General features: G+C 44.0%; 1 long non-coding RNA gene across 1 annotated transcript; it reads left to right on the forward strand.

The window, feature by feature from the left end:
• Positions 1-9,734: 9,734 nt before the first annotated feature.
• Positions 9,735-36,069, forward strand: LOC126999225 (uncharacterized). The gene is made up of 4 exons (XR_007753154.1): positions 9,735-9,992; positions 10,438-10,521; positions 21,416-21,504; positions 35,924-36,069. It is a non-coding gene; the product is annotated as an uncharacterized LOC126999225 (long non-coding RNA).
• Positions 36,070-60,000: the final 23,931 nt, after the last annotated feature.

Raw genomic sequence — 60,000 nt, forward strand, 5'->3', positions numbered from 1 at the left:
CCTTCAGACAGGATAAAAAAGATGAAGGGGTTCTCCCTGCTCATTTTCCTTAGCCTCAGACCTTACTGACCTTCAGGTGGGGAAATAGTTAGCAGAGAAGGAACCATGGTACCTGCTAACGCCGAAGAAAGGCGACCGGCTTTATCGGGAGTCATCAGGACGCCTTCGAAACCGCACCGGGAATGTGTGAGAGCCCCTTTAGGTGGAGGTGACGCCCGATCAAACCCCTCTTTAGGCTCGGTATCCCTCAGCTTCCCCGGGCGCAGGCAAGATAAACACAAGAAAACGTTTTACGTTTAATCGTCTCCTCAACACACACGGGAGAAGCGTAGTAATCCCGGCGTATCGTCACACGGCGTCCCAAGGAGTCCTGGATGGAGAGGCCCAGGGACCACTGGCAAGGTGGTGACGCGGCTGCGAGACGGTGTCGGGACGTCCTGATGCGGAAAAGCTTGCGGTGCCAAGCGCAGGTGGAGAAGCGGTAGCGAGGTGAGGCTGTGGACGTCCAGAACGGAGCAGGAGCGGATGACGTAAAGGCAGTCCGGCAGGGGTCGTCAGCCGTGAACCCCGTATGGTGGCGGCGCGAGAGCTTGAAATGGGGAAGCCGGGTAAAGGTGTTGGCGTTCGGCACCCACACCTCACTCCACCTGTCATGCGGACATTAACTGTTGCTTTACTCTGTTGTTAACTTACGCTACTTGCAATCTAGGTTGTGGGGGAGAATAATATGAATTTAGGTTGACGTCTTGCTGCAATCTGTCTGAAAACATACGAAGAAGGGTCAGTATAATCTTATATCCCTGAAGTACTTATCCAATGAAGACTTGAAGCTATTGATACTCTGTGCGCTAACAACTGACGGTGGGAGTCTATTCCAGTGATCGACGACTCTATTATTGAAAAAACTTTTGCGCACCAATGTGTTACATCGGTTTCCCTTTAACTTCATACCGTTGCTGCGTATTATTGTGTTGGTGTCTCTCTGAAATAGACTATCTGGGTTAATATTGTCGAATCCATTAAGGATTTTGAACACTTCAATTAAGTCCCCTCTTATCCTTCGCTTTTTTAGGGAAAACATATCTAAACGCTTTAAACGCTCGTCATATGGCAAGTTTCGGAGCGCTGGAATTTGTTTGGTTGCTGGTCGCTGTATCCTTTCTAGCAAAACTTGATCTTTGATATAATTCGGTGACCAGAACTGAACGGCGTATTCTAGGTGTGGTCTTACAAATGCTAAATATAATCTCTTCATAAGTTCGGGTGATTTATAATCAAAGTTTCTTGAGATTAGTCCTAACATCATATTATTGGCTTTTTTACTCGCTGCAGAGTTACTGATAATGACACCAAGATCCTTTTCTTGTTTTACTTCACTGAGCTCATGTCCTAGAATCTGATATTTAAAGTTAGGATTTTTTTCACCTATGTGCATTACTTTACATTTATCTACGTTAAAACTCATTTGCCATTTTTCGCTCCAGTCGGTAAGTCATATTAAGTCTAATTGAATCTTTTCGCAACTTTCACCGTTCATTACCGTACTTCCTAATTTGGTGTCGTCGGCGAATTTGGCTACTTTTGATAGAATATCAGTTTCTAAGTCGTTCACGTAAATTATGAATAGTGTTGGCCCCAGGACCGAACCTTGGGGCACGCCACTGACGGGTTGCCAATCCGATGCTTCACCATTAAGAACTACACGCTGTTCTCTGTCGGTGAGCCAGTCATGAATCCACGCACATAGATGGTCGTTAATACCGTGGGAACGCAGTTTAGAAATAAGTCTAACGTGAGGAACTTTATCAAACGCCTTCTGAAAATCTAGGTAAATTACGTCATATGGGTTTCGGGCGTCCCAACATGTATAAACATCGTTGAAAAAAGTTAAGGCGCTGAGGTAGTGATCGCTTGTCCGGTGGAAGTATTGCAAAATGGCTGCTTTCAGCTGGCTGTAGTCTTCGGTAACATCTGAAGACAAAGAGGTGTAGAATTCAGCCAGTTTACCGGTAAGCAAACTTCCTAGGTAGATGGGATACTCACTGACGTCAATCTTATGGAGAGAGGCGTCTCGTTCGAAACGAGTGAAGTACGAAGCGATCTCTTCTCCTTCGCGATACACTGGTAGTTTAAGGCGAGTGGCATGGTCGGCACCAAGGAAGGCCGTACTCTTACTACCAGCTGCTTGCAGTTTCAGCCGCTCAAGGGCAAGAACATGCTCCCTTTCCTTTTCGCGCTCATCTCGCTCCTTTTCACGCTCTTCTCGCTCCTTTTCTTCCTTCTCCCGGTAACGTTCTTCTTTTTCTCTCTTCTCTTGTCTCTCACGCTCACGTTCGTCCCGTTGGCGTGCCTATTCCTCGGAGACGAAGGTCCTGAGGTCGTCCCCTTCGTAGCCCAACTCTCGTCCTAGGTTGATCAGTTCCTGAATGGACGACATCTTCAACGGAACACTAATCAACAAAACAAAACAAGAATACAATAGAAGCGAAAACAGGCAAGCTGTTCAACCCCCCAATTAAATAAACGCAAAAGAGCAAGGTAGGAGACTACCAGCCCAATGGGTGAGTCAAATCACCAAAAGTGTACGAAATAAGACCCAGCTAAGATGAAACATATTAGGCTGAATGGGTCCAAGGTCGAAGAGTTAAACTCTGCACCTGACAATCACGAGGCCCTGAACCAGAGTCTATGTACGACGCACCTGGTTAGGCAAAGAAAGAGCCTCACACAACAATAACCAATCACCAAACACTCACTTTGAGCCCGGAACAGCAAGTGGAGGTAGGGGGACAATCCTGACCATCAACGGTAACGGGGGTGCTTCATCGAGCCACGATGCACCCGGAAGGAAGGAGAAATCCTGGCGAGGTCGCCACTTGTGAAGGAAAGTGACCTGGCGTAGTTAGGTGGAGGTGACGCCCGATCGAACCCCTCTTTAGGCTCGGTATCCCTCAACTTCCCTGAGCGCAGGTAAGATAAACACAAGAAAACGTTTTAAATCTGATCGTCTCCTCAACACACACGGGAGAAGGGTAGTAATCCCGGCGTAGCGTCACACGGCGTCCCAAGGAGTCCTGGATGGAGAGGCCCAGGGACCACTGGCAAGGTGGTGACGCGGCTACGAGACGGTGTCGGGACGTCCGAGGTGGAAATGCCCCAGGTGCCACAAGTAGGGTGGAGAAGCGGCAGCGAGGTGGGGCCGTGTCATCCAGGACTGAGGAGAGCGATGACGGGGGCAGCAGTCTGGCAGGGCTCGTGTTAGCAGCAACCCCGTATGGCGGCGAGAGCTGAATGGGAAGCCGGATAAAGGTGTTGGCGTTCGGCTGAGTCCCAGAGTAGTATGCTCACACCTCCACGCCGGTCCTCCACATCGCATTCCTTCGAACCCTTGGGGAGATGGAGCAGGGTTCGAAGCGCGTTCCCTCGACCCTTGGAGAGGTGGAGGAGGGGTCGAAGTACCGCTTACTGAGGTGAAGCAGGGATTAATAAGTAGTCTTCCCTCACACACACACACACACACACACACACACACACACACACACACACACTTCACTATTTCGACCCTATTTGGCTTTCAGTATTTCCCACCCATTCAATGTTGGGAGTTAGTGATTATACACACACACACACACACACACACACACACACACACACACACACACACACACACACACTTACTTACTTACTTGCTTATGGCAGTCCATAGTTGCCGAGGACGACGTTGCTCCATGAAGTGAGATGAATGATGAGTGTCACTGCTCTGTCCTCTGAGGCCACCGCAGATGGCTGTGAAGTCCAATCCGGGTAGCACAGATCTTGTTGCACAGATGACAGGGATGTTATCCATTGGGAGAGATGAGTCCTTGAGCCCTGTGATGCCGGCGGGCTCGCTTGGTGGCTCTCTAGGTTTAATAAAGCCTCAAGTACTTCTGTTCTTTGTGTCATGTTGATTTCCAGGTGGATCGGTCTGAAGCTAATTGTTCTAATGTTCGCAGGCTGGGGAGATTTTTAGAGTGGTCTTTGAACCTCTTCTTCTGTCCTCCTACTGAACGATTTCCTTGTGACAGCTTGCCATATAAAATTTGTTTTGGGAGACGGTCGTCTTGCATCTTGATGGTATGACCAACCCAGCGGAGGTGGCGCTTGGCTAGAACGGTCTCGACGCTCACTGTATGGCAAAGGCCACAAACTCAGTCAGCAGTTGCCTGATTCACCAGACAGAATAATAGTTCACAGACAAGTTGGACAGCTGGATCTCTATTATTTATGTACATTATGTTATCACTAAACGAAAAGATAGAATAATTACAACACTTTTACACATTACTCCATGCTATAAGACTTTAATAATGGAAATAATTGTATATAGATGTTTCATGCTCTTCGTACCGTCTGTTTTCCTGGAACAAATCATTATATTATGTATTGAACTCAATGGTTGTTTTTTTTCTTTTTATATATTTTAAAGGAAATGCATTTACACAGAACCCATAAATAGTTTACTTTCATCATAAATGGTATTTGAGAATGACGCTGCGGCTGAGATTGTCCCCCGTGTCTACCAAAACAATAACACACCACACGCGCGGCCCTGCCCACCGTTGCCAGATTATCGTACTCTGAGCATAGTATGTACCGGTTTTTGACGCCTAACTATTGCCAAGAAACATCAGGAATTAACTATTTTAATGTTATATATAAATGAATCTAGTTATTGTGGCCCAGGAGACAGTTTTGGGGTCGGAAGTCGGAAATATAAGAGGCTGAGTACGACAATCTGGCAAAGTTGGCCCTGCTACCGCCTGAACCTGCTCGCTTGCTCGTCACTGCATATTCCATCTTTACTGACTGAGGCTGAGGAGAAGAGTGAATGTGTGCAGCGGCAAGTGTGTGGGTGGGTGCAAGGAGGGTTCGCGACCTTCGATTTCGGTCGTCAATTGGCCAGGCTCTTTCGGTTTCGGCCACGTAATTTTTTTTCCATAAAGGCAGCTAATGATAATGTGCTCTACGCTTTTATATTCGAAGCATAAACCTCTACAAAGGCGAGGTAAAACGCGTGTACGGCATATTTGGTATAGTACATTCGTAAAAAATGAGATAGCTGTAACACAATGCGACCATTGTTTCCGCTCTAAAAGGATGTTAATAATATACACTCGAGTATATATCGGAAATTATCACAGACAAATAACCATGAACTTATATTAGTAAGACTATTGGCATTGAAAATCAATATGTAAAGTAAACAAGACTTTTTTGCGGATGCCACTCGGCAGAGCGCGACGCTTTGTTCAACTTGTAAATTAAGCCAGCCGGTGACCTCTGAAAACGATGAGTTAGTGACCATTGCCAATGAGACGACGGTAGAGATCTTCGTGGGTGATTTTGTCTTTCCAAGATATTGCTAAGATGCGCTTTAAGCATCTCTTGTGGAACTTCTCTAGCAGCTGAATAGTCTATACGGTGTCCAAGTTTCTGAGGCATATAGGAATGTCGATATGCACACTGCCTGATACACTGCAGCCTTTGTTTCCAGCCTCAGATTATTGTTGAGAAAGACTCTCGCTCTCAATCTTTCAAAAGCACCAGAAGCAATGCCTATTTTAGTTTGAATTTCTTGGTCAAGTGAGCAGACAGGTGTAAGTATGCTACCAAGATATTTGAAATGGTCCACAATTTTGACTGGAACACCATTGATAATGAACTGTGGCATTACTTGCGGAGGAGCTATTGGCTGGATAATTATTTCGGTTTTCTGGGTGTTAATTTTGAGACCTAGGGAGGTGTATATGGTTGATACTATGTCTAATGCTTGTTGGAGGGATTCTGACTCATGTACAAAAATTGCACAGTCGTCAGCATACTCCAGCTCCAAGACCTGAGTGATGATGGTCCGTGTGTTGGCTTCCAGACGTCTAATATTAAAAAGACTCCCATCAAGTCGATACTGAACACCTACACCTGCATTTGGTTCAATGGCATTATGCAAAAGTCGCATTACTGCCAACACAAGGATGTTAAACAATACTGGTGCTAGGACACAGCCCTGTCTTACGCCTACACCAACGCGGAATGGTTCTGATTATTGGTCACTGATCACAACTCTGGCCTGCATGCCATCATGCATTTGACGGAGAATATCTATAAATTTTGGTGGTACCCCAACCGTTCCAAGAACAATCTATAAAAGTTCACGATCAACAGTGTCAAAGGCCTTGGAAAGATTGAAAAGGCCATGAACAAATCTTTATTTTGTTACCGACACTTTTCCTGAATTTGCCTGACAGCAAAAATCATCTCTACATTGCTACGATCATTCCTAAATCCACACTGTGATTCAGGAAGGAAGAATTCAGTAAGGTGTTGGATGAGTCTTGAAAGCATAATCTTTGACAGGACCTTACCAGCAACTATAAGGAGGGAGATACCTCGGCTCTTTTCACAAATTGTCTTGTCACCCTTGTTCTTATAGATGTTAATGAGTTTTGCATCTTTCCAGTCACGAGGAATAGTCTCTGTGGCCCATACGGTGAGGATGAAGTCAAAGAGGTGCTGCCACATTTCAGGTCCCCCTTGCTTTTAGACTTCAGCACGGATGCCATCAGATCCAGCGCTCTTATTGTTTTTAAGCCCTCGTATTGCGATTTCCATTTCTTGCAGGAGTGGAGCCTCATCTAGGATATGCAAGTTGCAACCCGCCAGAGTTCCATCTTGGGAAACTGAGGGATCAGGAGTGTGCTCAGGAGTATGCAGTTGGAGTCTCAGATCGGTTTATAGTGCTTGGTATTTTAAAGGACCCTGGAGGGTTGTGGAATACCTCTGAATGTGAAACTTATAGCTCTTTAAGAGTGCATTGGTGAGTGCTCACAATCTAAGAGTGTCCTTGCCTTGGGGGAGACACTGGAGTATATAGAGGAGAGTCGTGCTGTCAGGCTGACTGGGGATTCGGAACGATGCAGGACTCAATCACGAAGGACTAGAGTCCTTCTGGGGAGGGATAAGGATAGGTATACTACAATCGGCTATATAGTGTCACACTGTCCAGTAAGTTTCGTTCTGAAAGCGACATCTGGCAACCCCTCCACGCGACATGAAAATTATTATATCCTATCGAAATCGTACTGTTGAGGTGATCGGTAGGCACAGGTGCACTCTACATAATTTTAAGATAGATATTTATCAAAAGTGCCCGTCGCTAACGTTTAATAAATATTTTATTCTTTAGGCTCTGTCGCTACATTTTGACACGAGCTTTTAGTTTCGGTCAAATTTAGTCAAGAGCAACTCTAAGTTGTTTATCAAACTATCATACATTTAAAAATATACTGCACTTATTAGGGGAGATTGTTATGCCTTTTAACTAAAAAAAAAATCACTGACAGCCGAGATCTTGTTCTTTATTAAAAATTTTATACGTAATAATAGGATATAAACGTTCACATGATGACGTCGTCGACCGCGGGCGTTGACGGCGCGGCCATGGATCGCAGAGGTGAAACGACGCTGGAACAGCGGTATTCTATTAAAGCCCTTATATCTGCAGGCACTGCAGTTGAGCTGTCACGTCAGTGGCTGTGGAAACGAATAATTTTTAATACCTAAAAAAATAGGAGAGAGAGAGAGAGAGAGAGAGAGAGAGAGATTTATACTTAGATATTACGTAATCTTCACGGAGAAATGATTTTAGATTTTTAATGATCTCCTGAATTGTCTTTGAGGCTTTATAGTGACGGGAATTAAGGCTGCGAGTTAAACAGACCCTCAAGCCTATTTGCTGTTTAATGGTAAGAAACATTAGTCACTGCCTGCCTCTGTGAAGGAGAACATTGCACACGGTATTTTCAAAGTTTAATAAGAAAAAGTGTTTCAGAGTGTCATCATCATAATCATGTAGAAAACATTCATTATCGCATTTCTAAATTGAATTCATGTAATCTGGTATATTTCTAACTACATTATAATATAATATTATACAATATTATAATTTCACGGTCACAGACACACGGTACACACTGATACGCGTCACTAACATCGCCAGTGAATGCGCCACCGTGGTATAGTTGCCAGATACCGCTACCAGGCTAAACATTCTGAAAAACCGTGACACTACTCTTTATCGTCGACTGTACGTCAGAGGTCTCGCTGAGGATGTTGTGGGTTGTCTAAATGCAAAAGACCTTTCGAGCTCTGAAGAAGCTGCGCTCCAAAATCATATCTCAGATAAGTGCTATTTGAACGGCTGATGGATGGATAGTATCAGATTCGGATGGGTATCGGGCCTATTGGGCCGAATACTTTGCAATAAGTATGGTGGGGTACTGGGCTGTATCGGAGAATATAAGGAGTGAAGATAGCGGCAACGCCTGTGAACCTCAACATTATTCAAGTGTATGCACCAACTAGGGATCATCCGGATGAAGAAGTGGAACAGTTTTATGGTATGGCTGAAGAAGCGAGAAGACAGTGCAAAAACAATGAAATTACAATTATTATGGGTGATCTGAATGCTAAAGTTGAAGAGGGAAGAGTGTTGGGCCCGTTTGGGCGGGGAGAAAAGAATGAGAGAGGGGAAAGATGGATTGAATGGTGTGCTTCTCAGAATCAGATAATTATGAAGACATAGTTTAGGAGATTGTGGACCTAGAAGAGCCCTGGTGACAGATATAGAAATGAAATTGATTACATCACCATTAACAGTAGATTTAGAAGAGCAGTAATCCAGATAAAAAAAACATACCATTGAGCGGATTGTGGAGCAGACTGCGACCATGCATGTTCCTGTGGTGGCGGTGAAGAAGGTATGTTTGAAAAAAGTAAATAAAAAAACTAGTAGAAGTCGTAGAGAATGGAAATAACTGAAAGAAAGAGAAGTAAAATGGAATATCAAGTACAAGTTTATAATAGATACCAAGCTCTTGATAATGATGTAATATATATATCATGTATATGTGAATGTGTGGCTGTGTGTGTCGAGGCACCTAGTCGGTGTCACGCCACATGATGTTTAACAACACGAGGTGCTTCTGGCCGTGAGAACAGATGCTTGGCTGACACTAAATCAGCAAATGATGACAAATCATCCCAACTCATCACCGGAAGCCACACCCTTCCGGACGAATCAACGAGCAAATAATACGAGCGAGCAACGCGAAGAAGGGAAAGAAGAAGACGGGCAGCGGGCAGAGCTCGTTTTATTTGCTTGTTGATTCGTCCGGAAGGGTGTTAAAACTAATCACATCTTTTAATGTCAAAGAGAGAGAGAGAGAGTGAGCAAAGTGAACTGAGTGAATTTAAAGTTAACTTAACGGCTTCCGCTCGGCCACACATCATCTACCTCACTTAACTATAAGGCTATTGTGTTATCTCACCTACTACAATCAACTTGTGAAGCAGGACAACGGTAACCCCGGCCCTGTGACGAGTGAAATAACAGTTCGCGCCTTTAACCAAATTACTTCACACGCACCACCTTAAAAATAACAAAAACTTATAAGTGGTGGCAACGATTTACGGACCTCTCCAAAGTGTTAAATAAGTGTTATCACTCTCTCTAATATAACATGTGACAGTGTGTGGGGGCAGTGAACGGTATCGGACACAGCAAGCAAACGCTGACCAAAGCGCGCGGCCTTTCCTGCCCCGTGAGTCGAGTCAGCACCCAGCACCCAGGCTCGCGCACCGCCCGCCCCGCAACTCCACACAGCCCATATTCTCCACTGGGGGTCTCGTTACCTTTTACTTTTCGAGACACCCCATCGTCTATCTACGACCCAGCCTGTCGTAGGTGGGCACTATTCTTCGCTAGACAACTCAGACCTTTGGAGGGTGATTTTGGTGGGTGTGTTGTTTGCCCACTGCCCATCCCTCTCCGCTGCCAGACGACTCACAAACCCCGCCACCCCTGCCGATCTTAGCAGGGCGAATGAAGAGTGCCAGCCGCCGAGGATAGCTGCGTGGAGGAGTTGCGGATCAGCAGTCTTCACCATTGCCAGGTATCCATATTTTTAGCTGACACTACATTAATACGGTTTCAGTAATTACACCACTTGTACCAATACTTCAGGTGAATTACTTTTTACGTATTTATGCGTATGGGGCCGTATCTAATTTATCTTTCAGCTGTTGATTTTTCTGGCGTGTGGATGTTTAATATTTTTCCCAAACTGTAACGTTGTTGCGTATTTTAATTAGGTATAGTCATTCATTTTATTTTCTCCTTTTTATATGTGTGTTTTATTGCACAGTGAAGAAGGTAGTTTTATCGTACTAAGCACTCAACCATTATTCTTTTTCCTCTTTTTTATGCATTTTAGAAGCATCGGGGAGGAGTGAGCACATACTTAGCGGTGAAGGATTTTTACTTTATTTTTGCAGCGAAATTTTTTTTCCTTTTACCATTTTACTCCTCATTTTACTAGTAACTCTTTTTAATGGCAGATAAACCTGACCCGAAGTTACAAGCTCTCACCGAGGACTATCAGGAGTGGGTAGAGGGAAAGGACAGTGACGTCAAGGATAACGGTAACTGTCATGTAAGGAGTGGTAGCAGTCCTCCTCCTTCTGAGCTGCATGAGCAACCACGAGGTATTTATTTACCTTACTAATCCCACCATGGCTTCTGCCCCTATTCTCCCGCTAACAGCAACAGCAGTTAGGCCTTTCGCAGGTAGTACGGAGGCAGATTATTCGGCCAGGGACTTCTTGTTTCAATGTGAGGTTGTCATGAACATTTCATTCGTGTCAGATCCGGGAGATAAAATATCTCTCAGCCGCTCGAGGGTCAAACCCGGAGCGGGAGCCGCGGCCCTCAGGCCCCGGTCACATATGCGGGTACGGGTGGTCCACGAGTTGAATTTAGAAGCCGTGATGACACGTGGCGTAACTTTCCAAAAATTGACGAACCCGTGGTAACCCGCAGACAACCCGCAGACAACCCGAAATCGGGTTGTCTGCGGGTTGTCTGCGGGTTACCACGGGTTATCCACGCGTCATCCACAGGTTATGACGCGACATCCGAGCGTTGTCCACGTGTCAAGCGCGGCCCGTTCGCGGATTAATCCGGGTTGCGCGCGCCTCCTCGGCGGGTTTAAAGCGCCCGGCCGGGCGGCAGAACTACTCTCGCTCCAGACTCCAGACAAGCAACATCCAGCTCCAGCTCCAGCACCAGCTCCAGCACTGCTTCCAGACCACACTGCTCCAGATGGCTCCCAAGTGGTGTTGTGAGGCACCCTCCAACCATACTGCATCTCCCGGTACTTGGCGCCAGAAGCAAGGTGCCTGAGGGTGAGGGCAACCTTCAGGCCTGGCTCAAGGGGTTCTCGCCACTTGGTTGTCTTCTTTTCAAGGGCTGGTGTTAGTCTCTCCACAACTTCGTCGAACATGGCAGGTGGCATTCTCATGAAGTTCTGGAAGGCTCTTGGATCTTCATTGCGGAGCTCCACCATGAGACGATCGTACAGCCCAAGCAGAGGTCTCCTGGCAATCCACTCACGAACCCATATGTTCCGGACAACCCTCCTCTTCTGCTGTCTTCGTCTTCTACGTCTTTCAGAGAGGTGCTGATGGACTTGGTACTGCAGGTTCATATGCTGTTGCATCAGCATGCAGACGAGGTCACTACGGTCCATGTTTACGCAACGACGTCTGGAGCAGGAGTGATGAATGCTGGGCAGTAGCCCCCCAATATATAGTCCCAGAGTACCCGTAATAACCAGTTGACAAGACGCGGATACGACGCGGATAACTCGCGGATAAGGCGTGCTAGCCCGCTCTTGACCCACGATAACCCGTTAAAGCTCCACGGCCTATCACGGGTCACCACGGCTTATCAGCGCCTTATCTGCGCGTTAACACGCATTGTCCACGGGTTATCAACGCGTCACCCGCGGGTGCGACCCGTGGGCACCCGCGCCTCAAAGTTTTGAACTTTCCAAAACTTTCTAGCGCGGGTTGATTTTCTACCACGGGTTGTAGCGCACCATTAGCGCCACATCCACGCGTCATCCGCGTCCTACCACGCGTTATTAGCGGGTTTAAAATTCAACTCGTGGACCACCCGTACCCGCATATGTGACCGGGGCTTCATAAACAGGAGCGCGTTCACGGAACGGAATGATTATGATGCGTTTCGGTTACTTTTAATTGAAACATTTGGGGAAGATGGGAAACACAGCCGCGTAAAGGGTGTAAATTTTGCTGTGGACACTGCAAACGAGTGGTCTTTTTAACAGGCCAGTGGACGCCTATCGGATGTCTACTGATTTGATCTCATGTTCAAAACAAGGAAACTGGACAGATGGAGAAACCATATCTGTAGCTAATGCTCGTAACTTTTTAGAGTTCCTTGTGTACATGATTGTCCTTAAAGTTCCTCTTCGAAGGGGTTCAGTTTCCCTTGATTACAGCCCCAATGACCAACAACACGATCTTGTGCTTAATCTCAAATCCAAAATTGAAGAGAAGAACAATAGGAACAAAAAGGGTTCTCGTTCGGGGAAAACCGAACGTGCCCCCCAAAACGACCTTGAGTAGAAACTCAGGAGTCGAAAGGGAATCAGACTGCGATTGGACGTAACGGTAGTACTTTGTTTGAATATATCGTGGCCACGTGCAGTCAACCAACTTTTATGGCTCTTTGGGTCCTTTTTGAAGCTTCTTTTGCCGTCGACACGTTCGTCGGGGGTGGGGGGGTCTTCGACCCTTTGACCTAAACCTTTATGGGTGTCACCAGCGGTAATCTAAAATAAAAAAATTCCTTGGTGTGTTATTTTACCCATTGTTTAGGCATAAATAGTCAGATAAGTAGTTGGACGGAAATTTGAGCTGTACGATATACTTTTTAATACACAGAATTGTGCATAGTGATCGTTTCCAAAGACTAGCGCCGGCTTGAGGTTCAGCTTGACGCAGCTTTGTCTATCTTTCCACCACACGACTATAACCTGCATCCTCGCATTTACTAATTTATGTTTGGTTCCTGCGCTTTTGCCTGCAACTTTTTCATGCGAGAGGGGAGTGCTTGAGTAATACTTTTCACTCTAACCCACTATTTTCTTTGATTGCTGAGATGATGTAAGGCACTAGTCTTGTTTGTTTGGAACCGTAATAACCGAGGGTGTAGAATGACATAAGGACAGGTATTTTTTTAACCTTGAACTTCCTGTGCTTCTGTTTGAAACATAAATTTTTCTCTGCAATGACAGACTTAACTAAACTTGAGCAGATGCTGTCCCTAACTTTTACTGTAACCAGCATGTGAATATCTGTAAGCTTTGGAAGTAAGCAGACATACCAGTGTTACCCGTTATGGGAATTATTTTTGACGTCACAGATGTCAGTCATCCACTTTCGTTACGATCGGGGGATAGGTGGAATTTTTTCTTTTTAATTTGATGTTTATTAATGCTGGAATTACTATGATCAATTATGCTGGAATTATATATTTCAGTGAGATTTGTTACAACGGTGATTTCACAACTTGGTGACAGGATTTTCTTTTATAGTACTGTAGACCTGAAAAACTGAGTATCGGGAGTCAGTGGTGCTGACAGCCGATGCTTCTAAGGTTTTCCAGACATGTCCTTGTTATCACATTGTAACTATTAGGAGACTCTATGGATAACATTACCTCTTTTCACACAACCTCATCTATTGTAGACCCCGCCCGTCTCGAAGGCGCGCCGAGGGTAACGGCACTGGCGATTAATTGTCACACAACGAATGAGTGTTTCTCAGCGACAGTTTTGTGTCAAGGTGTGACTCGAAGGTTCATTGTGTAGCAGATCTTCAAGGATTGTTCCTTTTTCTTTTTACTATTCCAAATAGCTCCATTGCCATGTATCCTAATGACAGTTTAGTCAATTTAATTTTTCTAGGATATATCATGTAAATAATTTTTCGAGCTATCATTTTATATTCTCGGAATAGAACTCAGCTTCCACGTCCATGACTCTAGTCCTGTTTACTTCAACCTGTGTATACATTATTCAGTTCTTGTTACTGCCATGATTATTATCATTGGCTTTCCCTATGTTGTATCGTTAGGCGGGTTCTCACTTGTGTGATAATCTTTAAAGCAACTGTAACAAGACTACGCTTAACCAGTACACATTGCGCGACTGTAACAAGGATAGGTACACTAATTTTAAAGGTGGTGTGAGTCGCGGGGTCGCGACTTTTGGGGGACCGAGCGATGTAATAAATATATATATATATATATATATATATATATATATATATATATATATATATATATATATATATATATATATATATATATATATATATATAGGTGCTTGTGGCCGTGAGAACAGGTGCTTGGATGACACTAAGTCAGTAAATGATGACAAATCATCCCAACTCATCACCGGAAGCCACGCCCCTCCGGACGTATCAACAAGCAAATGAAACGAGCGAACAACGCGAAGAAGGGAGAGAAGAAGACGGGCAGCGGGCGGAGCTCAGCCGCTCTGCACAGTGTGTGGCTTGCTTTCGTTTCGTGCGACTAGCTCACATAAACTTTGTAACTATTGTGTAAAATTGTCAATACCATTTGTATATTAAAGTATACTACTATACTACTATGTGCCTCGACACACACAGCCACACATTCACATATACATGATAATATATATATTACAATGAACCAGATGAGAGATTAGACTTGGAAAATGATTGGGAGAGACTACAGAGGTCTCTGGTGTGAGTAGCAGAAGAGATAGTGGCGGAGAAACCAAGAACAGCAAGACAGGAATGGATGACTGAAGATATACTGGAATTAATGAATGAGAGAAGAAGATGGAAACATGATAGGCTAAAGTATGGGGATCTACATAGAGAAGTAAAGAGTAGGTGTAGAATAAGAGAGGAGAAATTGTTAATGCAGAGGTGTGATGAAATCGAATAATTGGAAAAAAGTAAACCCAGAGAAGATGTACATTAAGATCAAAGAGGGGACAGGGAAGAGAGGTATGGTCAGAAATAATATCATCAAGGACAAGGATGGAAACATTTTGGTCGAAATAATGGGTGTGATGAAGATGCGAGAAGAGATAGACCGCTATTTGAGGAGGAGGATTTATCAAGGCCACCTATTATTTTAGATGAAGTAAGAGAGGCTATAATATCCATGAAAAGAGGTAAATCTGGTGGAGAAGATGGAGTGGTTGTGGAGATGTTGGAGGCAGCTGGTGAGTTTGGAGTAAGAAAAACTACGGAATTGTTGAACAAAATAGATGAAAGTGGTTATATACCAGAAGCAATGAGAACAGCAGAGTTTCTGGCTATTCCAAAGAAAGCTGGTACCTTGGAGTGTTCAAAACATCGAACTATAAGCATCATGAGCCAGCTGGGTAAAGTATGTTTAAGAGTCGTAATGGCTAGAATAAGAGGGAAGATTGATTGATTATTGTGGTGTTTGTCTTGTCGCCGCAAGATTAAGTAAGCTATATTTTAAAATTATACCAAACAGTGTTTAACTAAAAACAAAGTAAAAGAATGACTCAATAAAAGGACAATAAAACCTACAGGAGGTTGAGGACGCCAGCCTCCTGTAGGAAGCCATAAACATCATGTTCTGGAAAAGTGCCTTCTTCCCCATCACCAGAGAGAGAGAGAGAGAGAGAGAGAGAGAGAGAGAGAGAGAGAGAGAGAGAGAGAGAGAGAGACTCCCATCTCCACCCCGACACCGGGGAAGGTACCGCTCTCGCAGGTCCCCCAGACTGGTACACTCGACCATCAATTGCCGAACAGTCAGGGGGACCAAACAGTAGGGCTGAACTCCCCGGGATATGAGGAAACCATGTGTATATCTTGTGTGACCAATCCTAAGGAGGGCCCAGTCTCCTTCTTACGGCTTCTTAAATGGGAATAAGACCAGGGACGCACAGCCCTGGTTGTGACTTCCCCCATCTTTGTCGTGGGATGCAAGTCCCTAATTGGAAGAGCGCACTGTGAGGGAGGACGAGAAGCAGCGGCCCGCGCCACCTCATCGGCCTCCTCATTACCACGCACAGAGACGTGGGCAGGTACCCAACAGAAGGTTACCTGATGCCCACGCCTTTTTGCTAGAACTAGCCAGCTAAAAATTTCTAAAACAATCGGGTGGGTGCTCTTAACATCTTCTGTTGCGGACAGGGCTGCCTGTGAGTCAGAGTAGACAGTAAAAGTATCGACAGGCAAAGTGAAGATGATGCGAAATGCTAAAAGGATGGCAAATAGTCCTGTGGTAAAAAATGAGGCTAGGGCAGTTAAAGTTTCAGAACGGGAAAAGTCTGGAAAGACAGCTCCAAATCCAACGCCAGCATCGGATTTGGAGCCGTCCGTGTATACCAGTACAGAAGTTGCGTGACTAGCTGTGTGGGACAAGAAGAGCTGTCGAGCAGTTGCCGTCGAGATGCTTGCTTTGTTAAAGGCGAAGTACCGGCAGAAATGTGTGTTTGAGAACTCCCACGGTGTGAGGTGGTATCTGATAAACTGCTATTGGGAAGTATGGTAGTGAGAGGTCCCCAATGGCACTCCGGACACGGAACCCAAAGGTGTCTATGGCAACGGTATATGCAGGGTTGTTAGGTTGACGTTGTAGTCTGTACCAGTACTTAATTAGAAGACCTTTTCTCTGCAAGTCTAAGGGTGGCATTCCTGCTTCAACTAAAAGCCTTGATATAGGTGACTATTTGAAGGCACCTTTTGACAGTCGAACTGCAGCGTGATGGACTGCATCAAGTGTGCGGAGGGGAGCGGTTGTTGCCGATGTGTATACTTCGCAGCCGTAGGAGAGTCTCGACCCGATGAGTGCCTGGTAAAGGCGTAGGAGTATTATGCGGTCAGCACCCCAAGAAGTGCATGAGAGGTCACGAAAGAGATCAAGCGATATCATGCGCTTTGATTTTAAACCTTTTTAGGTGTGGAAGCCATGTGAGGCGCTTTTCAAAGGAGGCTCCCAAGAACTTGTGTTCTTCCGCAACAGGGAGATATGAACCGCACATAAGGAGATCAGGGTCTGGATGGTGGCCTCTCAGATGGCATGCAAGGCATCCGATTTGGAAGGTGAGAATCGGAAGCCATGATTCTCCGCCCATCTGGATGTCCTTTCGATGGCATGTTGCAGTCTTTTTCCGCGGTGGACATCCGAGACGCTGAGTACCAGATTGCCAGGTCGTCGACATAGAGGGAGGACAACAACCCCTCTGGGAGCGATGTTGTAACTCCATTTATGACCATGGCAAAGAGGGTGACACTGAGGACGCTTTCTTGGGGAACTCCTTCCTGCTGTTCATAGGGTGGTGAGAAGGAGGTACCAACTCTGACGCGGAAGGTCCGTTCTCCAAGAAATCCCTCAATAAACTGTGGCATCCGTCCATGGAGACCAAAGTTATGTAGCTGCTTTAAAATCCCATACCTCCACGTCGTGTCGTAGGCCTACTCGATGTCAAATAAAATGCACACCATGCGTTGTCTTTCTGCAAACGAGCGGCAGATAGCTGACTCAAGACGCACGAGGGCGCCTACTGTTGTTCTCATCTTCCGAAACCCTGATTGTTAAGGAAACAGGTGGCCATTGCTCTCTAGATGGTGTACTAGGCGAAAATATACCATCTTCTCTAAAAGTTTGGATAGGCATGATGTTAGAGCAAATGGTCTGTAGTGTAAGGGCTGTGAACCATCCTTCCCAGGTTTACGGATGGGAAGTAAAATGGCTGTGCGCCATTCACTTGGCATGATACGAGTCTGCCAGACTTTGTAGTATATTTGGAGCATCAGGGTCGTGGTGGTAGGACTAAGGTGTCTGATCATGGCACATGGGATATTATCGGGGCCCGGCAATGTGTCGTTACATTGGGAAAGAGCTGATTGTAGTTCCCGCATCGAGAAGGCAACGTTGTATATTTCAGTGTTTAGAGATGAGAAGTTTCGGTGGAATCTCTCCTGTTCTTCCAAGTGCCGGCGTACTTCAGGAGGTCTAGAGTTCCGCTTAGACACAGCGGCAAATGCACTGGCTATCGCGTCGGCGACTTCGGCGCTCCCTGCTATTATGTTGTTGATTTTAAGTGCAGGTGGTGGGATCGATGAGAACTTTCCTGCTATTTTGTGTGCCCTCTTTCACACTTGTGTCATTTGCGTCTGTGAGTTAAGTGAGGATACAAAACTGGCAAACGAGGACCGCCGTGCTTCTTTCAGTGTCCGGCGTGCTTTTGCGCGTGCTTACTTGTAGGCGATGTGGTTGACCTCTGTCCTCTGCCTCTTGTAACGGTTGAAGCCCGGCGTCGGCAAGCCACCGCCTGCGTGCACTCGTCCGACCACCATGGCACAGGCCGACGTGACGTATTTCCCGTTGTCTGTGGGATAGTAAGTTCTCCCGCCTGGTGAATGTGCGCCGTAAAAAAAGGTAACTGCATCCTCGGTTGTTTCGAAGTCATCAATTGATGTCTCCGTGTGAGTCGCTCAGTATGAGTATATGGAGTTGTCGATATCTCATCAGGCGGATGTAGATTCGAATCTTTAAGTTGCTTGTGCTCCCTGTCTTACTGTATGGCTGTGAGAGATGGGCACTGAATAGTGATTTGGAGAGGCGTCTCGATGCCTTTGGGAATGACTCCGTGTAGAACCAACGAATCGAGGCCTGTTACCAGCTTCGTCCGTGAACGCAACTTTGGGTATACGGGCACGTGGTATACACCTCCCGGACATCGATCCTACTCACAGAATTGTTTCTGTACGAGAGAACCCTGAGTGGAGCAGATCAAGGGGAAGCCCACGTAACTCATGGATGGGAAAAGTCAGAAGATCCTGCTGGGAAGAAATTGAGATAGATAGGGTAGTTGCATGTGAGCTTGTTCGGGAGGACTACCAGGAGTATGAAAGGCGAGTGAGTGAAACAATGCTCCCCCAGGCGTATGCTCCTCATTAGTTAGTTCGTTTATTGTGTCATCCCTTTCGCTGTTTAACTCTGTAGCAAAATCCCTAAGACTATATTTCCTCCTGCTTACGACTTGACCTCTTTCTTCTTTTCGTGTAGTGACTGTTTGGATATTGAAAATGAAGTCTAAATACAGCTAACCAAATTATTGGCGAACAGTTGTAAGTAGCTCGTGAATAAGATATGGTGGATAAAAATGTAAATCCATTTTACATGAAATTAAATAACCAGGGCACTACAGTAATAGGTGAAATAGGGGGAACATGCTCAAGTTGCAAGTGGCTGTGGTGTTCATTTCTATCGCTCTGGTCCTTTGCGTCCGTGGTGGGAAGAACCCATTACCCCTGGACACGGACCAGTGTGAAGTCAGGGATTGGCATAGTTTATCTTCCCCAGCTTTCCCCATGTACCTATTTATCACTCAGCCTGAAAGGAAGGATGAACAACTGGGCGAGCTGCCCGGGGTGGGATTCGAAACCTTTGAATTGTTTTTCCATCTTCCTCTGCACAGATTTTAGTAGCTTGATATCCATTCTGTAGCAAGATGATTTGAAACGGAACCGCATAACCGAGATGCGGTCAAACTAATGCTAAATATACCTTGAGGATAACTCCTTGCACTACTTACACTCCAAGAGATAAAACCCAGTACCCTGTTTTCCCGGTTAATCAACTTGAATGCATTGAGTCCTTTGGCCTTGGCCCTTGTGGCTGTAATGAATGTGGAGATTGCGAGGACTACGTTCACCGAAAAATATAAAAATGTGAACCAATCTAAGACGGTATATAGGAAAAATATAGCAAAAAACAAACAAACAAAAAAACGTTTAACTAACTATCTAATATCTTCCTCGAAACTGACAAAGCAGAGATCTCATAAATGGTAGTGGGATAAAATATAGCCTGGACTAAACAAGGAAAAGGGTATTGGGGTGATTACACTCATTTAATGCGCAGAGTCGGACAAAACCATCCGTCAGTCAGGACAACTATAATACATGGATCCACAAAAGGACAATCCAAAAGGTGACGTCTAGGCGAGGTATGAGACAAACGAGGCAACGGCAAAACCGGCATCATATACGGTGGTAAAAAGTTATCCCAGTCCAACGAGCCAACGTCTTCACAGACAGCCACAGCAACGAAGAGAGTACGAGTTGTTGCCGGGTGAATGCTGGCCGTGGCCTGCCCTGCCAGGTGAAAGCGGAGGCCGAGGATGGCACGATTGGGTCCCAATGGTTTGGACGGCAACCAGACGCTCCTTTAGGAGTTTTTGCGTGATCCAAACAGGACCGGTTGGTGATGATAGTTACTGGCCTTCAAAGGCAAAGATCAAAGCTCTAAAAAATCCTAAATCCCTTTCACATCTAGACCTGCTTACGGGAGTGTCATTTAAGAAATAATTATCCGAAGGATTATTCCTACCTACACTCCGAATACTTTACATTGAACTCTATCTGCCACTTCCCTGCCCAATCATACAATCTGTCTAGTTCAACCTGGAGAACACTAGTATTCATAGATTTGATTCAATTACACTACCAATCTTTGTATCATCCGCAAACTTACTGAAATCACTGCCATGGTGATGCATGTGTCCAAGTCATTAATTCATATAATAAACAGTAGTGGACCCAATACTCACCCCTGTGGGACCTCACTCGGAACACAGCTACAGTCATATATTTTACCATTAGTTTGCACTCTCTGCTTCCAACCCCTAAGCCACGCCCTAATCCACTTTTTCATCTATGTCGTGAGCCTGTAATTATAACAATAGCCGATGGTTAGGAACTTTCTCGGCCGCTTTACTAAAATCTAGATGTAATTTATCATGGTTTCCATCTCCATCTACTGCCTCGTTTACTTTATTATAAAAGGAAAAAATATTGGTGAGGCATGACCTACCCTTCGTGAACCCATGCTGCGAATCATACATTAATCAATGCCTCTAGATTTGGCTGACTTCTCCCCATTTTTAAAGATTAGCGTTACATTAGATACTTTTCACAAACTAGATACAGAACCGGAATTCATTGACATCATAAACATGCCAGGTGGAGGGCCATTTAGGACTCACCGGTATTCCTTCAGAATCTGTGGAAATATTTCATCCGGACCTAGCGATACATTATTTTAACCTATCATTGTCATTTTAAACTACTTGCCTCATGATAATCACATCCCTCAACTTATCATTATCCTTGCCTTCATATACCTGAAGTCTTTCTGGAATGGTCATTAGATCCTCTTGTGCCAAGACTGGAGGGAGTAGTTGTTCAATAACTTGCTTATGTCATCTCCATTTTCAATGAGCTCACCTGTGTCTGTTTTCAACGGTCCAATTTTCTCTGTTGTTTTAGTTTTGTATGTGGAATAACGATGTTAATAGCACTACTAATACGAATCAATTTCAAGTCAAGAAAATATTTTATGAAAATTTCGTAGGTTTATTTGTAACTGTTAAATGTACGAAAGAGCATCTTTTATTTGCTACAGGTGTGGTTGCTGACACTGGTTGCGTCTATCTTCGTCTTCTTGACAATCCTGGCAAAACAGTTTAGAACGACGCCTTTTCTGAAGTCAAGGTAATCTCTTTGTGTTATTATTAATACTTCAATATTTATATCAGAACAACAATACCAAGTATATATTGCATCATTCCACTATAGGCATTAGGCCCTTTCCCAGACGTTTTATTTGTTTCGGTCTTGTGTTTTCACCTTCCATCGTAGATGTAAATTAATCAATCAATAAGGGGCATACCCAGGCGTGGGCGTTGCCTCGAACATTCTATAACGCCCAACTCTGGGATTTCTCCGGGCAAGTCTGCCTCCTTTTTAGCATTGAGAGTAGAGCAAAAATGTAGAATGTGAGCCTCCATGCCAGAGACAATCACCTCAGTAATGCACTGGGTACACACAGAGGGGTCTCTCTCCTGGAAGCAGTAATCACTCCAAGGGAAATCGGAAACGTACATCCTCAGGTCATTCCACCGAGCTCAAATAAAATGCCAGAAGCACCGGGGACGCCTCTTCAATGGTACTAGAAGCTGTACAGGAAGGATAGGACAGAATACAGAAATAAGTTTGTGACCGTAGAAACCAAACGGAGAGAAAAGCTTAACAGAGTAAGCAGAAAGGTTAGATGTTAGGAAAAGGTCTAGAATGCTGAGCGTGTCTCTAAGGCTGTCAGGGGATACGTATAGGGTGCTAAACCAACTCCTTTAGATCATTTGGGAGAGGAAAATTGTAGGCGTGGTCAGAGTTCACTCGAATGCTCAGTGAAAGAGGATGAGAGCCAAAGCTGGTGGTAAACATGAGTCAAGATTAGCTCCACTTTGGAATTCAAAGAGTCAATGAATTTAATATAGGTGGTAGAGCTCAAGCCACAAACTCTCTTGGCTTCCTCCAGTCAGGGTTGTCTCTTAGAACTACGATCCGATGACCAGGGTCGGCTTTTGGGTAGCGTACCACATGCCGGTATAACCAAAGTTGGCGTTGATGGACAGGGCATCAAATCAGTCTCACAGAGTTGTCGCTGGTTTGACACATTCATTCCAGCGATATTCCATGATTCTTAGTAGATACATATCACCAGAGGCATTAGACCGACTCTTCAAGTGTCTCACAGTCATGAAGTATGAAGAGACTTGAAATTCTGATCTTTGTCATGCTCCACAGGTATCGACAACGCCATATACTCGTGCGGAGCGAATCCATCACACCATCCGCCGTAAGACTCTCTGACAAGAAGCTTTATTGTTTTCAACTACGTTACCAAAGAATGTGATATTTTTTTAAGGATATGAACAGACTGCAAGCCTCCAAACTCTTGTACCTAGGTCTTGGCCACCTGGAGTCCCAAAGGCTTAACCTCCTCGGGCAGTGCCATAAGAGCTATCACTAGAATCTTCAGTGACGGCGCACTCCCCATTGGCTGGAGTAAGTAGGAAGACACCAACCGAAACGGGCGCAAGCCACTTCCAGTGAGGTATATATTGGAAATGAGGAGAGTAGAGACAAATGTACGGAAGTGGGGTTAGCTGGAGTGGGGGGGGGGGGGGGCACGGAGGTGGGGGTAGCTGGAGCGGGGTGGGGGACGGGAGTGGGGGTAGGACGGTCAGCGGGGGGAGTGACGGGGGTGGTCAGCGGGGGGGTGACGGAAGAGGTGGTAGTTGAAGGGTTAAGATATTTGGGTAGAGATTGATATCTACAAAACGGCATGAGACTATCTAAATATATCTGAGAGACCACGCCTTCTGGGGGTCGTTCCTAAACCATTTTACCTCCTCCTTCCCTCTCGTACACACACACACACACACACACACACACACACACACAGGTAGCTGGACGGTCAGCAACTTCAAATCAAGGAAATGCCTCTTCCTTCCCTTTTATCGTTTCCTCCATCTTTTCTTAATCTCTCTTCTTCCCTCCTTCCCTCTCCACACACACACACACACCTGATTGACATCTCCGAAACATGTGACTATCTAAAATGAATCTGAGAGACCACGCCTTCTGGAGGCCGTTCCTTAATGATTCAAGTCATTACAATAAACCTCAGGTCATTAAGGACTGACCTGAAGAACACGCACACACACACACACACACACACACACACACACACACGCACGTACAAACGAACACACAACGCCGGGGATATTTATGGCCGCCAAACCAACGATTCCTTCACAGCCTCTGAAGGAGGCCTCAGGACAAGGTCTGTTCTTGTTTCTCGCAAACATGAGGACCCCTGTACACACCTGTATCAATAGTTCATGGTGTAATAATTACTTCCCGCTGTCCACAGTCGCAGAAAACAGGGCGACGCTATCACAAAAGATATGCAGTCCATACGAATTTTGCTCATTGAGTACTTTTTTTTTTTTTTTTTTTACAACAAAGGAGGCAGCTCAAGGGCACACAAAAAAAGAAAACAATAATAAAAAAAAGCCCGCTACTTGCTGCTCCTAAAAAAGAAACAAAAGAGGTGGCCGAATGTAAGATCAAATACGGGAGGAGAGATGTCCTGATACCCTCCTCTTGAAAGAGTTCAAGTCGTAGGCAGGAGGAAATACAGATGAAGGAAGATTGTTCCAGAGTTTACCAGCGTGAGGGATGAAAGAGTGAAGATGCTGGTTAACTCTTGCATAAGGGGTTTGGACAGTATAGGGATGAGCATGAGTAGAAAGTCGAGTGCAGCGGGGCCGCGGGAGGGGGGGAGGCATTTTTTTATTTATTTTTTTATTTTTTTACGTTCATTGCCTATTGCGCCGGTAGGCATCTTCCCGGTGGGGCCTGATGGTCTGCCCAAGGCTTCTTCCAGGTGGGGCCTGATGGTCGGCCCAGCCCGTTCTGGCGCAGGCGAGTGTTTATAGTGGCGCCATCTTGCATTGGCTCATGCTGCCCCCCGGAACTCGTTCTTGATTCGCTTGGACGGCTTCCTCTAGAGTCCGGGTTGATGGGTGGTCTTCAGGACAGCATGTGGGCAGTTTTAAGCCACTCGGCGGTGACTGAAAAATCCGAGTGGTAGCGTGGGGATTCGAACCCGCGTCGTCCATCACGCGGTGAATGTGGGCCCAGTACGCTACCATCTACGTCACCGCAGTTAGCAAGTTCAGAAGAGCAGTCAGCGTGGAAATATCGATAGAAGATAGAAAGAGAGGCAACATTGCGGCGGAATTTAAAAGGTAGAAGACTATCAGTATGAGGAGGAGAGCTGATGAGACGAAGAGCCTTAGCCTCCACTCTGTCCAGAAGAGCTGTGTGAGTGGAGCCCCCCCACACATGAGATGCATACTCCATACGAGGGCGGACAAGGCCCCTGTATATGGACAGCAACTGTGCAGGGGAGAAGAACTGGCGGAGACGGTACAGAACGCCCAGCCTCGAGGAAGCTGATTTAGTAAGAGATGAGATATGAAGTTTCCAGTTGAGATTTTGAGTTAAGGATAGACCGAGGATGTTTAGTGTTGAGGAAGGTGATAGCAGGGTGTTGTCAAAGAATAGGGGATAGTTGTTTGGAAGATTGTGTCGAGTGGATAGGTGGAGAAACTGTGTTTTTGAGGCGTTGAAGGACACCAGGTTCTTCTTGCCCCAATCGGAAATAATAGTAAGGTCTGAGGCTAAGCGTTCTGCAGCCTCCAGCCTTGAGTCGTTAAGTTCCTGTAGGGTGGGTCTTCTATTAAAAGAAGTTGAGTAATGCAGAGTGGAATCATCGGCGTAGGAATGGATAGGACAGTTCGTTTTGGAAAGAAGATCATCAATGAACAACAGAAAAGAGTGGGAGATAGGACAGAAACCAGTTGGACACCACTCTAAATAGATTTAGGAAGAACAGTGACCGTCTACCACGGCAGAAATAGAACGGTCAGAAAGGAAACTGGAGATAAAGGTACAGAGAGAAGGATAGAAACCGTAGGAGGGTAGTTTGGAAAGCAAAGATTTGTGCCAGACCCTATCAAAAGCTTTTGATATGTCCAGCGCAATAGCAAAGGAATCACCGAAACGGATAAGAGAGGATGACCAAGAGTCAGTTAAGAGGCTAGGAGATCACCAGTAGAACGCCCCTTGCGGAACCCATACTGGCGATCAGATAGAAGGTCAGAAGTGGAAAGGTGCTTTTGAATCTTCCGGTTAAGGATTGATTCAAAAGCTTTAGATAGACAAGAAAGTAAAGCTATAGGACGGTAGTTTGAGGGATTGGAGCGGTCACCCTTCTTAGGCACAGGCTGTATGAAGGCATACTTCCAGCAAGAAGGAAAGGTAGATGTTGACAGGCAGAGGCGAAAGAGTTTGACCAGGCAGGGTGACAGCACGGAGGCACAGTTTTAAGGACAATAGGAGGCACTCCATCAGGTCCATAAGCCTTCTGAGGATTGAGGCCAGAGAGGGCATAGCAAACATCATTTTGAAGAATCTTTATAACAGGCATAAAGGAGTCAGAGGGGGGAAGAGTAGGAGGAATATGCCCAGAATCGTCCAGAGTGAAGTTTTTAGAAAAAGTTTGAGAGAAGAGTTCAGCCTTAGAGATAGATGAGACGGCAGTGTTGCCGTCAGGACTGAGGAGTGGAGTGTAAGATGAAGAAGTGAAGTTGGAGGAGATGTTTTTGGCTAGATGCCAGAAGTCACGGGAAGAGTTAGAGAAAGCAAGGTTTTGGCATTTTCTATTAATGAAAGAATTTTTGGTTAGTCGGAGAATAGATTTGGCACGATTTCGGGCAGAAATGTAAAGTTCATAATTAGCATTAGTTTGAAGGCTCTGGTACCTTTTGTGAGCTACCTCTCTATCATTGACAGCACGAGAACAAGCGTGATTAAACCAAGGCTTTTAGCGTGAGGAGAGAGAAGAACGAGGAATGTATGCCTCCAGTCCAGAGACAATCACCTCTGTGATGCGCTGAGCACACAGAGAATGGTCTCTATCCTGGAAGCAATAATCATTCCACGGGAAATCGGAAAAGTACATCCTCAGGTCGTCCCACCGAGCTGAAGCAAAATGCCAGAAGCATCGCCTCTTCGGTGGGTCCAGAGGGTGTACAGGAGCGATAGGACAGGATGCAGAAATAAGATTGTGATCGGAGGAGCCCAACGGAGAGAACAGTTTGACAGAATAAGCAGAAGGGTTTGAGGTAAGGAAGATGTCTAGAATGTTGGGCCGGTCTCGAAGACGGTCGGGAATACGTGTAGGGTGCTGGACCAACTGCTCTAGGTCGTTGAGGATAGCAAAGTTGTAGGCTTGTTCACCAGGATGGTCAGTGAAAGAGGATGAATTCAAAGCTGGTGGTGAACATTGAAATCTCCTAGGATGGAGATTTCAGCGAAGGGAGAGTGGGTCAAGATGTGCTCCACTTTAGAATTCAAATAGTCAAAGAATTTTACATAGTTGGTAGAGTTAGGTGAGAGATAAACAGCACAGATGTATTTAGTAATAGAATGACAATGAAGTCTTAGGCAGATGGTGTAAAATTCAGAAGAGTCAAGGTCGTGGGCACGAGAGCAAGTGATGTCGTTGCGCACGTAGGCGCAACATCCAGCTTTGGATTAAAATTTAGAATAGAGATAGTAGGAGGGAACAGAGTAGAGATTGCTGTCAGTAGCCTCAGAAACCTGTGTTTCGGTAAGGAAGAGAAGGTGAGGTTTAGAGGAGGAGAGATGATGTTCCACATAATGAAAATTAGAGCGAAGACCGCGAATGTTGCAGAAATTGAGAAGAAAAAGGTTCGAGGAGTTATCAAGACACCTCTCGGGTCGGCAGCCAGAAGGGGAGTCCTCCCTGGGGGAATTTGTGGTCCCCCCCCGGCGGGGACTCCGAGGCTTGGTGTAGGTGCGCCATTTTGAAATTTTAATTTTGGGAAAAGGTGTATATGTTGTGTGAATGTAGTGTGGTGTGGATAAAGAGAGGATCTGTCTTTAGAGAGCATGCTGAACTACTCTCCGGTGTTGGTGAGACAATAGGGAAACGGTTAGTGAGGACATGGGAAGGGTCTTTGGAGGGCTTCAGCTCCCTTCTCACCTCCCATATATACCTCACCGGGAGTGGCTTGCGCCCGTTCGGTAGGTGTCTTCCTACCTACTCCAGCCAAGGTAGGTAAGGTAAGTTCGGACAACATTGCTAATTCTCTGCTCAAACGTTTCATTTCGTTTGCTATTTCTTTGGGTAGTTTTTCATCCCAGACAACATCTAGCTTCCATACCTTTCTCATTATGATTCTACCCCTTATTGTGACAGGAGGTACTATATTCAAAGGATCAAATACCTTGGATGTTTGAGACAGGATTTTTCTTTTAGAATCTGCCTCTGAGTCTATCTTACAAGGGGCCAGACTCATTGTATCCTTCTTTACATTGTATCTGTATCCCAGTATTTTATCCTCTTCAAAAGTATGCTCTACTAGTCTGCCATCATAAGCCATTTGGTCTCTCAATTCAGTTCAATTAGAGTTCCAAGACCTTAGTATAAATCCACCTTGGCGCATTCTTTCAAACGCTAGCTCATACAAGTTTTTCATTTCATTTTGGTCATTGCCAGTTATTAGTAAATTGTCCACATAAAAAAATATTAATTAGTACTTGCTCCCACTTGTCTTCTGGAAATGTTTCTGCATGATGTTTCATGACAAAGTTTAGAATGAAAGGAGACGAAGTATAAACAAAAACTATACTTTTATAACGATAAGTTACTAGTGTGTCTCCTCTCTTCCAGAAGAAGCAAAATCTATTCTGGTCAGCTTCATTCTTTAATTTGACCATCAGGAAAGCTTGCTTTATATCACTGAACATTACAGTTTTATTTGTTCTGAAGTAGAAAAGCAATTTAAGGATAGAATCCATAAAGTCTATTCCAGGATATGTACCAACTCTCTCTTTTAAGCCACTGGTAGTTTGTTAAAAACAATGTGACTGATTAATGAGTGTCCAGCAGTTTCTTCTGCTAGTAGGTTAACATCATGAGCCTTTAACTCTTGTAGGTAGACCTTATTTCATTCAGTTAAACTTTAACAGAAGTATTGTTATGCCGGACGTGTTAATCGGGTTCCGTGTCGCCGACAGGAGACTCCGTGGGAGGGAGATATGTAAACACCTTGCACAGTTTCTGTAGTTTAATATTCTTCCTTAGTAGTACAATTCACTCTGACTCTTCACTGACCACTAGCTTACTATGACTGGGACTGACTCCTCTCGCCGTCTTCTCCTATATATATACCGAACAGTACTGTCTAGAACGTTACAGTATATTCGATCATACAAGAATGAACAAGTAGTAAAAATCTGGGCGAGTTGGCAACACTTCCCGCCTGGCGCCTGGCTGTGCCCCGCGGGGCGCTGGCGGAGCCATTGCTCCCCGCCCCCCTGCTCGGTCCTCCCGGAGTCTTCCAGAGGCCCATAGGCCCAGGGAGAAGCTTCCAGCACAACAGTATAATCAGAGTCAAATTCCCCAGTAGGTGCTGCTTTTAAAATGTTCTTAAAAGTTTCATCTATGATGTATTTTACATCAAGAAACTCTTGCTTTAGCATTTGAATGGCCAAGTGGTAGTTGGCATCAGAGATGGTTAAGTGTTTGACTTCTGAAAGAGAATAATCCCTTAAATACCCATACAGGTAGGATTATTTAGCACAGTCCGATATTTTTTTTCTGGAACCAGTAACATTATTAAACTGTGTAAGGAAGGTATTGAAGGCAAATTTATCCTTATTCTTTCCTGTAAAGGTTCCACACTGAAGTGGAGGAGGCTTACTTTCACCTAGGTTTAAGTTCGTCATTACATCCAGGAATTTATCAGCTGAATTATTACTAGCAATGTCTCCTTGAGCATTCACGTAATACTGATCCAAGTCAGCGCTGGTTTGCACTGAGTAGTCTACTTGGGAATCAAGTTCATCATAAAAGTACTTATCATCATGAATACTCAAATCATGTTGTTTCATAAGGTCAATTTATTTATCATAATTCTTGACTTGTTCTGTTTCAGCTTCAATCTCCTTTAGACGGTTTTTACAGAAAGAGGGTGTCAATTGGATAGCTTCATTCAATTCATTTAGCATAATGGTGTTAATGGTGACCTTACGTTTGTGAACACTCCTTTTTCTGCGTAATGAAATAATTAATGCTTTAGGGTTAATCTCCTCATGCTGTTTCTCGTCCCTGGATCCAGACATGGTTAAGAATATATAAAATTGTGTTTAGCAATAAAATTTTACTTAAAAATGACCTACTAAAATACCTCAAATCATTCACTGAAGGAGTATATATCCGAGCACCCCCTCAGCCAAAGCAGTCATCAGGACTCGAATGCAACGACCCGGCACATTCTGTTGAATGAGACCGAAGCCGCCACACCGAATCCGAAGCACTAGCGATGGCCGAGGGCGAGCTTCGCTCCTCCAGGAATGGTGGTAATTACCATTCCGGGATTGAGGTGCTTAAAGCATCCATTCCCCCGGGTCGTTCAGGTAGTGTAACAGCCCCGGGTTCGACCCCTGGTCATCACAGGTTGAAAAATAAAAAAAAGGGGAGGAGGAAGAATAGTGACGCTATTATTCCTCAACCTCACAGAGAGTGTACGGCTGGGTTCGATTCCCTGCTGTTCCCTCTCTGTAAGCTGCCACCAGGAGGTTGTAATATGGCACAACCCCCAAAGCCTGTAAGCGAGGAACGGCAGTTCTATGAACCAGGTGGGACAGAACTAAACTAACTGGTTAGTCCCCAGACGCTCCCGGCCCTGGCAGGCCAGGTAACACTTGACCTTAACAATTGTCCCACCTGGTAGATAGTGTCCGTCGCTCCCCAGCTTACTATGGGTTGTTCCTTGAGGTAGATGGTATCCTCAGTCCAAAGTTTGGTAGTGTGGGGTCGTGGTTACCTTCGGAGGTCGTGGTGGGGGAGATTGCGAGACTGCACCGTAGGCTAGGAAGGCTGTATGCATTAATACAGGACATAGGCAGAATACAATTTATTGGTTTGTTCCCTTCCCCCTAACAATAATCCTCGCTCCCGAGTGGAGGGTAGCATGTTTGGTTAATACAAAGTGAGAATTTAAATACACAGTTCAAAATATCCACCACAAAAAAAACCCTACCTAATAGTATGACTGAGGCTATGGAGCTGGAGTCACAGGCGTAAGCCTCTTCCAGAAAAGTCGTCTATGGTTCTCTGGTTCTAACCATATCCTCACTAGACGAGGGAAGTGTAGCATGTTTTGTTTACAAACGTGAAAACCTTTCTCCTAATCCCTAACATTCTTATGGGTAAATGCTACACACGAGAGAGATGAACATATGTAGGTATATCACAGGGCTACCGCCCGATTGGCTAGACACTCCGATTTCAACTTCCTGTATCGGCGTGCACACACACAGAATAAAACCTCATAAAAAAATAGGAAGAAAAGAGTTTAGTATGAGGGAAAGATCAGACTGTTACAGCTAAAGGGGGGGTGAGGTCACTGCTAGCCCCTCGTCCACACAGCGGGTGCCCCTTACCCATTTGACACAATTTCCTCGGCTTGGTGGAGGCCTGAGAGCTACACAATATGCTGTTGTGCCGTGCCTAAAGGGGGTGTTTTGGAGCCGTTTACTCCCATCACAAGCCTGCTGGTCTCGTGGGCGGCAGGGACTGGAGTGTCTCGCCCTTACCTTTGCTCAGTTCAGGCACTCATGAATGAGGGCATGACCCTTGTTAACCACTGGCGTCTGGGTCCATTCCCGACTCTCAATTGGGCGGCTTCAAGATGGCGGGGCCCTCGCCTTCCCTACCCCTGGACACCGGCCTTCAGCTGTCTCTCGCCACCTGTGCCGTGCGGGAAGGTTAAGTCCAGAATGAATCACTAATGAACGTCGGCTAGGGCTATCTCTCACTCCCAGGCCGCCGTAATCTATAGTCCAGTAAATCTACACCAGGACCCACCACTAATTGCAACAGAAATGAAACAAGTGTTAAAATCCTCCTAACATACAGATTAATAAAATAAAAGAACCTAAAAGTCCCTCCAGATGAAAATGGTGAAACGAAAACGTAAACAAATTGCCATGCTATTTGAATTTACCATTTAAACATGTGGGTCAAAAAATTTATACTCATTTAATTAATAAATAAAAAAAAAATATATCAAAAATTTTTTTTAAACTTTCTTTTTCAATGTTCAAAGAGAAGAAGTTTAAAAAGAAAAAAAAAAAAAGAAACCAAAAAAATTCCCCAATTCTTCATCCCCTCATCCCCACACCATCCACAGTATATCATCACACCACCATTCATTTCACTACATTTCTGTCAGATTATTTCATCCTCATCATCATCATCATCATCATTACTCATCACTGCCATAGTCATTGTGACAAACATTCAGCAGGTGAGCATTGAAGCCCATGCATTGAAGCCCATGTCGACGGCAGCTACCTCCCTGTGCAGCCACGCTGCACCGCCGCACGCACTAGAGTCAACACTGTGGTGGGACATGGGTCAAAGGTCAGGCCATCTGACAGCAGTTCTTCCATTCTGAATCCACATCCCCCCTTTTCAGTTCTGCTGTGTGCCCCTGCCCTGACTCTCTTTGGTGTCTGCAGAGGCATGCAGTTGCTAGCTGGCTGATGTTGGTGTTGACATGTTGGGATGTTGGTAGGAAGTACTTTTTGATGCTGTGGTGACAACATCTATCAAACAGATCATCAAGATCTACTTAGGGTCCAATGGCCATTGCCTTCTCACCAGCCTTACTGCCAGCTGCTTTGATTGTTGCCTTGTTGCTCCTCCACCCTCCTCCTGTTCCTCTCCCTCCTGCTGTCTTGAATAAGTTTTCCTGCCTGCCTAAGTTTCAAAACAAAACCCTGGATGTCAAAACCCCAAAAGAAAGCATGAACAAAGAAGAGAATGCTGCAAACTGAACAACCTAAACCACCCCTTATGCCTGACACCATTAAATGTGCACCTTGACCCTTCCTTTCTCTTCTTTGGAAGTGGATGTCATGCTTATGTTTTTTTCTGTTTCATGATGGATTAATGTTGATTGTTAAGTAGGTCTCCGACTGGACTAACACATCTCTCTGTCTCTCCTCTTCTCTGTCCTCAGATTCTTTCTGCGCAGTTTGGCATAAGAGTATCTGCAACCTCTGGCATTTTTGACATCACCAATTTTTAAAAAAGCATTTTTTTTTTATCAAAAGCATTTTTGTTTCAATTCTTTTCCTTGAGAGCTCTTTTTTTTGGCTGGAGCTGGACATATTGAATGTCACACTCTCCACGCCTCTCCACTGTGATATCTTGTGATGAAGGCTTTTTGTTGAAGGTCCCACTAACCATCAAATCACCCACCACACTGACCATAGTGTAGTGTTGCTCATATCTGGTATGATGTCTGTAATATCTTATCATATGTAATATCAAGTTATATGCGATGAAGAAGAAGAGCACCACCATCAAGGATGTGTATGTGATTTTTTTACATGTGGGGGGGTGTGGTACGGGACCAGATTGCATCAGCTAGTTGTGGCTTTACAGGCTTCAGGAGTTTTTCCTTCCTTCAAACAAAGCAGGTGGGTGTTGCAGAGTTCGTAGGTTAGGGCATTGGAAGGTCATTTGTGAGTGAGTGCAATGATGATGATCTCTGAAACAGAAGAAGAGGATCAATCTGTACTTTCTGTCATCACCTATCTTGACTGCCAATTTAGATTCAAAAAGTCACAGCTTGAGATCTCCTCTGAAACTGTATTTCCACATGTTCCATGTTGTCATTATTAATGTCATAAATAACCATCTTTTTGCATCATCCATATTAACCTCAGAACCAGCCGATTCCACTGATTGTGTTGTGGAGGGATGACTGCTCAAAATGGAACCTCCAGATCATGAAGTCAAGACAACAATTGTCAGTCCTGTCCCTTCCTTCTCCTCCTTGAGTACGTGATCTTTATGCTGTTCACTTGTCTCGTATGTGATGGATGATGGCTGTTGCATTGCCAGCCATTTCTGGGCACTGCACAGACTGAAGACACACCAGACCAGTCTTTTGGTTTGTCCGTCCCCTCTCTCTGGAGACCTCCACTCGATTTCAGACTTCTTTCTTAGTACTACTTGTTCGATCACCAAATCTGGAACCAGCCTGCCCAGAAGCGGTCTCTCCTGACTATATATGTAATCTGGGTGAATTGTTGATAGACATTGGGAACGTCCATGTCATCTCATCTTTGATAGACAAGGTACAAATGACTTGTGTACAAGTTATGGCCAGAGGCTGCTAATATGGAAGCATGGCTTGCAATGTCTCCAGATGGAGGACCAATTGACCTGTTCATCTCATCTCACATGTATTGCACAAACACAGTGCAGTACAGTACTTCGATCAACATGTTTGTGTGTGTGTTTCAAGTTTTTGTTGCAGATCTTGCAGGTACAAAGAAGATTCTACATCATTGAGCATGATTTTACCAGAGAGGAGATCATCATAGAGGTCCCCTATTGTCTCCAATTCGAGTGGCACATTGTCATTAGATATGGACAACTTGATCCCCAGATCTCTTTGCAGACATTTCCATGTGTAAGATATACCAGAAAAACCTTAGTTAGAACACCAGAAATGTCTTGATAGCTTCATGAGAAGTTTCGTTTCTGTGCTTGCAGTGGGTTCTGGGGGAGTATCTGCTAATTTTACTGGACTACTAGCGAGCTGTGAGCTTACCTGTGCCGTGCGGGAAGGTTAAGTCCAGAATGAATCTTGCCAGGTAGAGCGGTTGCCTCGCTACCTTTGCTCTGACGTGGCCTTTCCCCAGGTTCCAACACTTTTCCTTCTCGCCTTTCAGCTTGGTACATTAATCTATCCTTCCTCTGCCTTTCTGAGGTTGTCTTTTTGTGTGTTAATTCTAAACTTAATTTTCCCTTATTTTCTAGGACGTAACGTATAAATATGTATAAAAACGAGTGGATTTATATCAGGGGTGCCAACCCAAGCTGTGGTTCGTATTTCTCGTTCTCTTCCCTTACCGACTTATAACATTTTAACCGCTACGGGTATTGTTTCGGCTGAGGAGAAACTGGATCCGGTAAATAGCCATGGCCATGTACAAGGGAGTATTCCCAATTTTCCCAGTTGGCTTTTAACTGGCTTCTGCAGTGTTGGTATGCCGGCGGGTATGTTACAGTAGCATTGGTAATCCCCATCGTCCAAGGTTACAGAGTGGCCACCCAGGCCGCCGCTCCAGAACAATCTCGAACGAGTGGGCGAGTAAGCGAACCACTTATGTATCTAGTTTGCCCTGCTGACCTTGGGTATTACTTTAAAACAAGAAAGCAGTTATAATGAATACAATGGAAGTGGCCTTTATGACGAGGAGTCAGCTGGCCGTTAGCGTCTGTGTTACGTGGCAGTATGGCCGGTTATTTTTACCGTGAAGTGTTACCAAGCGTTATTTCATTATGTATCTGAAATTGCTAATTTAATGCAATATGCATAGGCCGCACTCACACTCACCTTATATATTTGAAGGCTGGTCACCCTGCTAAGCGCCCACAAAAGATATCCCTCCCCCTAGGGCCCCGATAATAAGGATATAACCTGTGAGTCACTCAGCTTGTTGCGTAGGGGATTTCAGATACAGTGGTCTGAACCCAGTCGGCGATGTGTGAGGCCGGCCTTGTAGATTGTAGTTAATGTTGTAGTTACTAATAAGCTGTCGGCTGCCGGGTTTAGTTCACGGAATGAAGGGAGGATTGTGTTCACGGCTTGCTGGGTGGACAAAGACTGAGGAAGCAGCGAGCGGGGAAGCCAACTCGTCCCTTATGGAACCTCCCAGAACATTCGATGCGAGCCCGGAGCAATTATCAGTAATGCTTCATTTCACTATCAGATTACCAATATTCCCAAAACAACCCTTAGTTCTTAACACAAAGATTATTTGTCTTTAGAAAGCATGCTGAACTACTCTGTTGTTAATGAGACAATAGGAAACAAAGTGAAGCCACGGGAGGGTATATGATTGGCTTGCAGCACCCCAACGCCTCTTGCGTGTACTTACGTACGTTTCGGCAAATGTCTTGCTGTCGTTCCCGCTTCTTCTTTATTTTAACATGGAAAATCATAGTATTGTAGTTTCACGGACAATAGGGCAGCAAAAGATTGAGTGTTTTATTTTCTGAAGAGATAATCTTGACCAAAAAATAGGTTTCTGCTCTATAGAAAAACAAAACAAATATAAAACAGGGAAATTGCTGCCAGTGACCCAGAAGCTATACTACGTTTTAATTTGTTAAAAAGTAGATGCAGCAGACTTGGGGTATCAGACAGACAAGAGTGTAGTTGGAAAGCAGATGTGGCGCGCTGCTTCACTGATGACTCACAAACATAAGGTGGAGGTGGTCTCAAGAAAACATTAAAGTACTCGTTACCCGCATGGTATTACATGTTGTTCCAGGTTCTATGCAAATATTAATTTTTATGTAGGTTTTATATAAACGTTTATATACTGATACTGACGCAATGCAGAATCAATGAACAACTTTGAGTCTGTCCATCAGCAACACGGTGACTGTGGATGGCGGTGATGTGAAGCTAACCTTTGGTGACGTGCATGATGGAGCACCGACCACTCCCTTGAAGCACAATAATGGCTTTACTGGGGCTATACCGAGGTCAGCCCTTTGGACTTGGTCTACTCTGCTTGCCCAAAGTAAGTATGATGGTTCCTACTTGTCAGTAATATATTTTAATCCACCCATCCACATCGAGTCCTTCATTTCAGTATCTAAATGGGCATGTGTTCCAACAGAGAACTGAATATGGCGCACATGTCTAAAGACGGAACATCTGGAATAGGGTTCCGATAAAATAATGAAGGGGCATTGAAAAAAGGGACATAAAACGTCCATGTGAAAACGGATTGCTGTTAACCCCCTCACATACCATGACGCGAATCGCGTCTAAACGTAATTGTCTAACTGGGTTTTTGATGCGTACCGCGTCAAGAAAGAAAATAAAATCGCCAAAACAACTAATTACCAACCCTCCTGCATGGGTGGAATTGGATTTATGATAGACATAAATATTCACTTATAATTTCTTATCCAATGTGTATTTCAATTTCCTTCATTTTCTCAAAAATACTGCTGGTCAATTAAAAACTTTGATGTCAGCGTTGAAAAGCTTATAAACATCCGCTTTTATTGGTGTATGTAGCACAACAAGTCGACTCAAACTTTAGAGCTACGAGATGGTGAACACAAGCATGTATTTTCTTAATACAATCTTTACTCGGAATCAGCAAAGCTCACTGTATATTTCCATTTCTTGGTTCTTTTTTTTTATTAATGCGGAATAATATATTATAAAGCCAGCGATGTATAAAAATAGCAGGGAAACGAAAATTCATGAGTGAAATTGATATTTGACGGAGGCAGTGGCTCAGTGGTTAGCGTGCCGGTCCTGCGTTCCGCTGCGTTCTGGATGATTCGGGTTCGAATCCTCCGCTGCCAACTGTGATTTTTCAGTCAACGCCGCGTGGCTGTCCTGAAGACCAGCTGTGAACCCAGACTTTAGACTCAATAGGAACTGTTCAAGGGAAATCTAGAATGAGCTCACGGGGGCAGCATGAGCTAAGAATAGATGGCGCCACTATAAACACTTGCCTGAGCTAAGACGGGTTCGGGCCGACCACCAGACCTCTCAAGAAAGCCTACCGATGCTATAGGCTTGGGCGTAAACAAAAATAAAAAATAAAAATCCCCAGCGCGCTGTCAAGCCATCTTTTAGCACACCCTCGGGGGCCCCAAGCGTGGCGCATTGGAAACTGAATCATATTAAACTTTAGGAGCGTGAGAGGGTTAAGTTATCAATTGAAGCACGGTATTCTTAGTGTGATAAAGAAAATGTGTTATTAGTCTTCCTGATTTACTTAAAAAAAAAATAATCTTTTGTTTTTGGTCCATCATAACAAATATATAGAGTATGCTGACCAGTCACGGCCTCCTCTATGTCAAATCTTCAATGTTTTTTTATGTCCGTTTTTGACTAAACCATGTGTTCTGAAAATGAAGTAACTTAGAATTGGTTAGCAGGTGTGTCGTGGATGCCGTTAGGCGGCGCGGGACGAGGCGTGGCGGGGCTGTGGCTGTTATCTGCCTTCACGCTGGGCTCCGTGTACCGCTCCAACCTGAAGGCCATGCTTATCATCCCCAAGATACACCTACCTTTTAACAGCCTCGACGAACTGGCTGACTCTGATATATCCACCGGCGTCTTCGTGGGTTCGACGATTTACCACCAAATCATGGTGAGTGAGGCAAGGAGTAATAATTTTGGTCTAAAGTGTCTTTCTTCTAATGCTTATAGAAAAACAAGAATTGCCACGCCAGCATCTCCCTTACAAAATCTGATGCTGATATTTGTTATAACTTTTCCTCGAGGTTAGGCGTTCTGTATCGTCTCCACCATTTTTACTCTCCCTCCCTCTTCAGAGCCTTATCCGTATCTCTCCTTATCCCTTCTCAGAAGGGTTATAATCCTTTGTGACAAAGTTTTTTTTTTTATCGTTTAGAGTCCCCCGGTAGTCTAGCAGCACTCTCCTAAGTGTTTTCCTCATGGCAGGCCACTCCTAGTCCATGAGCCTTGTCTCAAAATTTTGGCCATCGGTACCATATTTGGGCAGGAAATCTCACAGCGATTAACTGAAAGACAAATGTCTATAGTCTTCAGAAATCCATGATGACATTCTATATCTCTTACCCTTCCCTGTGATATCAGCCATTTCTTTGGTATCACTTGTGATATTTCATCGCGTGACTTAGTTTTTTTCCTTCCAGATGAACAATACATTACCTTTAGTAGGGAATGTTATACATCTAAATGAAGCTTAAGAAAAGGACGTTTCAGAATAATTTAGTATGTTTGAATATCTGATCATGTGTATTAGTAATAAGCATGATAAACATACAGAGTTCCGAATTTTTTTATAGAACGTATTTCTTTCATTACAGTGAGGTGATCGTTCCTGATATTGATGGGCTGACTTATAATTCACATTCTGTTGCTTACGAGCTTTCTTTTGATACCAGTATGAGATATGAATCTATTATATCAAGCTTGTTATTTGATGTTAACCACTATGGAATTCATATTAATGAACGAAACGTAAAAAAAAACCTTTAAATAAGTGATACATGTCTGACGTCGGGCTTAAGTTCTTTGAAATGTGAGTAAAACCATAGGAATGGCAATGTAATCTATTGATTAATGAACATAATATCCATTATATAACATATAACTGTATATTTAGCTACATTATTTACAATATTCTTCAAAGTCATACATGGCTTCAAAATGTGCTTTTTGATGAAAAAAAAAAAGGAATCCAAAATACGGTATTATTGGATCCTAAGACATATGCATCATAATTTTTTTTTTTTTCAAACATGAATATAAACAATATTCAATATACAATACAATGCTCAAAAAGTTAATTTGGGAACAGTTCATGTCACAAGTGGAAGCAGATGAACATGAGTACCTGAAAATTCAAAACAACCTAGCCAAGTTAAGCAACACAAATCAGGAAAAGGAAGATATTTCCAATTTCTTGCAGACTCATAGCTTTATAGAACTCAAGACAATTTGGTCTCAGTTCCTTGACCATCTTCCCAAGTCAAATGATGATCTTTCAGCGTTATGAATGTCTCACATTAACGTGGTGAGGACATTATTTTTGGCTTGCTGCGTGCATCTCGTGAATAGAACTGGGAGCTCCATGTGCATGCCCTCAGAACACTGATTCCCTGGTCCTTTGCATATGACAGGACAAACTGTGCCAGATACCTCCCAGTTTATAATGCCAAGATATCATCATTAAAGAACAGGCATCCAGAAGTGCATGAAGCCTTCATAAATGGTTGCTTTTCTGTGCAGATGTCAAGTAATAACTCTTTTGGTCGTCTTCCAATAGATCAGGCACTCAAAGCGACAGTGAACAGAGACACTTAGACACCAGGAGGCACATCCATATTTAGTCTGAAGTAAGGGGCAGTGCATTATTGGGTCAGTTAAGAAACATGGTGCAAGAGAATATGACAGAGCCACTTCATCATGATATCCAGCAATCAAGAATGATAAGGATGAAGAGCAGTTTCACTAATGGTCAGTCTTATTGACAGCTGGATAAATCCATTTTCCAATCAACAGGACATTGTCTGCATCTCAACAGGAAAGGCTGCCACTCCAGAGATTGCTTCAGATTTAATGAATGCTCTAGATGTTGGAGAAAATGTTACATGAAGTTTAAAAAAAAAAGGCTAAAATACGACACACCTGTTGCACAGTTTTTTGATACTATCAAGCACAATAAACTAAACCTTTAGCATCTTGTGTAAGAAGAGAGAAGTGAAGACACAAACTGAGCGAGCAATCATACTGAAAGCAGACAGATCACTGTTTGGGAGGATTATTGTTATGGTCCAAGTTCGAAACTTTCAGAGGGCAGATATACTTACCTATCCTCTGTGACCAATGCCATGGGCTCTAGCAACTCCAGAAGGTTTACCAAGGAAGACAAACATGGCAATCCTAGCTACCACATTGCACAAGGATGTAAGACCAGAGGAGAAAATGCCAATATTTTCAGTGTCTATAATTGACGGTATGATGTTATTGCAGAAGGTGAAAGGAGACCATAACACTTTAGCGATATTGCACGGACAGTCTTTGCAATGGCATCGAAGGAGGGAGGTTTTGCTCAAAGGATTGATGTTGTGTTTGATACCTATTCTGATCTATCCATCAAATGTTCAGAAAGAAGGCTTAGAGGAGAAAACAATGGGCCTATCCTTCAGAGTATCACTGCTAACCAGCTTGTCCGTCAGTGGAGATCATTTTTAGGACAGAGTGCCAACAAAACCAGCTTTATAACATTTCTTGTGAATGAATGGAAGCAAGACCAATATAGAAGCAAACTAGAACAGAAGGTTATCTTTGTTAGAGATGCTGGCCAATGCTTTCAGACCCAAAATGGAAGAGTGATGGTACCTGATCTATCATGCACTCAAGAAGCTGATGGCTGTCTTCTTTTTCATGCTGCACATGCTGTAAAGCAAGGACATCAAGAGGTTCTTATTAGCTCTGATGATACAGATGTGCTAATATTGCTCATGGCTTTCCAGAATATCATTGGCGGTCATCTGTATTTGAAATGTGGGACAAAGACACATACAAAGATTGTGTCGATGGAGAGGGTTATTGCAGCATTTGGAGCTGATGTTTGCAAATGATTAATTGGCATGCACTCTTTCACAGGTTGTGATAGCGTAAGTGATTTTTCAGGCAATGGAAAAACAAGTTCATTTAGATTACTAACCAGATATAAATATGCTCTAGAAATTTTATAAAACTTGGCAATGAGTGGAGTCTGTCTGAAGCAATGATGGAGAGACATGAAGCAGCTCAAATCTACGCACCTATGCGGTCTTGTGTTTGTGTTAATGATCCGAGGTACAACCTTTTCTGTACAAGGAAAGGAGACATAGAAAGCCATCAAACTTGTAGGAAGTAGGTAGATAGACACCTACCGAAACGGGCGTAAGCCACTCCCGGTGAGGTATATATGGGAAACGAGGAGGGTGTTGAAGCCCTCCGAAGACCCTTCCCATGTCCTCACTCTCTGTTTCCCTATTGTCTCATCAACACCAGAGAGTAGTGCAGCATCTCTCTAAAGACAGATCCTCTTTCTTTCCACACCACACTACATTCACACAACATACACACCATTTCCCAAACTTTTACAAATTCAAAATGGCTAATCGAAGCAGAGCCTTGGAGTCCCCACCTGGGGGGGTGGCCACACACTCCCCCAGGGAGGACTCCCAATTTGGCTGCCGACTTAATTTCCATTCTGTGTAGAACCATCTCTCCTCCTCTAAACCTCACCTTCCATTCCTCACTGAAACAGTCTCGGCAGCTACTGACAGCAATCTCTACTCTGTTCCCTCCTACTAGCTCTATCCTAAATTTCAATCCAAAGCTGGATGTTGCGTCTACGTGCGCAACGACATCACTTGCTCTCGTGTCCACGACCTTGACTCTTCTGAATGTTCCACCATCTGGCTAAGACTTCATTGTCATTCTATTACTAAATACATCTGTGCTAACTTTACTAACTATATAAAATTCCTTGACTACTTGAACTCTAAAGTGGAGCACATCTTGACCCACTCTCCCTTCGCTGAAGTCTCCATCTTAGGAGATTTCAATGTTCACCACCAGCTTTGACTTTCATCCTCTTTTACTGACCAGCCTGGTGAACAAGCCTACGACTTTGCTATCCTCAACGATCTAGAGCAGCTGGTTCAGCACCCTACAAGTATTCCCGACCGTCTTGGAGACCGGCCCAACATACTAGACCTCTTCCGTACCTCTAAAGCCCCGTTCACTGTGCCGACTCTGGGCCACGACAACCTAGCGACTTTTGTATTTGAGAAGTCGGCTCCCACGCTCCAAGAATGGGGGAAGATTTTTTTGGCGTCTTGGTGTCGGCTAGCATGATTGTCGACTGTCTGGGACATTCGGCCAACTAGTTGCCAGCATGTCTGCGACATGCTGCCAACTATTCTCCAGATGTGTTTCAACGGTCATTTTTTGAAATGGCGCCATATCTACGACAACCACGAATCTGCCGACCGATTGACCGACAGTCGCAGACGGTCTTGACGACAGTCTTGCAGATTGTCTGTCAATTGGTTGGCCAACCAGCTAACCGACAGTTGCCAAGGATTTGGCCGACGGTCTTCCCGACGGTCTTCGCGACTGTCTTGGCGGCAGCCTTGCCGACTGTCGCCGAATTCTACACAAAATCTTAAAATGATATTTTGGCCGTAGACATCTTAATAGCAGTCTTCATGGGTCCCGGGGCATATAGGCTGTGATGGGCCTAGACTCCGCTGTGTCTACTTCTGGGGTTGCCGCCCGTTCCTGAAAATACGGAATCGCTCTGCATTCGAAAATGAAATGTAACGTTTCGTTTTGAACCAATATGAAATGATATTTGTTTCGTATTTTGTTATCTGAATGGTCAAACAGATAAAATTCAATATCTTAAAATTGTAGTGAGCGCATTTTTCGGTTAATCACAAAACCAGTCCGTAAAAGTTGTCAAATTTCGTCCTAAAATACGTGTAAAATACGCGACGTAACCTTCCTCCCCCCTCCCTCTTGGCTCCACCAGCAGCGTGCAGCGGCTGTCACTCATTGCATGCTCGATAAATTTTTGGGTTGCCATGTTGCCTCAGTGTGGTAACCCTAGTTGTGTCATTCAACACAAGAGAGAGGCAACATGAATGGGTGCCTGCTGTGTGGCTCCCTAATTTGTGCCAGTGAAACGTAACCATGGCCAGAAGTTGTTGTTGTGCTTGTGATTGCAAAATGAAAATATACATTTCTTGATGGCGGCAGTGTTCGCCAATATTTCTGAGCCGACAGTCGTCACGAACGTCCTTCATTAGGCGAAGACTGTCGTCACGACAGACCTTCATTATTCTTAACTAGTCGTCACCGACGACTGTGCCGACAGGAAACGGTAAAAATTTGAAAAAATGGCCCCGACAGTCGTCACGATTGTCTCAAGACAAGCCAAGACTGTTGACGACAGTCTTGACGACTGTCCCCGCCCTCCCTCAGACCTCAACCGGAAATAACGGTTGGTCCAGACCCTTGCCGACTTTTGTCGTGAAAGTTTAGCATGGAATACTTTTTAGCGCTAACGCTCACGACCCCACACTCCCCTCCCGACGTCCGCTCAGCATTCGGCGACCGTTTCTAGACCTCTTTTAAGACATGCCCGACCCTTTCACATCAACACCGAAGGCCTCGTCTACCCTAGAGTCGTGGGTAGTCGTGGCCCTGAGTCGGCACAGTGTGAACGGGGCTTAGCCCTTCTGCTTACTCTGTCAAACTGTTCTCTCCGTTGGGCCCCTCCGATCACAACTTTATTTCTGTATCCTATCCTATCGCTCCTGTACACCCTCTGGACCCACCGAAGAGGCGATGCTTATGTCATTTTGCTTCAGCTCGGTGAGACGACCTGAGGATGTACTTTTCTGATTTCCCGTGGAGTGATTACTGCTTCCAGGAGAATTACATATAAATATATAGATAATCAGACCACACAGTTCCTAAGGCCCAAACTAGGTGGTCTGTCCTAAACCTAAGTGACAGTTGTTATGCGGCCACCATGACGTTGAAACTAGCCTAGTAAACATTGAGGTGGAGGAGATAGCGCTCAAGATTATTCTTAAACGATGCAATCGAGTTACACTGTACCGCTGATGGTGGTAATCTGTTCCAATCTCGAACGACAGCATTAGTGAAGAAGAATTTTGTACAATCTGAATGAACTTGTCTACATTTGAGTTTAGCGCCATTATTTCTCGTTCACGTCGAATTATTCATCACAAAAAGATTGGTCGGATCCACGTAGGTAAAACCGTTAAGTATTTTAAAGCACTCGATCAGTTTTCCTCTTAGGCGGCGTTTTTCAAGAGAAAACAGGTTTAGATGTGACAGCCTTTCCTCGTAGGGTTTGTTTCGTAATGAAGGAATCATCTTGGTTGCTCTACGCTGAACACCTTCTAATTTAGCAATGTCTTTCGCATGGTGGGGAGACCAAAACTGTACGGCATACTCCAAATGAGGTCTGACGAAACTATTATAGAAAAGTAGTATAACATCTTTCTTCTTGAATGAAAAATTTCTCTTAATCAAACCCATCATCCTGTTTGCTTTTTTAACGGACTCGTTGCACTGCTGGGAAAACTTGAGGTTAGACGCAACTGTGACGTCAAGATCTTTGACCGAGTGAACGCTTTTAATTTTAACGCCGCACATTTCATAGTCCTTCTTTATATTTCTAGATCCAACCTGCAGAATCTGGCACTTGTTTATATTAAAAGGCATTTCCCATTTTACTGACCAATCTGATATTTTACGCAAATCTTCTTGTAGGCTCCGCCTGTCACATTCTGTAAATACCGCATTGCCGATTTTCGTGTCGTCCTCAAATTTACTAATAAAAATTATTGAGACCAAGGTCAGTGTCGTAGATGTAAATGACGAAGAGAACGGGCAGGACAGAGCCTTGGGGGACACCACTAGTGACTGGCATCCACTCAGAGATCACTCCATTTATTACAACTCTTTGCTTTCTATTGCTTAACCAGTGCTTGATCCATTCGTGAAGCTTACCCCCGATGCCTATTTCCTTGATTTTATGAAGCAACTTGTAGTGTGGAACTTTATCAAAGGCCTTCTGGAAGTCCAAATAAATAATATCAAGTGATTTAGAAACATCATAGACTGCAAAAAGCTCGTTATAGAACGTCAATAGATTCGACAAACAAGATCTTTTGTTACGGAAACCATGTTGCGAGTCCAGGATTAGCGAATTACACTCTAGGTAGTTAACTACTTTATCTCGAATAATTGTCTCAAATAGCTTGGCAATAATTGAGGTTAAGCTGATTGGCCTGTAATTATCCGGTAATTTTCGGTCGCCTTTTTTGAAAATGGGTGTTACGTTAGCCATTTTCCAATCACTAGGAACGGTACCATGATGCAAAGACATATTAAACGGTATTGTTAGAGGTCTAAGTATCTCTGTTGATATTTCTTTAAATAATTTTGGATATATTTTATCGGGTCCTGGACTTTTGTTAGTTTTAAGTAAATGCAGCACTTTGAGAACCTCATCTGTACTGATTTCAAAGTCAGGGAGGGTATGACTGGGATTTTCAATAGTGTTAGGAACAGCAGTAGTATCGGTATAATTACTATTAAAAACCGAGGCGAAATAAGAATTTAACGTGTTTGCGATGCGTTGGCTGTCTGCCACGATATTGCCCGAATTATCAGTTAATGGGCCAATCCCACTTCGAATATCTTTTTTATTGTTTACATATCTAAAAAACTTTTAGGATCTGACTTGCAATTTACCGCAATGTTTACTTCGTACCTCCGTTTCGCCTGTTTGATTAAACTTTTGACTTGTCGTCTTGCTTCGTAGTACAGTGTACTATTTTCGGTTAAGTTATCGGTTTTCTTTTGCCTATATAACAAGTTCCTCTTTTGGAGAGCAAGTTTGATTTCATTATTAACCACGGAGGATTTTTAACTTTTCGGCGCTTTTCACAAGATTGCACGGATTTATTTTGTTCAGTTAGTAATCGAGGTTTAAAGTCTTTCCAAGATTGTTCGACGTCGATGTTGGATATTAATTGAAAGTTCGTTAATGACTGTCTTAATCTTTCAAAATCCGTTCTTTTAAAATTGGGAACCAATATCTTATTCTCTGCAATCCTTGTTTGAGCTCTTATGTCGAGACGCACCAGTCTATGATCGCATGATCCGAGGTGTTCTCCAACGCAAACATTGTCAAGTAAGTTCTTTTGGGTTACTAATATAAGATCAAGAATATTATTATAGCGCGTTGGTTCACTAACCATTTGGCTAAAGCAGTTATTTTCAACGACGTCTAACATCCTGTGCGATTCCCCTCGGATCCCGTGAGTGTCTGCCAGTCTATATGCGGTATATTAAAATCTCCCAAAATCAGTGCATCACTGTTTCGAAGTGTTCTTTGCAAAACGCTATACATTATTTCATCATCCTCGCGTGACTGGCCTGGAGGCCTATAAGTGACGGATATGTTGATTTTTAATTGATCGGTATTTGTACTCATGCTCACGTGTTCTGCATTACTGTCCTTTGGTGTTTTATCAACGGGCTGTAAGCTACTTTTGACGTAAAGAGCCACTCCTCCACCTCTATGATTAACTTGGTCTTTATTGAAAAATATAAAGTTATCTATATTATATTCAGAAATTAATTCGTTATTAGGGGTGTCAATAAATATTTCAGTTACGGCAATTACATCAAAGTCCTCTGTTATAGTTAGGCACTGCAATTCATCGATCTTATTTCTTAAGCTTCGAGCGTTAAAGCTAAGAACCCTTAAATTGGCTTTTGTTATAACTCGAAAAACGGAGGAGTTGTTAGTTGTTTTACAATTTAGTGAAGTGGTGGCCGCATGACAACTATTTATATTTAAGTGGACGGGGTGTGAACGCCCGACTCGTTTTTTGCTCTAAAGTCTTGAACAGCGCCGTGAAGCAGCCTTCCAAATCTTGCCGCTACGACTGCGGACAAATGGAGTCCATCTTTCTGAAATAGACTCCTCATGCCATAAAATTGATCCCAAAAGTTTACGAAGCCGAAGTCCATTTCCCTGCAAAGAGTTTGAAGTCTGTTATTTAGGGTAAAGGCCTTACTGTAAAAGACCGAAGCAGCCGACATTCTGTGGAGAACACCTGAAATGATAGCATTATTTGATTTAGTCTTGTACTGCTGGATAAGTCTACGGTACTCTCCAGCAGTTCCTCAGACCTGACATTGCAGACATCATTTGTACTTGTGTGGATAACAAACAGTGAGTCATTAGTAGCCTGGGGAAAGATCTCCTCAAGAGCAGCTATTACATCGTCGATCCCAGCACCAGGATAGCAATAGTTCCATCTTCGACGACAACCTGCTGGCGAATCATAGAGTCACCCACCAGGAAGGTGCTCTCCTGCTCGTCCTCCTCCTCCAGAATGAAATACCTGTTGAAGCAATGAATAGGATAAATTGCTTGTCTGGCTGGTTTGGCTCCTCCCTCCACGACGGTGAAGCCATCATGGGCAGTGCCACTACCACCCTCCAGCTGCGTGGTGTTGTCCGCTGGAGTCGACGGTACTGCTGAAAGCAAGGGGGCGGTAGGAGAAGGGTTAGGCATCACAGCAACGTTAGCCTGGATGAATTCCTGCAAGGAGGTAACAGTGCGAGAAAGCTCTATTATTTTATTCTGACTAGCTTTCATCTTCTCTTCTTACTCCTGCAGTCTTGTCTCGAGATGCTGCCTGGACAGACACAGTCAACAGAGAGAGACCCCTCTGTGTGTGCCCAGCGCATCACAAAGGTGATTGTCTCTGGAATGGAGACATACATTCCACGTACTTTCTCTATTTCTCATGCTAAAAAGCCTTGGTTTAATCACGTTTGTTCTCGTGCTGTCAAAGATAGAGAGGCAGCTCACAATAGGTACCAGAGCTTTTGAACTCCCGCTAACCATGATCTCTACATTTCCGCCAGGAATCGTGCGAAATCTATTCTTCGACTTACTAAAAGCTCTTTCATCCATGGTAAATGTCAAAACCTTGCTTTTTCTAATTCTTCCAGAGACTTCTGGCACTTAGCCAAAAATATCTCCTCCAACTTCACTTTTTCCTATTTCCCTCCTCTCCTTAACCCTGACGGCAGCACCGCCATCTCATCTATCTCTAAGGCTGAACTCTTCGCTGAAACCTTCTGTAACAACACCATTCTGGATGATTCTGGGCATATTCTTCCTACTCATCCCCCCTCTGACTCCTTTATCCCTGTTATTAAGATTTTTAAGAACGTTGTTTTCTATGCCCTCTCTGGCCTCAACTCTCAGAAGGCTTATGGACCTGATGGATTGCCTCCTATTGTTCTTAATTAATAACTGTGTCTCCGTCCTGACACCCTGCCAGGTCAAACTCTTTCGCCTCTGCTTGTCAACATGTACCTTTCCTTCCTGCTGGAAGTACGCCTTCATGCAGCCTGTGCCTATGAAGGGTGACCGTTCCAATCCCTGAAACTACCGCCCTATAGCTTTACTTTCCTGTCTATCTAAAGCTTTTGAATCAATCCTTAACCGGAAGATTCAAAAGCACCTTTCCACTTCTGACCTTCTATCTGATCGCCAGCATGGGTTCCGCAAGGGGCGTTGTACTGGCCATCTTCTTACTCTCTTTACTGACCCTTGGTCATCCTCTCTTAGCCGTTTCAGTGAAACTTTTTCAGTTGCAGTAGACATATCGAAAGCTTTCGATAGTCTGGTACAACTCTTTGTTTTCTAAACTGCCATCTTTCGGATTCTATCCCTCTCTCTGTTCCTTTATCTCCAGTTTCCTTTCCGGCTGTTTTATCTCTGCTGTAGTTGACGGTCACCGTTCTTGCCCTAAACATATCAACAGTGGTGTTCCACAGGGCTCTGTCCTATCAACAACTCTCTTCCTGTTATTTATCAATGATCTTCTTTACATAACAAACTGTCCTATCCACTCATACGCTGACGACACCGCTCTGCATTATTCAACTTTTTAACAGAAGACCCTCTCATCAGGAATTACAATAGTCCAGACTGGAGGTTGCATAACGCTTAACTTCAGACCTTGCTATCATTTCCGATTGAAGTAGAAGGATCCTTGTGTCCTTCAATGCCATATTTATTATATATTTCCAGATTCCACGCCAGCACCACTCCCTCACAGGTGTGGGGCGTGACCCGCCTTGACCTGACCCACGATTCCCCTGAGACACACTAATTCTCTTAATTACCCCCTCACCTGCGTCTCTCGTTCCTCGCGTTTCGCTCCACCAACCCTCCCCTTCTCTCGCCCCTCCTTCTCCCTCTCTCTCTCTCTCTCTCTCTCTCTCTCTCTCTCTCTCTCTCTCTCTCTCTCTCTCTCTCTCTCTCTCTCTCTCTCGTACCCTCTTCCCCTCCCCCCTCTTTTCTTTCCATCCTTACCTCTCTCCCTCACCCTCCCTCCTTTCTCCTTCCAGCCCTCCTCTCTCTCCCTCTCCCCCACCGCGCCTCAAATTCTTCCTCTCCCTTTCTCCCCCTCCCTCCCACGCCTTCTTCCTCTCCATCATATTCAATAAATCTTTAACAGCTGGAAAAGTTCCGTCGGATTGGAAACTTGCAAATGTCACACCAATTTTCAAAAAGGGGGACAAGTCTCATCCAGGAAACTATCGACCAATTAGCCTGACATCTATTGTTTGTAAGTTAATGGAGACTATCATTCGCGACAATATGGTGAAATTCTTCGAAGAAAATAATATAATAAATAATTCGCAACATGGCTTCCGTAGTGTTTGACTAACTTACTTGATTTTTTTCACTATATTTTTGAGGTGTTCGATGAAAGCAGATCAGTAGATATCATATATCTGGATTTTCAAAAGGCATTTGATAAGGTCCCCCACCAACGATTGCTCAGCAAACTACTGGCGCACGGTATCTCGGGTAACATTCACAATTGGCTTGCGGACTGGCTCTCTGAGCGGAAACAGAGAGTAGTTCTAAACGGTGTTACATCTAACTGGCTCGATGTCAAAAGCGGCGTACCTCAAGGATCAGTGCTTGGCCCCATGCTCTTCTTAATTTATGTTAATGATATCGATGATGGGCTCCCTTGCAAAGTATCAAAATTTGCTGATGACACAAAAATTGCTAGTAAAGTAACTGCGATACTCGACGAAGAAGCTTTACAATCAAATATAGATCGACTTGCACGTTGGGCCAATCAATGGCAAATGAAATTTAACGTTGACAAATGTAAAGTGTTGCACATCGGAAAAAATAACAATCGCGTTCGGTACGTAATGAATGGCCAACAACTTTCTGCAGTAAGTAAAGAAAAGGATCTTGGAATCACTATATCAAGCGATTTAAAGCCCGGTCAGCATTGTTCAGAGGTAGTTAAAACTGCAAACAAATTGGTTGGCTTCATCGGACGAGTCTTTAATAATAAATCGGAAAAAGTAATATTAAAACTGTATAATTCGTTGGTTCGAACCCGTCTAGAGTACTGTGTACATTTTTGGTCTCCTACTACAGAAAAGACAGAAAAGTTGGAACGGGTCCAACGAAGAGTAACAAAGATGATTCCTAGGTTGAGAAATTTGTCATATGAACAAAGGCTTAAAGAAGTAAATTTATTCAGCCTATCAAAACGAAGAATGCGAGGCGATCTAATAGAAGTGTTTAAAATGTTCAAAGGATTCAGTGATATTAATGCGGAAGATTACTTTACAATTGATCGATCAAATAGAACAAGAAGAAATCACAATTTGAAGATAAGTGGTAAAAGATTCTCGTCGCACGAAGCTAAACACTTCTTCTTCAATCGAGTTGTTAATGTTTGGAACTCTCTACCTTGTGATGTCGTTGATAGTACAACAGTTACGGCCTTCAAGAATAGATTAGACAAGTGTTTTGAATCCAACCAGCAACTTAGATATTACTCATTGTCGTAATAACGTTAAGTTCTTTCGAATACTGGTGTCCTTGTCCGCTTTTATCGCCCGGTTAGTGGTAGCAGTAATGGTAGTTCTTTCCTCTTTCCTACATAAATTCCATGCAGTTTTTCCATGCTGCATGGTTCTTTTTCCTTTCCTGCCAGCTTTGGCTGGAGGGATGGGGGGGTGGGGAGGAGCCTTCGCCTTTGCTGTCCTTCATCTTCCACCTTTGATTAGATAGTTAGTGTAGCTTGTCACAAACAACCTCGTAAGGACCAGCAGGTCTGCTGTTGTTTGTTCTTCCTTTGTGTTCTCTCTCTCTCTCTCTCTCTCTCTCTCTCTCTCTCTCTCTCTCTCTCTCTCTCTCTCTCACCTGCCACTCCCTCTCTCCTTCCACACTCGCTCTCTCGCTCCCCCCCTCTCTCTCTCCCTCCCCCTATCTCGTTCCCACCCTCTCTCTCTCCCTCCCCCTCCTTCGCCCTCTTCCTCCCTCCATCCCTCCCTCTCTCTCTCTCTCTCTCTCTCTCTCTCTCACTTAAGCGCGCGCGCGTCCCACTGCCCTACGAAAAAGAAAAAGAAAAAGAAATAAATTGATAAACACAACTCACTAATTTGCTCCCTCCTCCTTACCAAGATGGCGCTAAAGAAATGCTCGACTTGCAAAGGAAACTTCTCAGGCTATTTCTTCTCAGGACGATCGACCGTCTGCAAGATCTGGCTGTTGACACAACAGATGGAAACGAGACTCCTTCAACAGGACGAAAGGCTGATGGCTGGCGAGAAAATCACCGAACTAACACGTACTGTTGAAACCTTGCAGGAGTTTATCCAGGCCAACATCGTCGTCCCTGCTGCAAGTGACGCCACATCACTCTCCGCACCTACTCTCGATGCCCAGCCACCATCCGAAGAAGACACGTCACAGGGGAGCGATATAGCTGCACCTGACGCTGATGGCTTCACTCCCGTGAGAGAAGGAGCCAGACCCGCCCCTTGAGCCATTTATCCTACCCATTGCTACAACAGATTTGCCATACTGGAGAAGGAGGACGACGAGCAGAGCACCTTCTTGGTCGGTGACTCTATGATTCGCCATCAGGTGGTTGAATTCTGTGGAAGAGTCCCCCGCCGTGGGCGTAACTACTGTTATCCCGGAGCTGGAGTTGATGACATCACAGCTGCCCTGGACGAGGTCTCCGCTGAGGCTTCTAATGACTCACTCTTTGTTCTCCATACAGGTACAAACGACGTCACCACGACCCGGTCTGAGGAATTGCTGGACAAGTACCGAAGGCTCATCCAGCAGTATAAGTCTAAATCCCCTAATATTTTGATTTCAGGAATTCTACCACGGACGTGGGATGAGAACGACTTCTTCAGTAAGGCCTTCAGCCTCAACAACCGCTTGCAGACTCTTTGCGGAGAGCTTGACGTTGAGTTCTTTAACGCCTGGGACAATTTCTACGGCCAGAGTAAACTCTTCCACAGGGACGGAATACACCTGTCCCCCATCGGGGCAGCCAGATTCGGAAGGCTTCTCAACGACGCAGTACGTGACACCCGATCAAAAAACGACCCTCAGCCACGTCCCTCCACCCCGCCCGTGTAAATAGACGCCATTCATCGCAGCAAACTCGTAACCTTGAACCCGCCAGTACCTCCACCTCTATTACCAAGCCTCAAGATAACCTAAGAGTCCTTAGTTTCAATGCGCGTAGCCTAAGAAACAAGTTTGATGAACTGAGATGTCTTGCTCTGACAGAAAATTTTGACATAATTGCTATAACCGAAACATTTATCGACACCAAAAATATTGATTTAAGTACAGAATACAACATAGATGGCTACAGACTCTTCAACAAAGATCGTGTAAACCGTAGAGGGGGTGGTGTCGCCCTTTTTGTCAAAAGCTACTTGCAACCCACTGACAGAACACCAAGAGACAGTAACGTTGAACATTTGTGCGTGCGAGTAAACATTGCAAAGGTCAATTTAAATATATCTGTCACTTACAGGCCTCCGGGGCAATCACTCGATGCCGATCTTGAAATGTACAGCGTTTTAGGGCAGTCACTTAATAACAGCGACTCACTGATATTAGGAGACTTTAACCTCCCCCATATCGACTGGGCGACACTGTCAGGTACAGAAGGCGAGTCACATAGAATGATCGAATTTTTAGAAGAAAATTATCTAAGCCAAATGGTTTCTGAACCAACTCGACAAAATAACATACTAGACCTTGTTATAACGACCCAAGATAACCTAGTCAGTAATGTCACGGTAGGAGAACACCTCGGTTCTTGCGATCATAAATTAGTCCGCGTCGACATTAGAGCTCAAACATCAGTGACTGAAAATAAAGTAAAGGTGCCCGATTTCAAAAGAGCTAACTCCGTAGAAATCCGACGAAAACTAATAGAAATGCAACTATCAGATGACGGTAGTATAGAGGATGCCTGGCTAAGCTTAAAAAATCATTTACTCACTCAGCAGAACACATTCGTCCCTTTGTGTGAGAAGCGAAGTAACACTAATAAAAGCCCACCTTGGTTTAACAGCGAAATTAAACACTCAGTCAAGGAGAGAAAATTGTTTTACAGGCTAAAGAAAGAGCAAAGCACGCCCGAAAACATTAGACTTTACCATGATGCCAGGCGACGAGTAAAAAGATTAGTATGTCAGGCAAAGCGTAGATATGAATAAACTACTGCGGCCAACTGTAAAAATAATCCGAAATCCTTCTTCAGTTACATAAACAACAGAGAGACGATCAGAAGTGGAATTGTACCCCTAATAAACAGCGATGGTGCACTAGTGACTGACAGCCAACACGTTGCAAACCTATTAAACAATTATTTTTCCTCGGTGTTTAATACTAACAGTTCTCCCACCACTACCACCAACACCAGTACTACTTAATGTAAATCCCGAGCATGCACTGCCTAACTTTGAAACAACAACCGATGAAGTCCTTAAAACCCTCAAATCACTTAAAACAAATAAAAGTCCTGGACCTGACAAAGTATATCCTACTCTGCTCAAAGAAACAAAGAGCGAAATAGTCTCCTCCCTCACAACCGTATTCAATATGTCCTTGCGACAAGGCAATGGAAAAAGGCTAACGTGGCACCGATTTTTAAGAAAGGAGACAAAAAAGTACCAGGTAATTACAGGCCCATTAATCTAACTTCGGTTGTAGGTAATCTACTTGAGAGCATAATTAAAGATAAAATTGTGAGTTACCTGGAAAGCCACTCATTAATTGGGAACTCACAACACGGCTTCCGTAACAAAAGATCCTGCCTATCAAACCTATTAACCTTTTATATCGACCTCTTCACGGTTTATGACGTAACCAAATCACTGGAATTAGTCTATCTTGATTTCCAGAAAGCGTTTGATAAAGTCCCACATCATAAATTACTTTACAAATTAAAGCAAATAGGTATTGACGGTCAAGTACACCAATGGATCGCGAATTGGTTGAGCAACAGACAACAAAGAGTGGTGATTGACGGATTTAACTCAGAGTGGGCGCCGGTCACTAGTGGCGTCCCTCAGGGCTCGGTTCTTGGCCCAGTGCTCTTCATTATTACATCAACGATGTGGATGTCGGACTCAATAATCGCATTAGTAAATTTGCAAACGACACAAAGATTGGTAACTCGGTTCTCACTGACGAAGACAGGCAAAGCCTCCAAGAAGATTTGCACAAAATTTCAGCTTGGTCTGATAGATGGGAGATGCCCTTTAACGTAGACAAGTGCCAGGTCCTTCAAGTAGGAACAAGGAATAAGAAGTTCGATTACGAAATGCGCGGCGTTAAACTCACAAGCGTTCAATGCGTTAAGGACTTGGGGGTCAAAATCGCGTCAAACCTCAAATTCTCACAGCAATGCATCGATGCAGCAAATAAAGCGAACAGAATGTTGGGCTTCATTAAAAGAAACTTTTTATTCAAGAATAAAGATGTAATACTTCCACTCTACAATAGTTTAGTCAGACCCCACTTGGAATATGCTGTACAGTTTTGGTCTCCCCACCATGCAAAGGACATTGCTAAATTAGAAGTTGTTCAGCGTCGGGCAACAAAAATAATCCCTTCCTTGCGCAACAAATCTTACGAAGAAAGGCTCAAATGTAGACAAGTAAATTCAGACTGCACCAAATTTTTCTTCACCAACGTTGTAGTGCGAGAATGGAATAAGCTCCCACCGTCAGTGGTCCAGTGTAACACGATTGACTCCTTCAAAAACAAGCTCGACCGTCACTTCCATCAACTTAATATCAACTAGAGTTGAAATGCATCGTTTTGGAGCCTTCTGATTAATGTAAAATCACTTGGGTTTAAGGACAGACCACCTAGTCTGGACCATGGGGTCTGTGTGGTCTGATTTTCTATGTAAATCTGGGTAAATCAAAAACCCAATTTCTCCACCTATGAACTCGACACAATCTTCCAAACACCTATCCCCTATTCTTCAACAACACTCAACTGTCACCTTCTTCAACACTAAACATCCTCGGTCTATCCTTAACTCAAACTCTTAACTGTAAACTTCACATCTCCTCTCTCACTAAATCAGCTTCCTCGAAGTTGGGCGTTCTGTATCGTCTCCGCCAGTTCTTCTCCCCCGCACAGTTGCTATCCATATACAGGGGCCTTGTCCGCCCTCGTATGGAGTATGCATCTCACGTGTGGGGGGACTCCAATCACACAGCTCTGTTGGACAGAGTGGAGTCAAAGGCTTTTCGTCTCATCAGCTCTCCTCCTCTTACTGATAGTCTTCTACCTCTTAAATTCCGCCGCCATGTTGCCTCTCTTTCTACCTTCTATCTAAATTTTCACGCTGACTGCTCTTCTGAACTTGCTAACTGCATGCCTCCCCTCCTCCCGTGGCCTCGCCGCACACGACTTTTTCCTTTACTGTCCAAATCCCATACGCACGAGTTAACCAACATTTTCACTCTTTCATCCCTCACGCTGGTAAATTCTGGAACAATCTTCCTTCAGACAACAAAGAGTGGTGATTGACGGATTTAACTCAGAGTGGGCGCCGGTCACTATTGGCGTCCCTCAGGGCTCGATTCTTGGCCCAGTGCTCTTCATTATTTACATCAACGACGTGGATGTTGGACTTAATAATCGCACTAGTAAATTTGCAGACGACACAAAGATTGGTAACTCGGTTTTGACTGACGAAGACAGGCACAGCCTCCAAGAGGATTTGCACAAAATTTCAGCTTGGTCGGATAGATGGGAGATGCCCTTTAACGTAGACAAGTGCCAGGTCCTTCAAGTTGGAACAAGAAATAAGAAGTTCGAATACGAAATGCGCGGCGTTAAACTCACAAGCGTTCAATGCGTTAAGGACCTGGGGGTCAAAATCGCGTCAAACCTCAAATTCTCACATCAATGCATCGATGCAGCAAATAAAGCGAACAGAATGTTGGGCTTCATTAAAAGAAACTTTTTATTCAAGAAAAAAGATGTAATACTTCCGCTCTACAATAGTTTAGTCAGACCCCACTTGGAATATGCGGTACAGTTTTGGTCTCCTCACCATGCAAAGGACATTGCTAAATTAGAAGGTGTTCAGCGTCGGGCAACAAAAATGATCCCTTCCTTGCGCAACAAATCCTACGAAGAAAGGCTTTCCACCCTTAACATGTTCTCTCTTGAGAAACGTCGCCTCCGAGGAAAACTGATCGAATGTTTTAAAATACTTAATGGTTTCACGAATGTAGACAGAACAAAATTGTTTATGATCGATGACACTTTGCGAACGAGTAACAGTGGCATAAAACTCAAATGTAGACAAGTAAATTCAGACTCCACCAAATTTTTCTTCACCATCGTTGTAGTGCAATAATGGAATAAGCTCCCACCGTCAGTGGTCCAGTGTAACACGATTGACTCCTTTATAAACAAGCTCGACCGTCACTTCCCTGAACTAAATATTAGCTAGAGTAGAAAAACAACGTTTTGGAGCCATCTGATTAGTGTAGATTCAATTAGGTGGACAGACCACCCAGTCTGGACCATGGGGTCTGTGTGGTCTGATTTTCTATGTAATTCTATGTAATATGTATTTCCTCCTGCCTACGACTTGAACTCTTTCAAGAGGAGGCTATCAGGACACCTCTTCTCCCGAAATTGACCTATCTTTCGGCCACTCTTCTTGACTCTTTTGTAGGAGCAGTGAGTAGCGGGCTTTTTTTCATTATTGTTTCCTATTTTTTGCCCTTGAACTGTTTCCTCTACAGTAAAAAAAATATACTACCTCCTAGCAGAGACTGCCTTCAACAGCATGTTCAACGTGCCAATTATCAGGTTACCATTTGGAGACGCTGTTTACAGCAAAAAACTCAACTTCTAAGTCCTGTAGCTAATAGCTTGAAGCTAAAAAGAAATGATGGGGGAGACGAGCTGGTAATATTAATGAATAGACGGCTGGTCAACCTGTTCCTGAGGGTCTGCTAAATATGTTGTCTTGTAAGTGTTCCAAAAAGTGTGTTATGTCAAAGTGCATCTGTTTGTTTAATGGACTAAAATGTACCGACTTGTGCAGATTACATGATTATAAAAAATAAAAACCAGATGTCAGGCAGTGAGGATGATGAGGATGAAACACATTTGGAAGTACTGGATGAGTTTGAGGAATACTGTAGTTAAGGTATATTCAAAGAATTTACTGTATATTTTTTTCACATGGAATGTAGTGTTCAGAGACCTTTTAATGCTTACCATTTTTTTATTTTTATTTCATTGTAATAATTGATTTGTTTCTTCCAGTCATACATCTACAATTACTTAGACCACGTAAAATGTATTCATAATTAACATTGTTAAACGTTTTGAGCATTATAGTTTATATTCATGTGTGAAAAAAAATATTATGATGCTAATGTCTTAGGATCCAATAATAATATATATTTATTTTTTTTGCATTAAAAAGCACATTTTAAAGTCATGTATGACTTTGAAGAGTATTGTATATAATGTAGCTAAATATACAATTGTATGTTATGTAATGGATATTAAGTTCATTCATCAATAGATTGCAACGCCATTTCTATGGTTTTACTCACATTACAAAGAACTTAAACCCGACTTCAAACATGTATCACTAACTTAAAGGTTTTTCTTTACGCTTCGTTCATTAACATGAATTTCATAATGGTTAATTTAACATCAAATAAAATATCAGATATAATAGATACATATCTCATACTGGTGTCAAAAGAAAGCTCATAAGCTAAAGAAAGTGGAGTAAACCCATCAATATCGGGAACGATCACCTTACTGTAATGGACGAAATTAAATTATATAATTAAATTCGGAACTCTGTATGTTTAACATGCTTATAACTAATACAGATGATCAGATATTCAAACATGCTATATTGTTCTGAAACGTCCTTTTCGTAAGCTTTAATTTGATATATAACATGCCATACTAAACGTAATGTATTGTGCCACAGGAAAGGAAAAACCTCTGTAAGTCACGCGATGAAAAATCACGTGATACCAAAGAAATGGCTGATATCACAGGGAAGGGCAAGAGATATAGAATGCTAGCATGCATTTCTATAGACTATAGACATTTGTCTTTCAGTTAATCACCGAGATTTCCTGCCCAAATATGGTACCGATCAACCCCCCAGGCTCAAGGATTATCTTAGATCTTAAATGCTCTCAAATGCACTGCTCGGCAACTTTGAGAGTTTCACTTTCAAAGGTATCTCATATCCCTTCAAACTGATTCGATACTGATGTGTACACGCCTGATCCCTTAGTTTCTCAAGATGGAACCACGGTGGCTTACATCTTGAGATTTCCTTAGACCAGATTCCTTTGGATCGGTGTCTTGATAAACCCCTCATGAGAGAGTTCAATAGAAGGTAGGAGGAAGTAGAGACAAAGGCAGGCTGTTCCAGAGTTAACCAGCGAGAGGGATGAATTAATGAAGAAGCTGGTTAGCTCATGCATTGCAGATCTGGATAATATGAGGATGAGAGAAAGTAAAGTTAGAGTCTCCATCTGGGAAGAGGGCCAGAAATATCCCCAGATCAGACCCCACTTCAGGTAATGGCCAAAAGAGGTGTCTTGATAGCTCTTTCAACTTTTTTATATCAACTTTTGCAACAATCGCGGTCTTCTTTCTAATTTCTGTTCTGTGGAACACTATTTCGAACTTTAAACTTTACTTATTCTTCCTAACCGAAACACAAGTTTGTGGGGGAGTAACCTCTACACTTTTCCATCTTGTTATCCCAACCCCAAAATCCATTTTTTTATTATTTCTTTTACATTTTTCCTATGGCGCCGGTAGGTTTCCTTGGTGGGTCTTGATGGTCGGCCCCAGCCTGTTATGGCGCAGTCGAGTGTAAATAGCTCCAAATGGTGGGTTGTTTTGTAAATTCCCTCCCCGTCAGTAAATGCATCCACTCCCCATTTACATACTTTCAGTTTGTGCCTGCTCAGTTTGTTCCGCTCATCCACCATTCTGTTCGTGAACCAGTTTGTATGCCTATTTCTTACCTCTACCTGAATTTACCTAACTCATACATGTTACGTGTCCTCACATCTTTTTTTTAATATAATCGCCCGTGTTAATCCCTTAATCCATTTCAACACCTCGAATTAAATCCCCACTCAGTCTACGTGTTCTTTTTTTTTTTTTTACGTTTTCGCCTATGACGCCGGAAGGCTTGGTTGGAGGGGCCTGATGGTATGGCCCAGCCCGTTGTGGCGCACACAGTATTTATAGTGGCACCATCTAGCATTGGCTCATGCTGCCCCGCGGAGCTCATCTTTGATCCTAGAATCTAGAGTCCGGGTTGATAGCCGGTCTTCCGGATAGCATGTGGGTAGTCTTAGGCCACTCGGCGGTGACTGAATAATCCCAGCTTGTGGCACCGGGCGGGGCGCGAACCCGCGTCGTCCTGGACGCGGCGCCGTCACGCTATCCACTAAGCCACCTCCTCCCCAATTTTAGCTGCTTCTGCTAAAGTAAACAGTAGTGCCCAGAAAAGAGGTCAGTTTCGGAAGGATAAGTCTTGATACTCCCCTCTTGAATGAGTTCAAGTCGTAGGCAGAAGCAAATACAGATAAAGGAAGGCTCTTCCAGAATGAAAGGAATGAAGGAATGAAGATGCTGGTTAACTCTTGCACAAAGGCATCGTCGAAGGAAAGTAACCTTATCGTGATGACGGGTCTTGCAACAGGGCCGGAGGCTCCACTTACTCCTTTAGATTGCCTTCCTCGATGGAGTTCGGTGTCCGTCGACATCGTAAATCAAGAGCTCCTTCTTCATCACCGACAAAGGAAGCCGGCGAAGTCGTATGTATACACCCTTTTACCATCTAGGGCAGGGCTAGTGCCTCCCCTCCTGTTTGCCGTGCTTGGCATCCCATTTACTCACCGCACCCTCTCATCTGAGAGTTGAGTCTACCACGGGGCGGGGTTGAGGTCT

This window comes from Eriocheir sinensis, chromosome 16 (genome assembly GCF_024679095.1).
Source record: "Eriocheir sinensis breed Jianghai 21 chromosome 16, ASM2467909v1, whole genome shotgun sequence".
NCBI lineage: Eukaryota > Metazoa > Arthropoda > Malacostraca > Decapoda > Varunidae > Eriocheir > Eriocheir sinensis.